A 72,089-nucleotide genomic window follows, 5' to 3' on the forward strand; every position below is an offset into this window, starting at 1 on the left:
AGATAATCAAAGTTAAAAGTAATATCCAAAATACAATAAAAAAGGGTCAAATAGGAAATTATTACAATCCAACTTACTAAGTATAGACATCCAACTACTATGAGCAATATGATTATGGGGTAAGCATAAATTGAAAACCACATTGATCAAACATTCTTCCTTTAACAATTTCTTAAATAGGTTTAGGTTTTCATTAAATGGGAATCATAAAGGATATACAAAATGTTATGTTACATTTGAATAATAAGTTGAGAATCCCACAAAATCCTAGTTGATGGAACATTCAACCAGTCATTAATTAATCTGGCATCAATGCAATCCATGTGATCCAAATGACTATCTATCCTACATAAAGTCAAAATGCAATCTCACAATATACTCCCTTATACACAATATCAGAGCTCCATAATGAACATGATAGAAACAATACTTGTCACATATTAGGGCTAATGATATCAAACATTTTGATAGTCACCATAGAACTCAAAAGGAAAACCTAAGTGGGTGAATATCAAGATTAACAATAAATTGAAAAAATGTATAGATGATTTTTTATAGTAAAACAACTATGACCAATGTCAAAAAATTAGATAATGAAAAGAGAGTGAAGTGACTTATTGTAACAGCCCACCAGGGAAATTAAGAGAAATTAATCCATAATGTCACCTAGTTTGCTAAACATTTTTTAAGGATTAAAGAAGAAAAGAGATAACATAGTGGAAGCAATAACACATATACATACATAAGAAATAAAATAAGAGTTACATGATGAAATATATATATACAAGTACATAAGATACCACATAACATAGCCAAAATGTATAATCAACCTCTATACAAGTCACAGGGTATGAAATGCCAAAAAGATATACATCATGATGAGATACAACATCTCATATGATATAAAATAATCAAAGTACAATATACCAAAATATGACTATAGAACATAATCAAAATTTCAAAAAAGATAGAACAACAATACAAGGTACATCCAACACCGACATCCAACTATTAGATCATAATGGTATAAGAAAAACTATCACCCAACCTCATGGAACCAAAATGACCCACTCTTACCATGCTAAGGAAATAATCTCAAGTCCCAAATGGATAACAATCCAAAAGTCATAACAAGAATATAGGTCAAGGAATCTTGATAGAAATATTTCTCAAAGGTACCAAGCACACAAGTAATATCTAATCCCACAGGCAACAAAGACACTCAGGAAACCTAATATGCATGTGTGCAAGTGTCATCACATGAGTCAAATCTAAGGTTAATTTGGCAGTCTCTCTGGACTCCAACCCCCTAGTGTCTCTATGCAGAATCAATATCCTTTTTTATAGACAAGGAATATTAACAATGCAAGGTCACAACCAAGTGTCATCTCTACTCCTATTCTAGCTTATACTATCACTCAAGCCATGGGTGAGGTAATACACTAACTCTTGTTAATTTATTTTAACCCTGTTAATAAAATGTTATGACTTATTAAAACAACTTACAATGGCTTACCCAAGAAGTCTCTTTAGGGTCCTGACCTCCATTGAAAGCCACTTTCCAGGGTACACATAGATAGCCTACCCTAATCTCATAAAAAGTACATTCTATAAAATTATAATAAGCACATCAGTCATATACAAGCAATTGGAAAGTATAATAGATAACTAATCAACCCTTAATGGTTATATCATAAAATCACAACATGAGATTATGTAAAACAACTTGCTCTCACCATAGAAATACATGAATGCATTACAATGGTTGGGGATGAAATAATCATGACTAAAAATATCACATAACAACATCATAAAACAATCACTTCCCAAGCCTTTGGTAACATTCATATTTCTCTAAACTACTAAGTTTTTCCAAACCCTAACACAAAATAAATCATAATGTTCATCTCTTCATGCAATTAAAACAAGTGTATATATTCAACTATTTTAGTTTTCCATAATAATTCTCTAAAGTTTGATTTGAATAATAATTAGATTTTTTGTTTTCCAAAGTTCTCAATTGATAAAATTCTCAATTTTAGTTTGATAAAAAAAAGGTTTGTTTTCATAGTTTAAGAATCCATATTTTTCGAATAAACCATGTATTATCCTCTAAGTAAAATGATCAAATAACTTAATTAGAAAACATCCCCTTTTTAAAACAATATCAACTATAAAAAGAAACTTATTTTAATACCATTTAATATTCAAATATAATTGTATTAGTTAATAATTAAACTTAACTATCTAAATTCAAACTAGCATTAAATAATATTTAAAATCTAAATATCATTAAATTTTAAACTAAATAATATTAAAATAAACTAATTTTTGCATATAAACTAAATATACCTTTACCTTTATTTAATTAATTATATATATTAAAGCAAATAAAATATATTTTTAAAAAAAAGTGTTAACCCCTAATTAAGGGGTAGGCCACCGCTTGACCCAAAGCCAACACATCCTTGGCTACCTTGGTAACCTTACTATCACGACAACCTTGGTTGCCTTTGTAGTCATGGCCACTTTGGCAACCTCCTTTGTCGTAGTAGCTCGTGCACCAATTATAGCTTTGGGTACCTTCACGACCAAGCTGCAAATCACAATCAAGAGGGTGGGGATAATGGTCCACCTCCCAATCCAAAAAAAAAATTGTTTTTATAATTTTTTTAAAATATGAGGCCAAAGCCATGATTAATTATTATGTGTTATAATTAAGTTTTTTTTTTTTAAAGCACTTGAGTAGATTCGAACCCAAGACCTCTCAAATAAGAGGCTCATAATTTACCATTGTGTTGTAGGCTCTTGCCTATTACTAGAGTAATTTTAATTATTATTGTAATTAATTATATTTTTTCCATGTATTTATTTATAGATCTGATAGGAAATATAATTTGAACCATTTAAAATTACTCGATAAATATTCTTTCTTGATTTGAAACCCTACCAATTAATCAATTTTCTTTAAACTTTCTAATAAGGGTTTTTAGTTTCATTTCTCCTAGATGATTAAATAATGAAGACTGATTATTTCTTAAAATAAGGGTTTTGGTTTAAAAAACTTTTTCCATAGACACTATCCATATAATAGGCACAACCAAGATAGAGGTATATCAAGAGATTTACTACAATGAGTTCTACAAAAATCCTACCTTGATTTGATGCTACAATCCATCAAAAGGTTAATGCTTGTGAAAATTCCCGTCTCCCAGATCCTTCTGAAATATCTCATCTTCCAAACTTAGAAGAATTTGCTCCTCCAAACCCATGTGTGTAGAAATGATCACCAATCTCTTAATAAAGATTTTAACTCCTCTTAGGGTCTTTGGATTTTGACCATGCAAAGTCATCTCATTAAAATAAACTTTTATTAATTTAATTTAATTAATTCTCATGTGCATGCTTTTTCCTTTAGTTAGAATAAAGTCTATTTAAATTATTCACACTTCATTTTTATTAAATAAGAAGATGGTTTTTGAAAACATATTTATTAATTTAACTAATAATAATGTTTAATGATCATTACAAAATTATTGATCAATAACAATGCAAGAGTAATATCAAGATGTGAAAAAAGAAGAACACGGAATGCGTAGGAGATATGGAGAAGCAGACGCCTGAACTGGTCAATGGATGCAAGAGATAGAGAGATGATCGACAGGTGACAGGAATCACAAATTAAATTTGGCACCTTCTCGAGTGGGAAGTCAATTTAGGGTTCGATCATGGTCATAGTCGCTGGATAGAGATACACTCGAAGAATCCATAAATGCAATGGATAGTTTTTCCTTCAAGACCATTGCAACAGATTCCACCCCTGTAATTTAAACAGTCACTCTTATATTTATGTAGCAAAATAAATCTAGGGTTAGGGTTTCAGATCGTAATGGATCCACTTCAAAAAATTTCCTCCACACCTATTGTTCAACCAGCTAAGGTTGTCATGCATTCTTCCCAATTTCAGAGTTGCAAATTTCTTGTAAAGAACTCAGGTCAGGGTTTCAAGTCTATTTTTCGTAGAAAGGCAGTTGTTCAACCTGCAAAGCCTTTTTTTGTCAATCCACGCTTCACTGATCATCAAGGTAAATCTTCTAAAAATGGAGTTCCAGATTCAATGGTGAAGATGAAGATTCCACTTGTTGATGAAGGATGTAACAAACAGAATTGGAAAAGTTTTTCCTCTTATGAATGTGGTGAGACATCTAAACGGGTCATGCAAACATTTTCAAAAAAGAGGGACTTCAAAAATTTTAGGCAGAATACCACAAATTCAAATCAATTTCATCCAGGGCATCATTTGCAAGATTGCAACAGCTGGAAAAGAAGTCATTCTTCATCAGGGCCCAGGCATTTTGACAAGCACCCTATCCTTGACATTTGTTATGCAACTCCACCAGGGTCCCCTATTCACATACTAAATGCCAAGCCCTCGAATGAAGGGATTGTTCCTAATGAAGTTCTTGGTAAAGAACCTGTTAAGTCGATTGATGCCACTATTCAAACCGAGTTCCCTTTGAACCAAAGAAGCAAAGGCTAGTTTGGTGAAAGAAATCATGCCCAGATAGTACAACACATGAAATTCAGCAGCATAAAATTGATCACTTGTCCATCACATTTCCAAGTCACATGTTGCAAGAATCGGTTGGTGTTCTTCGACAATCTGCTCTCATTGGTAAGATCAATTTGGATTCCATTGACATTTCAGATATTAAATAGTGGGCTTTTAAAACCTAGATAGGTGTTAAAGATGTGTTTTATATAGACCAGCAATCTCAATTTTTTGTTGCAATTTTTGAATCTAAAGAAGGTAGAGATTGTGTGCATAGATTTAAAGGGTGGTTTTCTTAGGGGTATGGCTTGTATACTATGATATGGATTCCAAATTTTAACCCAGAATCATTAGAGATTCAGTTCTATCCATTCTGGATTTGCTTTCGATGACTGCCTTTAGAATACAGGGATCCGAATATTATTGAAGCTCTTGCAAATAAAATTAGCATCTTCTTGAAGCATGATCTCATCCCATATGATCGACCATATCTGTGTGTCAGAGTCTATGTACTTCTAGATATGAGAAAAAAAATCCCATCTAATAGTTAGATTAATTCTCTATGGGGGTTTTCAAATCAAGCTATTTTAGTTCAGGATGCAGACACAATTTAGAGATTCCAATATACTCTTGGGCATTTTAACACCCAATGTCTAAATGGTGTTCAAGATTCAATAAAAGTGTGCTCTGATCATACTACAAATCCAAAACTTTGCACATTTCAGAGATTAACAGAAGATCCTCAAATTTCAGCTAGAGAAGGTCATGTAGTAGAAGATTTCCGCACTCCACATCATGATACCATTCCAAACACATCCACATCTTCTGTTCATTACAAAATTTCAGATGCAATGTTCTCCTATTTGTTAAAAATACTTATGCCTTCTATTCTTTGTCTGATGGAGCATTCGGATAGGATGGCTATTGTTCCTTTCAAGAGAGATGCTTTGATTACATATCATTTGAATATTCCAAACATACTATCTTTATTGCCCTTTCAACCATCAGATCCTGACATTTGTAAAGGATTGGCTGATTGGAAGACTTGTCAAATTGAAGAACAAATTGTTTCAAAAATAGCCTCCAACATAATTTTTGATATTGCAGAAGAGGAAGGCTTTCCAGGTGTTAACCACAACAAGAAATGGTTGGATGATTTATTTCAGCAATATCAGTTTTGATTTCATAAGTCTTCTCATTGCTTACAGGCTAGTAATAACTCATTTATTACAGGGAATATCTCAAATGTTATTGCTTCTCGGCCTGAGGAAGATATTATAATTGCTAAAGATCCATTGGGAATTGAAGAATCCATATATAACAACATACAAGATTGTGTAACTAATCAATCTTCTCTACATGAGGATACTTATTTGGGATAGACTGAGAATAATAAGGATTCTTCGCAAGATCAGATAGATGAAATTTCTTTAGACCTTTATGATTATAATCAAACTCTCTCAATTGCTCAATATATTTCCTTGAAACAACAAGTTATTAAAACTCCAAAATCAAGAGGACAACCTAAAGGATCCAAGACTAGAATTGAAATTGCCTCCGGTATTCAGACTACTTTGGATGACAAGTTTGTGGTTTCTAAGAGAGTGACAAGGAGAACAAAAGGTTCTCCTTGTCCACAATGAAGATAAATTCTTGGAATGTCAGAGGTATTAATGCCTCTAACAAAAGAAAAATGATCAAATGCTTAATAGATGATATGAAATCAGATATTGTGTTGTTTCAAGAAACAAAACTTTCACAAGAATCATATGAAAAGACATTATTCAAATGGTCAAAGTGGTCTTCCTTTCATTCACCAAGTAGCGGAGCTTCGGGAGGACTTGCAGTTTTGTGGAATCCTTTGTTAATTCAAGGCCAGCTCATTCATCAGCATCAGAATTGGCAAATGGTGTAAATCTCAAATTTTGAAATCTCTTTTCTCATTATTAATGTTTATGGGCCAAACTCTACACAAGACAAGTTAAAACTTTGGGATACCTTGACTCAGAAAATACAATCACAACAAACTCAATTAATCATTCTCGGGGGAGATTTTAATGCAATGTTGAGTCAGGATGAAAAAATAGGTGGTATCACTCCTCCTCTTCGAACAATTGAAGATTTCTCCAATTTAATTGATAATAATGGGCTTATGGATATTCCTCCAACTCAAGGAAAGTATACTTGGTCAAATAGGAGAGATGGTTTTGCACAAATTGTTGTTCGGCTTGATAGATTCTCGTTGTCTCAAGAATGGAAATTGCAGCAATTTCAGATTAGTTCAGATATTTTACCATATCTAGAATCAGACCACTACCCAATCACCTTATCACTTACTCAAGCTACAAATATCAAGCATTATTAGGGTAAATCCTCATTCAAATTTAAACGTATGTGGCTTCGACATCCTCATTTTTTCCAGCATCTTAAGCAGTGGTGGGTTAGTGCACCTTTTGTCCCAGGTTCTAAGATGCATTAGTTTGCAATGAAGATGAAACATATTAAAAAACACATTAAACAATGGAATCGTGATATCTTGAAAAATGTCCTCATTCAAAAAGAGATTGTCAGGGTACAATTGGAGGATATTCACACTGATATCATTCAGAATGGGATGACAAATGATACATTTATTAAACAAAAAAATCTTCAGAATGAGTGGGAAGAGTTGTGTGGTAGAGAAGAGGAATATTGGCATCAAAAGTCTAGGGAGCTATGGCTTCAACAAGGGGATAAGAATACTAAATATTTTTATGCTTCAGCACAACAAAAAAGAGCAGCCAAAAGAATCTTTAATATTAAGGACTCAATAACAGGCAATGTTTTAACAGATTCGTAGCATATTAAAGAGGAAGGTGTTAGGTTTTTTAACAATCTTCTTGCACCAGCTGAATTTCCAGCACCTTCCCCTTCACAAGTGGCAGATCTTCTTGAAGCCATTCCAAAATTGGTGTCTCTGGAAGATAATAATATGCTTATGAAACCGATCTCATTTCAAGAACTTCAAAAGGTTGTCTTTTCATTCCTTCCAAACAAAGCTCCAGGTCCTAATGGATTCACAATGCTATTTTTCCAATGCAGCTGGGATTTTATTGGTTTTGATCTTTTGGCTGCAGTGGAAGAGTCTAGGAAGTGTAAATCAATGCTTAAGTACTTTAATACCACCAACATTTCAATTATTCCTAAGTTGAAAGAGCCCAAAACATTTTCTGATTTTAGACCTATCTCTCTTTGTAATCTTACATATAAGATTATAAAGAAGGTAATATACTCCCATCTTCAGTATCTTCTTCCAAAGCTAATTTCTTCAAAGCAGGGGGTTTTGTTCCTGGTAGGAAACTATGGAGGGAGCAATGGTTTCTCATGAAGTTCTTCATTCTATTAGTATGAATCAGTCTCCTTCTTTCATAATCAAGCTAGATATGATGAAGGCCTATGACAGAGTTTGCTGGTCATTTCTTCTTCAAGTCCTCCAACGAATGGGTTTTTCAAATCAATGGTGTAAATGGATAAGAGCATGTATCTCTGGGGCTTGTTTTTCAGTCATAGTTAATGGGACAGCTTCTGGTTTCTTCTCTTCTACTCAAGGTATTAGGCAAGGAGATCCTCTTTCTCCAGCTTTGTTTATCATCATGGCTGAAGCATTTAGTAGAACCATTAGGCACTATCATCTTTTAGGAAAATGGAAGGGAGCAAACATTACTAGCACATCTATTTCTATTACACATTCTTTATTTGCAGATGATACACCCCTGTTTGGTATATCACAAGTGTCAGAAGCTAGACAAATAAAGAAGATTTTGGAGTTGTATTCAGAAGTCTCAGGGCAAAAAATCAATTCAAATAAGTCAAAAATCTTTCTTTTCAAATAAGACAAGCTACTGGAATTCGGTTATTCAAAGAATTAAGTCTAGAGTGGTAGCTTGGAAAGCTAGATGGCTTTCTTTAGCTAGAAGAATTCCACTTATAAAATTGGTACTTTCAAAAATCCCAAATTACTATATTGTTGTCCTTAAAGCGCCGACATCAATCTTATTACAAATCCAAAACTTGATTAGAGGTTTCCTTTGGGCAGGAAATATGAATGGGGATAAAAAGATTCCACTTGTATCACTTCATGACATGGCTCATATTCCAGCCATTGGTGGAGCAGGTATTCATGATTTGACTAAGAGAAATGCAGCTTTTGGTGGGAAACTCATTTGGCATATGTACACTAAACCTCAATCAACATGGTGTTAGATAATTAAACAAAAGTATTTAGATAATAATGACCCCACAAGAATTTTTTCAATTCTTAATCCCCCTAAAGGCTTTGTGATTTGGGATTTTATGATCTCTTCCAGAGATATTGTTCTTAAATATATTTCTTGGGAGTTGAATAAGGGAGATAGAGTCAACTTTTGGAGGGACTCATGGAATGGATTTCCACCTCTTCATACTTTGCAGTTTTCTCAGAACATAATGAACATTTCAAAATCTGTTTGGGGTAACAGAGTCATTGATTTTATAGATAAAATTTGTCCCTATTCTAGGAAAGTCACTTGGAAAAATCCTGATCACCTACCTTTGTCTATTCAAGAGAAACAAATGTTTACGGACTATTTAGACAAGAGACTTTTTTACATTTCAGATGGGGAAGATAGATTGTTTTGGGCTCCAGCTAAAGATGGTTGCTACTCAATCAAAGAGGGGTATAAGTTGTTATAGAGAATGGCTGCACAAAAGAATACATCTAGAGCTTATAAATTTTGTTGGAACCATGTTGTTCTTCCAAAAGCTGGATGTTTTGCATGGCTTGCACTTAAACACAAAATTCTTACAAGTGATAGATTGACTAAGTTGAATATTGCTCCTCCATTTAAATGTGTCTTATGTAGTGAAGAATATGAATCAGTGGATCACTTGTTTGTCACCTGCTCGTTTGCATATGATTGTTGGGTTTTTTTTCTGAGAAAACTTCATTATTACACTCTTCAAAATAATCTTTGGGAGATTTTTCAATCTTGGCCGCTTCTTTTTTCGAAAGCTTTATTTGTAGGAATTTGGATATGTACTCCAGCTTTGGTCATTTGGGCTATTTGGTGGGAGAGGAACAAGAGGATATTTAGAAATGAGTTTGCAGAGAAAGAAATAGTGTTACAAGGCATTGAAAAGTCTATATTAGAAGTCATTAATGCAGGCCTTTTTAGATGCAAAATCAATCCTACAATCTTAGTTTGGGATAGATTCATCATTCGAGAGTGGAAATCTCTTCTTATTCCATGGGGGAGTGGAATTAGCAACAATCAACATTCCAAGATAGATAGAGCAATTGTGCAATGGCTACCTCCTAAGTCAGGTATAATGGATACTAATTTTGATGGTGTTTCAAGGGGAAATCTAGGTAAATTAGGTCTCGGGGCATGTGTCAAAGATAGTAAAGGTATAGTTATGGTAATTTCATCCTCCCCACTACCAGATGGGACTAATAATTCATCAGAAACACAAGCTCTCTTGGCAGGCCTAGTACTGCTTAAAACAGGTAATTTTCACAGAGTCCATATTGAAGGTGATTCTCAAATGGTTATTAACAGTTGCATTAAACGACAATCGTATTCATGGCATTTGCAATATATCTTCAAGCAAATTTGGTAATTGATTGATCAATTTTCAGAAGTTACCATATCACATACCCTGCGAGAAGGAAATAAAGTAGCTAATTTCATATCTAATCTTGGGTGTGATGGTGTCGTTGTCAACACATATCGACCCAACTCATTTGTTGAACAATTCAAACAATTACATTCATTGATTGCATCTGAAAGCTGTTTATCATGCTCATAAAATTCAGATGTAAAGCTTGACTTAGGACAAAGTTCTCAATGGTATAGTTTTATGAGCCTCGATTTTGTTGATATAATATCTATTGTAAATATTGACAAATATCTTTATGTAGATTTCTATATAAGCAACGATTCCAGGTTTTCTTTCTGGTTCTTTCCTGGTTGAGCTCTTTGAACCAATTTTATTAATAAATATATTCAGTGGCTAGCCCACTTTTGCCTTAAAAAATAAAAATAAAAAATGTTTAATGATCATTATTTAAACATAACTTATAAATTTATTATTATTAAATTAAATAAATATAATTCTTCCAAATTTAGTCTATTAATTAAATCTTTAAATTTATTTCTCTCATTTAAATAATTTATCAATTAATTCAATATAATTTACACACACACACACACACACACACACACACACACACACACACACACACATATAAATTAAATCATTTAATAATATTTTTTGTTGATTTGATTATATCTAGGAATCATAGTAGATCCACAAACGCAATAAAAAAACTCATCTAAATGACAATGTACAAATTAAACTCAAAGGTTAAAAATCTTCAATTCACATCAATTTGATGGATTTGGAAAGGCAAATAATTCAAATACTTGGCCCATATTTCAAGAGAAATGGCTTAGTTTAAGGATTTGGACATGAGAACTAACTTCCCTCTTTTACCACTGAGATACTATGATAGGACACTCTCATTTTAAAAATTCAAGAAAGTCGATGCCCGGTCCCTACAATCTGCATAAAAGTTGAACATGTACAAATGCATACACACACACACATACATACATACATACATATTTATATGTACATATACATACATATATACATGTACACATATATACACATATATTTATATATATACATACATATATGTGTATATCTGTACATATATGTTAGAAATGGAAAAAGAAATTTGTAAATAAGCAATACCAGGAAAGAATCTAAGTGAGTAAATGCATGAAAAGATATTACCATAAAATAGGAGAAGGAAAGCTTCAAGCTCCAACATCATGAGACAAGATATTTGGAAAGGGGAAAGCAAAGAAAACCCCTTGTGACATTATGAATGAGGCATGAAAAGCCTAAGAAGGAAGAGAGAGAGCAAGAGAGCAATGGCTCATACAATATTTGAGAAGAGGAAGAAACCTCATTGTTAAATGAGAGAAGAGGGTCATCTCTTAAATAGAGATGAGAGAGAGGAGTTGGAATGTAACTCCCATGTCTATGAATGCCACCATTCATAAGTGTGTGAAGCCAAGTGTGAGATTCCTCTTAAGGAGGAATAATCTAAAATTAGAAATTACAATATATATTTATCCTCGCATATTCCACTAGATGACAAAATAAGATGTAGTGGAAAAAGGACAAAAAAGAAATATATTAGGATACCTTGGCTTATATCCTAATATATTACAACAATAAAGAAAGGAGTTATAACCTTGGTTTATAAATACACCAAGGAAAGATTACAACTTTTAACACCCCCCTTTAATCTTTACTTGGGGTAATTACATCAAAGGGTATTAAACCCATAATTTACAAAAATCTGTAACTTAATCTTCAATATGAAGTAATTTGATTGTCTTCAAGCCATATGGAACATTTGTAGAGCCAAGAGAAGTACATGAGTCCTTTGAATGTGATCAAGTGGAAGCATAGACACATCTTCATATGTGAAAAATTGAGAAGGTTCCTTGATGGACCACCTGAAAAAAAAAGAACAACAAGACAAATATCCACAAGTAGAATGCCATCATATATGCAAATTTGAAATCCTTTTGAATAAGGATAATAAAACTCTCATAGAGAAACAATGAGTAAAACATGTTACCTCAAAACAATGGAGATAACCTGATATCAAGATAAAGTATATGCTCAAAAATTGTCAACAAGGACAAATTGAGTAAAAAGCTTGATCAATGCTCTCATGAAAAGTATATTATACTAATGCACAAGTGACCACAGACAAGGCCAACTAATGATACGTGCATCAACATTGCATCAATCATGTGGATATAGACAGTCCACTTAATGAATCATCCCACTACAAGTTAATGGGGGCGTCCCTCCATAACATGCATGACTCATGATCTAAGCAATAATGTATGCAGATCATTATCACATTAATATATGAAAATAACATAAAGGAGAGACATGCTGATCAAAGTAGAATTATCATGATTTGTTAAGATAATAAAAAGAATGGATTATGAGGATATAACAACATATTGCCTTCAAATTGGATCAAATCATCTGAATTTGGAGAGAAAACTCCAATAATAGTATCCTCTTCATTGAGGAACAAAATGGAACAACATGGAGGGAAACTCCATAAATATCAATCTTTCAAAATGGAACCAATAGAACCAAATGGAGGGAAACTCCATAAAAATATTATCCTATCAAAATGGAACAGATAGGATCAAATGGAGGGAAACTCCATATAAAATAAGTGCATACCAATATAGGATGGAGGGATACTCCATGGGCCAGATAAGGAAACTATGTATCAGTTATACTGAGGGGACCTACATAGTTATCCTTGAAAAAATATTAAGCTCCCTATGCAACTCAAAAAAAAATATCATATGAATCATGTATATCAATGGTATAAAACCATAAAGTGCCAACATGGGCATAGAATGATGCTATAAAAGCATAAAACTGCAACCATGTGCAGATAGATCAATAAAATCAAATCATTAAATAATGAAGGCAATAGTGTAAGATTTCTCATAATCCAACCAGAATTAGAGTAAATGCATAGATTTAAGGAAGATCAACTAAATATAGATATCAGGTATAAAACTCCATTGAGGGTAAACATGAGTATTTAATTCAAAGGTATATATTAATTTCTAAATCATTATAGTCATAAATTATATATTTATCTGGGCATATATGTGGGCCCCCATATATACTCAAATAAATATACGAAAATAGATTGGTTAAAGAAAATAAGCACCTTTCTATACTTAATATTTTGGAAAGTCACAATTTATAAAAAGTCACAATATTTACCTTTAACAAAAAACATTGAGAAGATACTTTTATAAAAAATATATCAAGAAGAATGAATATGATGAAAAAAGACAAAGTCTCTTATTAATTTTTGATAAATGTGAAATAGCAAAATCTAATTAGTAAGATTTTTAAAAAATAATGCATTTTCTTATTAAAGAATGTAGATCTACTTAACAGGCATGGCCGAATAAAGACAAATACAAAAATAACAAGAAGACCAAATAAAGAATGAAAAGGGCCTATTTAATACCGTGATGTTCATGAGAGTCGTCCTGCTGGTAGTAACTGACATAGCAGTTCTGCAGGTCTTATCATCATTTGGGTGCTATTTTTGACATTCTAAGATATGTCTGGGCAGCTGTCAGGATTTTTTTTGGATAGAATCAATTTAATCAGTAAAGCGAGAAGTGAGTTTTAATCCACTTTTCGCTTGCCAAAATATATTTTAGGCGAAAGCTCAGAAAAAAATTATTGCCAGAGATAGTTACAAACTCACATGCCCAGAATGTGCATTCAATGGTCACTGACTTGAGATTTTTGTCAAGAAGAGACTCAGTAGTACTTCCATTTTCACTACCATTCATATTGCCATTGCTACCGTTGTGTGCTTTCACTTGCCATATTTTTTCAACTTCCTCAAAACTGAGGCCTTTTGTCTCAGCGAAATACTCGTGGTTTGTCCCCACATTCATCGAGCCCGAGGACACTTCTCCTCTCATAAAACCCCACTGGTGTAAACCCTCGCCTGCAGTCAAGAAATGGAAGAAGCCCCCTTACAAACCCCCGTCTTCACTTGATAGAACCGGACAGAAACCCTACAGTTCGGATCTCCACTTCGATTTTCAGTTCAGCTATACTGAAACACCGAGAGCTAATCCGATTGGATTCAGAGAAGCCAAATTTTTGCCATTTGGCCCGGGTAAAATTGACAAACAATGGACTGGTTGGTGTGCTCCCCACGCCAGTTCTGAGGTCACATCAATTGACGCAGAAGATGACAATCAAGATCGTTCTCTTAATGTTCGCAAGTACGGTGGTAGATTCAGGGAGGACATATTGGGGGAGCCGCTCAGCAAGCAAGAAATTCAAGTGCTAATTGATCAATGTCATGTCGGCACCAGAATACTAAGCGACAGGTCAATTTAGAGGAAGAAATTACAAACCCAAAGAAAGGCCGATAATTCCAGTAATGCTTTGGAAACCGCACAATGCATCTACCATTGGGCGAGTGCAAGAGTTGAAAATGCCTTCTATGCTGACCAAGGTACTAGACGATAGTGCAGAAATCTTCCAAACTATCTTAGAAGGGAAGTCAGAACACAAAAAGACGGTTGCTCTCAGTTTGAAGAAAAAGAATTCAGGCTGACCAAAGTTTAGGAAAAGAAAGTGAAGTGACAAAAGATCCAGTTTTGATGTTAAGGAAAAGGATGAAAGATGTTGTAGTTCCAGAAAAGATTAATATGTACCCACAATCTTTAGAGATGTTTTCAGGGAAGGACGTAGCAGGGTTGTGGCAAGGGTGAAACCAGAATGGAGAACACTAAAAAAATGGCAGCCTAAGAACTTCGGCAAATAGCAACGCAACTCGAATAACAAGACATCACAAAAAATTTTCAATATACCATCAAAGAGGCTGTCCGATAAGACTGAATCATTCTTAAGATAATTTTTTTTTTTTAAATTGAAAAATTAATCACAATTTTTAACAAACATTGCTATCAAGATAGGAAAACCCTTTGGCGGCAAGCTTTCCAAAGGGGGTTAGATAAAAAATAATAGAAAATAAGAAGTAACCTACACAAATTAGAGCAAACAGAAGTTAATCGAGTTTGGCGGTAAACCAACCAAACTAAAAAAAATTCAATTGCTTCCATCTTAAGAAGATTAAAGAAGAAATTAGTGAAATCTTCAAGAGTCTCCTTCAAATCGTACCTTCATGCAAACACTCAAAACAAAGATTAAACTGCTCTGATACCATGTTAGAAATGGAAAAATAAATCTGTAAATAAGCAATACCAGGAAAGAATCTAAGTGAGTAAATGCATGAAAAGATATTACCATAAAATAGGAGAAGGAAAGCTTCAAGCTCCAACATCATGAGACAAGATATTTGGAAAAGGGAAAGCAAAGAAAACCCCTTGTGACATTATGAATGAGGCATGAAAAGCCTAAGAAGGAAGAGAGAGAGCAAGAGAGAAATGTCTCATACAATATTTGAGAAGAGGAAGAAACCTCATTGTTAAATGAGAGAAGAGGGTCATCTCTTAAATAGAGATGAGAGAGAGGAGTTGGAATGTAACTCCCATGTCTATGAATGCCACCATTCATAAGTGTGTGAGGCCAAGTGTGAGATTCCTCTTAAGGAGGAATAATCTAAAATTAGAAATTACAATATATATTTATCCTCACATATTCCACTAGATGACAAAATAAGATGTAGTGGAAAAAGGACAAAAAAGAGATATATTAGGATACATTGGCTTATATCCTAATATATTACAACAATAAAGAAAGGAGTTCTAACCTTGGTTTATAAATACACCAAGGAAAGATTACAACTTCTAACAATATATATGTATACATATAGATGTATATATATATAAATATATATATATATATATATGTATATGTATATGTATATGTATATGTATATGTATATGTATATGTATATATATGTATATGTGTATATATGTGTATATATATATATATACACACATACATATACATACATATAGATATATGTACATATATATACATATATATGTACCTATATATGTACATACATATATATATGTACATATATCTATATGTATGTATATGTATCTATATATATATCTACATATATATATATATATATATATATATATATATATATATATATATATATATATATATATCTACATATATATATGTAGATATATATATATATATATATATGTAGATATATATGTACCTATATATGTACCTATATATGTACATATATATGTATATATATCTACATATATATGTACATATATCTACATATATATGTACATATATCTATATGTATGTATGTATATATATATGTACATATATATATATATATGTACATATATATATATATGTACATATATATATATGTACATATATATATATGTACATATATATATATGTACATATATATATATGTACATATATATATATGTACATATATATATATGTACATATATATATATGTACATATATATATATATATATATATATATATATATATATATACCTAAACTAAATAGGCAATATCGAGGAGTGGTACACTATGTAGGTCTTGACTAGCAGGTGCCTACGAGTGTTTCCCTTGATGTACCACATCAGATACTTCAAAAAAAAGTACAATATACATGCAAGTATGGGGTAAGAAACCATAAAATTGGATATAAATAATTCGTATAGCTATTATATTGAAAGAAACTAAAATCACTATATGAAATATACAAAGCATTGCCATGAAAGTAATATCCATGAACACATGAAATATTCAAATATAAAGTAGGTCATTAAATATATAATATAAGTATGTAAATAGCATCAACCAAATTAGGTAACCAAGTGCCACTAAATCATATCAAATAGCCATGAAAGATGGCTTAAAAGAATTTCGCAATATAAAATTAAAATAAACTAGGGGTAAGCACTATATCCACCCCCCCCCCCCCCCCCCCTTCCAAGACTTAGGATTACTCCTGGAAGCCTACAAAGAAGTAGGGATATAGCTCCTATAATCCAAATGCATCCTCCCATATAGGTGATGACTCATCTGTAGGGTCCCATTGGACCATTACCTACTGTATGATTTGACCTTTGAGGGTCAAATCCATTGTTGAAGAATGTACACCAGCTCCAAAGTCATTTTGTCATCCTCTAGCTATAAACATTTCGACCAAGAAGATGTATTACATCAGAAATATACTATCCTAGAACATAAACATGGAAAACATCATGTACACTGTAAGGAAAATTGGCAACAAATAATATAACCGTTTCCACATAACCCATAATAGATCTAAAATAAATACAGAATTAAAATCCACATGCAAGAGAATAGACAACATACCCACAAAATTGTGACACAAGATATACCCTGGGAAACCCTCATTGAGGGAAAAAACCCAGCCTCCAAAAGCATCCATCATCATGTATTATTCAACAAAAAATACTATTGTCATACAACCATGGAAGCCTTCATGGCCATAGCCACAACCGAGCAAACTATGTGAACAAGCATGAATCCACACATCCCATGCCATGCTTTCAACCTTCACAAATGCTCCCTTGGCTAACCTGTCAAGCCTTGTCTCGCCTGACTCTTGCCTTTTGTCTTCTCCTTGTCACTCTCTCTATACAACAACTACCCTTGTGGCTGCTTATATAATAGCAAGTCCCACAAAACCACCAAGTGGTATTACATAAACTATGTGCTAAAACCATGTGCTACCTAACCCACTGACCCCACATTTAATATTGGGCATTTAATTCTTTTCCCCAATATTAAATAATTACATAAAATATTATCACAATGTTACAATACAACTCATCAAGAATATTCCATGGGAATCTTTACATGTTGCACGTCCATCTAGGTACAACATTACATAATAAAATAAAATAATAAAATAACAATATTATGCAATGTGTGCAACACCCATTATCTCAACAATCTCTTAATTGTTGTATACATTGCATAGGGTCAATCCGTAGCCACATAAATGAACAAGGGAACAATCTCTCCCAGCACATCCACCATCATGGATCAAAATACACCAAGTACTCCATCCTGGTACCCGCAACAAAATCAAAGTATCCAGCATCTCGAACATGAATGATCTCACCTCCTATTATGCCACTCCCACTGGACATACATAGAAGCCATCCAAAGAGAAAACCACCCAACCTGTTGCATTAGAAGATCATAAACTCCTGTACCAACTGAAATTTCAAGCACAAAAAAACCTGATCCAAAGGTAATCACATGTATTCGTAGTTGTCAAAATATCCATAGCTGAAATAGCACCCACAACAAGTGCCAAACCCATCCAACTATCCATACCTCAAAGGTATAAGAAGTGAATCTCATATCACTGACATATCCAATCTGTAATCACAAGCCTCAAGAGCAATACCTGCCACATATATACCAAGAAGCTCCCACTGCAAAAGATAATGTCAAATCTATAACCAATCCACTCACAACATCTCAAAGAAGTGAATCCATGTAGTATCAAGGACATCCATAATACATAAACTGATATCCTGCAAGAACAACTCTCATAACAAGTTTCCAATAGACTCCAAGTTCTCCACAACCAACAAAGGAAAGAGATAAAGAAATAACCATGTCATCTCTCACATGACATACATGAGCACAAACCAGTGATCACAATCTCCAACCAATCTCAAATCCAATGTAGGCAAAATTGAACATCCAGGAAGATAACCAAGACCAGAGAAACCATGTAAACCATAACCTGTTTCATGTCCTTCTACACACACCTCTAGATGTAAACTGTGCAAGTATGATCTCCTCCATAAAACCCCAAGAAGAAGCCTCAACAACACCCAAACCATACCATATAACTAATCATGGATGTAAGCCTCTCACAAGAAGATCAAACTCAATAAACCATTCCTATATCAAGGAATATGCCCAATATAAAACCATCTCCCAAACTCAACCAGCATAACAACATATGCACATGGAGATAACCAATGCTAAGTCATCTCTCAAATGAATCCTCCAGAACTAACTCGTGTACCATAGCTCAAGATCCATATCCATGAAAGACAAGCATAAATATAATGCAACTAAGAGAAACAATGGGCTATACCTCTCAAGTAGCAAACCGCCAAGTAGACTAAGAGTGGGGAATGAGAATGCTCATCAAGATACCCAAGTCTCCAACCAAGACTCATCTAAGAACAATCTCCTCTCAAGTCCATATCAGGTGACTGCCCCTCGGACTTCCTACTGAAACCATCAACTGTCTGAAAAAACACTTCTCTAATCCAAGAGAAATCAGTGTCACCACCGTCTCTAAGTATCCATGAGCACCTGTAACCAATCAATCCATGCCAACTCCAAATGCAACATAGCAATGTCATGAAGTATCCAACTTATGATCAGTGTACTCGATACCAAGAAACTAAACCAAGATCAATGTCAAAGTTCCAACCATGGCCTTAGGAATATAAACATGACAACATGATCTTACCATCTCAACCAAAGAGATAACATGCTCCACATGAACATATCATAACATGTCACAACTCTAAACGTGTATCAAGAGTATACCATGACATAATAATGAAACCATCCTCATACCAAGGATAACATGCCAAATAAAAAATATAAACCACACCTTTGCCAAGAACCCTATGAGTCCTCAAGATGCAACCATCTCCACACACCATGAAGAAAAAAAAAAACCATCTCCACATACCATGAAGAACCATCTTGACATACCATGAGGATAACCAAGAACTCCATGAGTCCTCAAGATCTAACCATCTTCAAACACCATGAAGATAACAAGTGCACCATGCAAATGTCAAAGACGCTTCTGCAGCAACAAGATCTAAGACAAACCTCCAACATCTGCAAACACTCAATAAATATATCAATGTCAACAACTCCCACTCAACTGTGGTACCAAGTCACCTATGGCATCATAAAATCCATCTCCTACTTGAAGATCCAAACCAAACCAGGAACTAATCCTGCACTGTCACCCCATCACTATCACAAGCTCCCACTAAACCATGTATCCAAGCTATCCATGACATCATGATGAAAACCCATCCTCTAACCATGAGAATCAACCAAGGCATCAAACTATTAAAGAACTCAAAGTGCACATCATGAGCTCCTCAAAAAGAAACCAAATAACCATGATCCTCAACCAAGAAGATATACCACCATAACCAAATCAGAAAATCCAAGCTAATGAACATCAAGGATGTACCTGTATAACCAATCATGTCATGCCAAAATCCATGACACCATGATCACATCCATGAACCAAGCATCTGGCTCTCAATATGTCCAACTTGTCAACATAAAATAGTCAACCACAATCCTCCACCATGATTGTACCTAGTAATAACATCTCATCCCTTCTACATGAAGATAAAATCATAAAATCATGTGACTTAGGGCATAGACAACCCAAATCCAAGCCACCAATCTGAATATGCATCAATAATGAAAGATCAATGGGCAAATACAACCCATAACCAAGCTATAAATGCAACCTGTAAGTATAGACCGCTTACAACACTGCACAACTTGTAGACCCAACAAGTCATCATGCATATCCAAATCCAAATATTGATAACCATATCATCATGAGACCAATCTAAAATATGAACTGAGGATACAATGACATCAAAACATAAATCTCCAATGCCATAAACTCACAATGTTACCATAGTCAAAATATACTTATAAATTGTTCAGATCAATATATCAATAAATAAATCATGCCAAACCTGCACCAAATCTGAACCAATGTGTAGAGCTCTCCAAGAGCTTTCCATTGACTACTCGAAGTCCAAAATCCGACTCCGTATGCCCAAGTTATGCCCCAATCCATGCTCAAAATAAATAACATCTGACTTTAGGGCTCTGAAAACCTAACAAAATTTTAAAATCACAGAACCAAACCTACACCATCTTGTAGTGCTCTGAATTAGCTTTCCAACGCCTATAAGAACTCTGAAATTTGATATTCTGAGAGAAAGTTATGGCCGTTTTACTAAGACAATCTTTTTACCATTTTCAGTACGATTTTTCATTTTTTATTTTTTCAATGACGAAAATTTTGACGGGATTAAACTTGACGGCCATCATGAGCTGAAACTGAAAAACTCTTTTATTTCCTTTGAACATGGCCAAACTAGGGCATATTATATATCAAAATTTATGAAAATGTTGACCCGGATCCAATGGTGAGTTCTGTTTTTACCCAAGAGGTCATTTCTACAAGCTCCCCCTAAAACCCTCATTTAAATGAAACATCCGAAAAAATCTTTTGTCCAACAATTTCACATGCCCAAATATTTTAACATCCCATCATAACAGCAAACCCAAAACCTTCAGATCTGCAATAAACCATTCATATATCTTGCCCTTTCTTTTATCCTCTCATACATTCCCATGGATTCAATCTAGGGTTACAATAATACAATCATAGCTCTGATACCACTTGTAAGGAAAATTGGCAACAAATAATATAACCGTTTCCACATAACCCATAATAGATCTAAAATAAATACGGAATTAAAATCCACATGCAAGAGAATAGACAACATACCCACAAAATTGTGACACAAGATATACCCTGGGAAACCCTCATTGAGGGAAAAAACCCAGCCTCCAAAAGCATCCATCATCATGTATTATTCAGCAAAAAATACCATTGTCATACAACCATGGAAGCCTTCATGGCCATAGCCACAACCGCGCAAACTATGTGAACAAGCATGAATCCAACCTTCACAAATGCTCCCTTGGCTAACCTATCAAGCCTTGTCTCGCCCGACTCTTGCCTTTTGTCTTCTCCTTGTCACTCTCTCTATACAACAACTACCCTTGTGGCTACTTATATAATAGCAAGTCCCACAAAACCACCAAGTGGTATTACATAAACCATGTGCTACCTAACCCACTGACCCCACATTTAATATTGGGCATTTAATTCTTTTCACCAATATTAAATAATTACATAAAATATTATCACAATGTTACAATACAACTCATCAAGAATATTCCATGGGAATCTTTACATGTTGCACGTCCATCTAGGTACAACATTACATAATAAAATAAAATAATAAAATAACAATATTATGCAATGTGTGCAACACCCATTATCTCAACATACACAAGTTATGTTGGGCAACAATGCAAGACAATAGGCATCTGGATCTATCCTCTCAAGAGTATCAAATGACCCCACAAATTGAGGTATTAGCTTCGAACCCTTTCCATAACAGATTGGACTCTTTCACAAATGCACTCTCATGAATACCTTCTCTCAAACTACAAACTTATTATCCATCCTCTGAGTGTGTGCATATTTATCCTATCTATCTTGTGATGTAAACACATGGCCATAGATGCACACTGCCTATTGCTCCATATCTCAAAGCTTTTAGAGTTTGTATAAAGTAAATAAAAAAAAGAATCTAGTGAAAGATATAGATTAATCAAAGAGGAAATAAAATTGCTAAAATACTAATACAAGAACAATCTCTAATGTAAATTCTTGAAGGCATAATATCATGAATATTTCCTAATATCTAAGACATAAGAGATAGCCTATTTATATAGGAAAGAGGTGTGATGATACTTGGACATGATTGAGACAAGTGTTTCAACTTGGAGGAAGTAGAGTCCTAATGGAATCAACCATCTAACATCTACATACAATCTAGAAGGTTGGTGTCTAAATTGGAATTAACCACATATGATATCTTATGATTAGTTGGGGTCAAAAGGATGACTCACAATATCCTGCTAATAATAATATTCAAGAACATATAATTTCTCTTAATTTATGAACACGCCTAATTAAAATTAATATAAGAGTGAAATGGAAAAGAACCATTTACTCTAACACCCCCTATTAAGTATAAATGAGGGAGTACTATAATGCAATATATAGCTGATAGGTCTTGGCATCAAATCTATGTTAGGTACCCATGTACAACTAAAAACAATAACCAAAGAAAAAAGGAGAAAACCCAATGGGATGAAACTCCTCTCCAAAAGAGAGTAGAAATGAAGCTAAAATGCTCTAAAACAAGACATCTTGCATACCCCAAGTAAGGCATAGAAATCAATGAAATTTATCTTAGTGAAGGTTTGGTGAAGATGTCTGTAGACTGATCAAAAGTCTGATAGTACTAAAGGTCAAGGACCTTCTCATGAATCAGCTCCCAGATATAGTACATGTGAATCTCATTGTGCTTTGCCCACTGCTGATGAACAAGATTGTGAGAAATTTCAATAAGACTCTATTTGTCACAAAAGATGATAGTTAGCTATTGGAAAGGAATGCCAAATTTGGTAAGGATATGTTGAAGCAAAATATCCTTAGTGGTTGCATTAATTGCTCGTCAATACTTAGCTTTGGTGGATGAAAGAGCAATAGTAGATTGCTTCTTGCTTGACCAAGAAACTGAACCAAAATCAAGAGAGAACTCAAAAGTAGACTTATGATATTGAGAATTGTCTGCCCAATCTCAATGTATAGCCCACCAAGTCAATATCCAAACCCACTGCATAATGAATCCCATAACTATGAGTACCTTGGATGTAATTAAGAATCCTTTTAGCTACTTTCCAATGTAGTTCATATGGTTTCTACATACACTAGGAGACCATGCTCACAATATATTAAATATTAGGCCTTGTGTGAATCAAGTATATGAGGCTTCCAACCAATTGAGAATACAATGTGCCATCAACCAATGATGAAGAACAAGAAGCCTAAAATTTTATGCCTAATAGAAATGGACTTGGTGCAGACTTGTAGTTGGCCATGTGAAATATTGAAAACATATCAAGAGCATACTTAGGCTAGCCAATAAATATATCAGATGGTGACTAAGAGATCTCAATCCCTAATAAGAAATGAAGAAGGCCTAAGTGAGACATTAAGAATTGATCATGAAGGGTAGTTTTGACTATCATGATGTGAGTTGAGTGACTCCCTATGATCAAAAAATCATCAACATAGAGGAAAAGGAGGCTCAGAGTATAATCTTGCTATAAGATATAGACATTTAGATCATAATGGCACCGAGTGAACCAAAATAATAGAAGGAAGGAGCCCGTATTAGTATACCAAGATCATGGAGCTTCTTGAGGGAAATATAGGGAATTTCAAAGATGACAGACAAGTGTATGATCCTTCATAAACCATAGTGGTTGCTTTATATAGATTTCTTCCTAGAGGTCATCATGAAGAAATGCACTCTTCACATTCATCTAATGAACTTCCCAACATTGGGATGTAGTAATGGAAAGACCAATAGGTTTTTATTGACCTACCAGACATTCTCCAAGTTTTTGTGCACCACTATAAGAAAGTTTTCATGGCTCGCGGGCCCTCTACTATGTGTCACCAAGATTTGCAAACCTGCGTTGCTCTCACTCCTAATAGGCTTTCTCTTGAGAAATATCTCTTTTGTGAGCAAAAGTTAATGCTTGCAAATATGATGGAGGCTATTATTTCTATGATTGATGAGAAGGCCCTTGGTTGTGATGGCTTTCCTTGTGAGCTCTACAAAATCCTATGAGATGATATTAGCCTTGATTTTCTTCAAGTTTATCATGAAGCATATATTTCTAATCCCCTAGGGAACATTATAAATAAGGGTAATATTAAGTTCATACCTAAAGCTAGTGATCACAAGGAAATCTACAACTAGAAGCCCATCACTTTGTTGAATGTCTCCTACAAGATCATTGCCAAAGCTCTCTCTTAAAATTTGACATTTTCTCCCATAGATTGTTCACCCTAAACAAACTAGTTTCATCAAATCTTGATATATTTTGGATGACATCATTATTGTTTAGGAAGGTACAGAATGGGTCCAAAAATCCAAGCAACAAGCTTTATTTCTCAAGATTGATTTTGCCAAAGCTTATGACTAGATTGAGTAGCCTTTCATCCTGGCCATGCTTCAGGCTCTGGGATTTGGTCCAATTTTTCTACAGTCTGTACAGATACTTTTTGGTGATGCCTCTCCTTTCATCACCATTGATGGGAGATAATTTTGAGCTTTTGGGCTCTTCAAATCTATTCGGCAAGGTTTCCCTCTTGCACCCTTGTTCTATGTGTTAGTAGCTGAAGGTTTTGGCTATCTTCTTGCCATCACCATCTATTGGGGTCTAGTGCATGGTCTCTCACTTGAGATGAGGCCTAGAAAATTTTATTGCAGAATTGCATTTCTTAAATATTTCCAGTTAATCGGCCTACCTAGAAGGGAAATGGCTTTTAGATCCTTCTTGTGACTCTTAAATCTATTTGAATTCAGGGCACTTTTGTTGTTAAGAGGATTTGGAAAGCTTAGGAAGCCCTCAAAATTTCACTTGACTTGGTAGGTAATGGGTTTAGAGATGGCTTCTCAATGAACCAACAAAACCTTTGGTGGTCTACCTTGCCTGTGGCTCAAGGTGTTCCTTTAACCAAGATACAAGGAGCCAGTACTCTATGCTTGTTTCAAATGGGTATTAAGACTCCCAAAGATTTATTTTCCTAGGTTACTATGAGCCTTTGTTGATGGGAGGACCTATAGGTGCAATTTAAGCTTATTTATGTAGATGGCAGGTAGTTGATGTTCTAGTTTCTATGGTGCCTCCCAATTTGTTACACAAGATTGGTATTTACAAACCTTGCCCATGAAGCAAAGATTCAAAGTGGTATCATGCCACTCTTATGGCTAGCTACAAGCCTAAGCTAGGCTATTGGTGGATGGTTCCCCATCTTTTGATGGTTGATACACTCAATCAATGTTGTCATTTGCATTCTTCCTACAAGACTTGGAATAATAGATTTACTACTATCAAACATTCTATTACAGAGTTGAAGATTGCTCACTTTTCTTGTGCCTCCTCTTCTAGGGCCTACCTTTGGTCCCTGAGCTCTGACATTTGGGCATCTAGGATCTTAGATGCCCTTTTTGTGGCCAGTCTGAAAGTTTCCTATACATCTTTTGGTTCTATAGAAGAGCCCAAAATTATTGGCTTTGGATCCATGACCTTTTCATGCCTTTTCATCTAGACGATTTCACTTGGCATATGGTTGTGCTGGGAGATCCACCCATGCTTCTTTATAGATATGCCCAAATTTGACATGCTTTCAGAATAGATATTTTGTTTACTATTTGGAAGCATCACAATGTTATTTTATTCTCTCGTAGTTTTCTTGATATTCATGTTGTTATGTACTCTAAAGTATGTATCTATAATAATGACATGATGCAGATTCAAGTACAAAATGATAGAGTTATGCTCGAGGTCGCTCACCTACAAGAGTTACTTTCTCATTAGGGAAATGTGCCTTGTACGGTTGCCCACATGCCTCCAAATGCTTTCTCTAGTGGCTACACTCCTCATGGTCACTAGCTAGGCCAAATTAGATCTACACGTCGCTTGCATACTCCTCAATCTCAACTTCATCACTGCTCTCCTAGTGATCTTGGTGGTTGTTGTCACTTGGCCTTTCCTCCATGGAGGTTGGGTTTGGGCTAGTCTCTGATAGTTTCTCCTACTGTCCTTGATGTGGGTTGGCCATCTTCGTAATGTGACCAAATGGGTGTTCCCTTGGCTAGACTTAGCCATTCATCTGCCCAAACAGGAGGGAGATAAAGATGTTGATGCTACTACTAATGTCTATTGAGCTCCCCTTGAGCCAAGCATCAACCCCAATGACTTTTGGGGTTACGATGATAAAGACCCACCCTTAGCTAGCACTACTCTTGTAGCCTAAGGGCTTTATGCTTTCTACCTTATATGTTTTTTTTTTGAAAAGTTGTTAATCTGACCTTGTGTCATTTGAGCTTGTGTGGTGATTTTGTATCTTTAAATTTTAATTAATGAAAAATGTCAATTAGTAAAAAAAAATACTTCAAACAAAAATTATAAAAAAATGAATTTAAATAAGTTGTAAATTATTTATGATAGACTAAATTTGATATGAGTCTCAAGAAGGGAAAAACCTTCAATAAATCTCATTGTTTCATAGAGTGAATAATGTGAGAAAATATTAAGAAACACTAATCCGTAGGGAATTCTATATCTCTTTCTAAAGTGCCTACGCACTCCCATATAAGTAGATCTATCTAAATAGTTGTACATTATTCCCTAAACAAAGAAACTCAAGGAAAGAGAAGAGTACTACAATGCATACTCAGTATTAGAGAACTTGAAGAAAATTCCTGATGTATAGAGAAAAATGAAGAAGCTCGACATCTGCACTAAATAAAATGAGAGTTCATGCACTTTTATTTATGAATATCCTAACTTGCCTACAAAAAACTTTGAAGTTACAGAGAGATTTATAGAACACAATGGACCGAAGTCAAAATAATGAAAACTATGAAGAGCCTATGAAGTCACAATTGTAGTACTTATGGAATAAACTAAAAAATTGAAAGATGTTGTGATAATATCTGTAACGCCCCACCAAGCGATCCAAAAGAATTAACCTAAAGTTTTACTAAGTTTTCCAAACAATTTTTTTATTTAAAAAATCATGAAAGATAAACCATTCATATCAAACACATAGTAGCAGAAGCAATAACATACAATCAACTGTAAGCATACATAACAGGTTACATTCCTTAAGGATCCCAAGACGTTGAGTCACATTCAATTTAGTTAAAACTAAGACTAACAACTACCACATCCACATGAAATAATAATGAAAAGTCCAAAGTCCATTTTATACATTTGTTCTGAATGCCTTTTAGCAAATTAAATTCAGAATGCTCAATCATCCACTGTACATGTTACAGGGTATGAAAAGCTTAAGAGAATATATATATGTAAAAATAAAGATACATCATCTCCATCAAATCCATGATACAAGTGCAATAAAGTAAATGAAACTATTAACATACATGATACATCCATCCATCAATAATGATATAACAACCATCATAAAAGATATCCATCCAACATAAAACACAACTAATCTGAGTGTGTGGTTCCTCCCAACTGTCAATAGCATCATTAGACCATTGTGAGCCCTATCCATCCCTTCTTGCATAACATCCCAAGTCATCGATGAGATCATCGGTATTATAGTAATAGGGATTTCACTCCTAAACATACTACAACATATGCATAAAGAAAGCTAACATGCTACAACATATGCATAAAGAAATCTAACATGCAAGAATAAAACATAAGATGATCCTACAAAGTAGATAACATCGTCTATCACGTGCTAATCATCAATATAAGGATATGTACCAGTAAATAACATCCATCATAAGATCTAGGAATAGAATGAAGGTAAATACCACAAAGAATGCTCCAGCCACGGTGACTACAAATGGATCTCAAATGGTAAGAGTGAAAAAGCATTAACACCCAACCACGTGGAACCTAAATGGCCCACTCCAACCGTGCTGAGGAGATAGTCTCAAGTCCCAAACAAGATGTCAAATCACATAACACAAATACTCTTTAAGTCTAGGAATCCTAAAAGTATACTAACTCAAAGGTTCCAACATAAAAGGGTCGACACCTATACCCAGAGGCACAACAATGACATGTAGGAAACCTACTATGTAAGCGGGGAAGTGTCATCGCACGAATCACACTAGAGTTACCCTGGTAGTCTCTCAATAGACCCTGGCCCCCTAGTGATCCCTATGCAGCCACTAGTATCCTCTCATACTGACGAGGCATACTACGGAATGCAAGGTTGCAACCAAGTATTCTCTCTACTCCCATTGTAGTCTGTACTAGCACTTGAGGAATGGGCGAGAACATACAATTATCTTATTAGGTTCATTTTAATCCCCATTTAGTGTAAATATTTTCACTTATTAAAACAACCTACAATGAGTTACCCTGGCAGCCACTTAGGGCCCCAGCCCCCATTGCAAGCCACTTCCCGAGACTACAAGTAGATAACCTACCCTAGGCTCATGAAATCACAAATCACAAAATCACCTCAGTCCTATACAAGTGACTCAAAAAATACCAAAAGATAATCCACAATAAGAACATCAAATCTCCACGAGCAACTAAAAAGCATCCATTGATAATCATGACCACAATAGTTCTCTATTGGCAACTAAAGATATTAATGATAATCAAAATATCCATTAGTTCTCAAAAAGAACCGTAAGGAATCTCAAAATAAATCACAATATCCATTAGTTCTCAATAAGAAACCAAAAAGGCATCTCAAAGCAAATAATACTGATCGAAGACTCCAAAATGGTCGAGTCAAAACATGTCACAACATGACATCATCAAGATGAAAACAAACACTTCAGTCCCATCAAGGTGACTGGAAAGTAGTCCAAATATAACTAATTGATGACTCAAAACTGGTTAAGTCAAGTGTCTCATATACATACACCTCAGCTTCACACAAGAAGACTGGAAAGCAATAACAATTAGTAAATACAAACATCTCATAGAGTGTACCATCACATTACCATGGTTGGATTTAGAAAGATCGAGATCAAAAACATTAGCATGCCATCACATTCGCATAACTCCCAAGCCTCTGGTAGATGTCCTATGATTGTTCAACAACCTAGTCAACCCCAAAACCCCAAAACACATATAACATAGAGAAACAAGACACAAACACATGTTTTGGTTTGTTTTCGCAATCGCATAGTTTAAGACAAATATGAGGTGTCAATTTTTCGTTTTCAAGTATACTTCGAGAGTATAAGATTCTTCATTTAATCGCCAAGTCAACCCATTTATCTCTTCAAATTAAACATAGAATTATCCCTCCATTATTTTAAAACAATTTTCTAAAATAATCAGAAGATAATTATTTACTTATTTAAATCATTGAACTAGTTCCCATTGACTTTTAGATAAAATCATTTGCATTATTTCACTAAAAATCAATGTTACTAATAATTCAAAGAAGTGTCTCCCATTATTCAAATTATTAGAATAATACTTATCAACCTTCAAATAATTAGTTTACAATTTCCTTAAAACACTTCAAGGGCAATTGTTTACTTAAAATAATCTTCCTTGATTTTTAAATAAGGTAACCGTCAATTTCATTAAAGACAATCCTATTAATAATTCAATAATTATAAAATTAAAATAATTAATTAATCTTAATTAAAATTGTATTAAGCTAATATAACTAACAAACTAGATTCATCATTAATTATATTTAGTTAAACTAATTTTTAACTAAATTAATTAATGAATACTAAACCCTTATATTAATATCTCTTTTCTTTTAAATCACCCTCATATAAATTCCATTTATTTGAGTTATTAAAATAATACTCTTTGATCTTCAAGATATTCATATTGAATCTATCAAATCAATATTATAATAATTTTCAGACTTAAGTTAACAACTTCCTTCATTAATTAATCTTAATTAATTAATTAAATTAATTAATGAAACATATAATTCGTCATTTACAAAACCAAATTATGATAATAATAATTCAATTAAAACTAGGTTAAATATTACCATAATCTAAATCACTTAATTGAATTATTCATAATAATAATAACTCATTCATATCAGTCATCAATACTAATTAAATTACCAATAATTTTTATTAATTAAAAATTGACTAAATATAATTACACTAATGTTTGAGTTAACAAATAATTAAACGTATTTACTAAATATTATTAAATCATGTAATGCTAAACCTTATTATAATATCATTAAAAATAACTTTTAATAACATTAAAATTGGTTTTTATATATATATATATATATATATATATAGACATTTAGTAAATTACAACTGATTAATGCATGTTATATAGCATTTTCTTATTTACTAATAACATATATTAATAAAAATATATTATTAAATATAAACTAATGTTAAAACTTAATAACATCAAACTTTATAATAATAATTAAAAAAACAAATAAACTTTAAAAGTGAATTTGGATATCACTGCAGGCCACTATTATATGTGTAGCCTGCTGATCGCAGGTACCCTGCGATCACACAGACCAAAGCAAGTATGCCACCGCCACCGCTGGGAATGAGGTAAGTGGTATGTAGGGTAAGGTAAGTTGTTTTTTTTGTTTTTATTTTATTTATTTTATTATTAAATATATATGATATAAGAAAAACTTGTTTATAACAAACTTTATATAACAAATTTCTTCATGCCCCCTCACATAATCAAAAAATAATAATTTTAATTTTACTTTGATTAATTTTTTATTTATTTTTAAATAAATGTTTACAAATATAGCCTTATAGAGAAAACATCTCTAACCATTTGAATTTCCAATTTGAAAGTTATTCCATTTTCAATTTCAGACCCTTATCAAATTAAAATTTCTCAATCCATTTTAATTTCAAACCCAAATCTTGATTTAAAACTAATTTCTTTCATCAATGGAATGAGGGTTTTCTAATTGAGTTTTCCCATGATTTCTTCACACAAAGAAAAAAAATCAACATGCATACCCAAATTTCCACAATATAGAACATTCATCACAAGAATTATCCAAGCAATCATCTAGCAGAAACAATGAAGATAGGAAGAGATAGAGCATAATAAAATATAATAAAATATGCAAACTAAATACGAGTGCCTACCTAGACATTGATACTAATTCGCTAAGCCTTAGAAAATTGTAGAAAAGATCCTCCTCTTAGAACTGTAACGCCCCGCCAAGGGATCCAAAAGAATTAACCTAAAGTTTCACTAAGTTTGCTAAACATTTTTTTTTTTAAAGTAAGAAAGTATGACATACACATCAAACAAATAGTAGCGGAAGCAATAACATGTAATCATCGACAAACATACATTGCAAGTTACATTTCTTAAAGATCCCAAGACGTTGAGTCACGTTTAAATTTAATTAATTCTAAGTCTAACAACTAACACATACATATAAAAGAATAATTAGAAACTCCAATGTTCATAATATACATTTGTTCCGAATGCTCCTTGGCAAATTAATTCGGAATGCTCATTCATCCACTGTACATGTCACAGGGTATGAAAGGCTTAAAAGAATATACATATGTAAAGATCAAGATACAACATCCTCAAATCCATGATACAAAGTACAGTAAAATATATGAAAATTATTCACCATACATGATACATCTATACATCCATAATGATAAAGCATCTATCATAAAATCTAACCATCCATCATACTAATCCAAGAACATAGTGTAGGTAAATGCCAATCACGAAAACTCCAGCCACGGTGACCACGGAACGGATCTCAATGGTAAGAGTAAAAGCACTACCACCCGACCGCGTGGAACCTAAATGGTCCACTCCCACCGCGTTGAGGAGATAGTCTCAAGTCCCAAAATAGGATAACAAAACCTATAATCATAAATACTCTCTAAGTCCAGGAAATCCTATCAGTATGCTAACTCAAGGGTTCCTAAAAAGATCGACATCTAAATCCCAGAGGTACCACAAGACATGTAGGAAACCTAATATGCAAGCGGGAAAGTGTCATCGCAAAAGTCATGTAGAAGTTACCCAAGCAATCCCTTAGGAATCTCGGGTCCCTACTGATCCTGCGGCCACTAATATCCTCTCGTACTGACGAGGCATACTATGGAATGCAAGGTCGTAACCAAGCGTCCTCTCTACCCCATCCTAGTCTGTACTAGCACTCATGGCATGGGAGAGAACATACAATTATCTTGTTAGGTTCATTTTCTCTCATTTAGTGTAAATGTTTTCACTTATTAAAAATGACTTACAATGGGTTTCTCAAGGCAGCCTCTTAGGGCTCCGACCCCCATTGCAAGCCACTTCCCGACTCTACACATAGATAACCTACCCTAGCTCATGAACTCATAAATCAAAGAATCATAATAAAACCATCTCAATCCTATGCGAGCAACTGAAAATATCATAAAAAGATAATCCACAAAATATATCAGTTCTTCATGAGCAACAGATAACATCAAATAGTAATCAAGTAATCACGACAGTTCTCTATCAGCAACTGAAGGCATCAATGATAAGTCACAAAATCCAATGGTTCTCTAATGAGCAACCAGAAAGTAATACAAGTATAACTGATCGAGACTCAAAAATGGTTATCAAATATAACTGATCGAGACTCAAAAATGGTTAAGTTAGGTATTCTCAAATACATACATCTCAGCTTCACACAAGGAACTAGAAAGCAATCACAAACAGTAAACACAATCATGTCATAGAGCACTTCATCACATTACCATGGTCAGGTTAAGAAAGATCGAGACCAAATCATCAAGACATCACATTCACAAACCCCGAGCCTCTGGTAACAACCTGAACTGGTCAACGCTAAACCAACCCCAAAACATTCAAAGTACAAAGACAACATCAAAGTCTCAGAGATTGGATCTGAAAGTATATTATTTAAGTTAAGGTAAGGTTTGTGTTTCAGTTTAATGTCGAATTCAAGTAACAAAGTTTTCACAACTACCCTTTTTCGAATAACCCATTTCTATAATAACTTTCATTAAATCAATATCCAAATTTATAATTTAGTCAAATAAAATTCATTATTAATTAGCTTAATTAAACTAATTTTAATTAAATTAATCAATATTCATTTGATCTAATTACTTATTTTAATCTATCCATTAATTGTTAAATTATTAATATTTAACCAAAATTATCAATAATTTAATATTTACCATTTATGTGAAATACATTTAATATTTATTATTTAAGTATTAATAAAATAAAACTTTTATTAAATAAAAATATATAATAATTTTATTAATTAAAATTTTTAATTAATAATAAAAATCATTTTTTGTAAATAATATATATTAAAAAAAATAAATGAATTTACAAACTATACATATATATATATTTTTTAAAAAAATAATAAAAAAATTTTTAAAAAACACTTTACAATATAAAACCGCCAGCTTAAATAAGCCGACGGCCTGCCGCAGACCTGCGGACGCAGGGCCTGCGGCAGCAGGTACGTCGTACCTGTTGTCGCAGTACCTGCGACGCAGGTCTATCGGCTGAGCCGACCGTGGGGGGTGGGCATGGGGTAATTCCCTCCCCCCCCCCACAAACTTATAAAAATATTATTATATTTAATTTTATTTTATTTTATATATATATATATATTTTTAAAAAGGTACAATCAATATATATATATTTTTTAAAAAGAAATACAATCAATATATATATAAACATTTTTTTTAAACTATATATATATTAAAATAATTAATTAATCTTTTTTTTTTTTTTTTTTAATATATATATAAATATATGCCTTGAAAGATTGTTTCCTCCTCTATCTTGATATAGAAAATATAGTCATTCATCCAAACGTTAATCTAGAATCTCGGTATTAAATTCAACCCTTCCCATTTAAATCTCATGTTGGAAGAAGTTTATAAACAAGTAACTGATAAATACCAATATCGTAATGTTTAAGTATTCTTCACAAGGAATTTCAGATTTACAAACCCCAGACACGAAGAAGACAGGAAAGGATAATTGCGTATTAAATCGATAATCGAAAACACCAGACCCTACCTGATTCTGATGCTATTATGCAATCTCCAGGAACTGTGAAAGAATTCGCTCCTCTCAATAACCTTCCTCTGGAAAACTTTCTTGGTATCAGCTTTCTGAAATTCGCTTCCAAAATTGTCTCCCCCAAAAATTCTCGTCCAACTTCGTATATCACAAAAATGAACCCCCAAAGTTGTGATAAGCAAATTCTCCTCAATTCGGGGCACTAATTGTGTGTTTACCCGAGAAGACTCTTTGCACAACTCAGTTAACTCCAAAATAACTTTTATTATCTTTTCTAATTCTTTTGCATTCAACTTTCATGCACATTAAGTTGAATTATTAAATAACTTTATTTAAAATTTCACTTGACTTCAATTCTTAATTAATTTATTACTTTAAATCTTATGTGCACTTTTAAGAAATTAAAATAACATTATTAATTTTTATAATTTAATCTTTTAATTTAATTCTTATATTTAACTCATGTTTAGATCATGCGATCTAGAATTCTTATTAAATTAATATCTTTCAACTTTTTAATTTATTTTAGAACTTAATTGATAACATATTTAATTAATTTAAATAACAATAATATTTAGCATTTATTTAAAAATAAACTCCAAATATATTATTATTAAATTAAATAAATATTATACTGTTCTAAATATATCTTGAACTTTAATTTCCAACTTTAATTCTTTTATTTAATTAATTAATTAATTAATTAAATATAAAGATATCATAATAATTCCTTATTAAATTAAATCATTAATTAGTCTTTTTAATTAGACTTAATTAATAGAAAATACACCAAGGACTCAAAAAGCAACATACGAAAACCCATCATAGAAAAATACATACCAAATCAAACAGAAGGGTTATAATCACCAAATTACATCATTTGATGCATTCGGAGGGTACTTAACTCAGATACTTGTCCTAATTATCAATTAGGACAATTGGCTAAAGGGTTTAGGATTTGGACTTAAGAGTTTATCTCCCCTCTCTTACCATTGAGACAGTGCGATAGGGTACGCTCATCCTGACAATTCAGGGAAGTCGATACCCGGTACCTGCAACCTGCATAAAATCCACGCATGTACAAACACAATATTCTAAGCTAAACAGGCAATGGCAGGAAGTGGTGCATCGTGTAGATCCCGACTAGCAGGTGACTACGACTCCCTTCCTTAACCATATCAGAAACACCATACATAAATAAAACAACACGCACACCATACACATGCAGTATGGGGTAAGTATCCATAAGAAACACATGGAATAATGAACCATTTAACTAATTATCATCGATAACTGAAACCATTGAATAATCATCATACATGCACGAAATATAGAGTACCAAGTAATCTCATCATATAATAAACTGAGTGTAAACATCCTCTGATAATCTCTAAAATAATGATACTACTCATCAAACATAAATTGGCCTAAAAGAGTTGGGCAAACATATCATAAATGTAGCTCGAAAAATGTAAACTAGGGGCAGGCACTACAAGAACCTTCTCCTTTCCGAAAATTCGTTCCTTCTCCAACATTCGCAATTCCTCCAAGAATCGAAACCCCCAAATGACTAGAAGCATGTAGAAGCATATAGAAGCATGTAGAAGCATATAAGCATGTCGAAGCATACAAGCTTGTAGAAGCATATGAGTATGTCCATACACACTAGGAGAGCCTCTATATAAAGGCCTCTAAGATGCATCTAGAATGTGTCTAGAAAGAAGTAGGAGATAAGCATGACAACTAAGCACATAACTTTCACGATAAGAAGATAAACATGATGAGGTGTGTAGAATGTTGTAGACAACATGTGCTCAAATAATGCGCTAACTCCTAAGTGCAGACAACACCTGCTTAATTAGAGTGCAAACTCCTATGTTGTCAACATGACAACTCCCAAGAGCTCGCATACTCCTATGTGAATAAAAATAATGCACTTTACTTAATTAATTAAATTTCTTTATTTAATATTCACTTGACTCCTTTTTAAATTAATTTATTAATTTTAAATCTCATGCACTCACTTTATTAAATCCACTTGTTTTATCTTAATATACTTTAATCACATGCATGCATCATGCGATCTAGAATCTTTTAATAATTTTAATATCTTTTCCATTTTTGAATTTATTTTCGAAACTTAATTGATAAAATATTATTTAGCATTTATTTAAAAATGAACTCTAAATATATTATTATTAAATTAAATAATTATTATCACATCCCAACTTTGAACTTGTAACTTTTATCTCCAAATTTAATTCTTTTATTTAATTAATTTCCCAATTAATTAAATAAAATAAATATTAAAATATCATATTGATTTTCTATTAAATTAAACCATTAATTAAATCTTTTAATTAGGCTTAATTAATATTAATTCACTAAGAAAGAGTTCAGCAATGATAGCAAAAATGCAAACTAGGGCAGGCACTACATATCAAGAGGCCAATGGTACTTTTGGAGAAATGACTATCATCTCAAACATGAACAAAATATCAAGTGTTCTTTTTTATTCTGATGTGAATTCCATTATTTTAATATGTGATGACATTATTACTGGTTGGTAATAGAATTTGGTGAATATGTATAATTTGAACTCAAAAGGAAAAAGAAAGAAATAATGGGACTTCCTTGAAAATATGATGAGTAATAACTAGAATGTTAGATGGATGCTAGCTAGAGATTTCAACACTTTTTTACACACCTCAAAGAAAAAAGGTGTGTAGTGTCTGCCCCTAGTTTACATTTTTTCTATTATTGTCAAACTCTTTTAGGCTACTTTTATGCTTGATTATTAGTAGCATTGTTTAGAGATTATCAGATATTGTTTTAGATTCAATTGATATATGATGAGATCACTTGGTACTCTATATTTCATGTATGCATAATGCTTATTTAGTGATTTCAGTAATTGCCGATGATTAGTTAGATGGATTATTATGTGTCTTCTTATAGATACTTACCCCATACTGCATGTGTATGGTGTGCATGTATATTTTCTTTATGTATGGCATTTCTGATGTGGTTAGGGAAGGGACTCGTAGTCACTTGCTAGTCAGGATCTACACGATGCACCACTTCCTACCATTGTTTGTTTAGCTTAGAATATTGTGTTTGTACATGCGTGGATTTTATGCAAGTCGTAGGTACTAGGTATCAACTTCCCTAAATTGATAGGATGAGCATACCTTATCGCATTATCTCAATGGTAAGAGAGGGGAGATAAATTCTTAAGTCCAAATCCTAAACATTTAAGCCATTTGTCCTAGAAAATTAGGACAAGTATTTGAGTTTGACTACCCTCCGAATGTGTCAAATGAAATTAATTTGTGATTATGATCCTTTAGTTTGATTTTGTATGTATTTTTCTATGATGAGTTTTGCATTTTATTTTATGAGTCTTTGGTGAAATTCTCAATTAATTAAGTCTAGTTAAAAGATTAAATTAATAATTTAATTTAATGAAAAATTATTATGGTATTTTTAATATTTAATTATATTTAATTAATTAGGAGATTAATTAAATAAAAAGAATTAAATTTAAAGATGAAAGTTAGGAGTTTAATTTTAGAACATGATAATATTTATTTAATTTAATAATGATATATTTAAAAATCATTTTTAATAAATCCTATATACTATTATTATTTAAGTTAATAAATATTTTATCAATTAACATTTCAAAAATAAATTAAAGCACGAAAAGATATTAAATTATTAAGAGTTTTAAAATTGCATGCATGAGATTAAAATATAACAAATTAATTAAAAAGTGAAAAAAATATTAATTTATTAAAAATTTAAAGATTGCATAATACGTGCATAAGATTAAAACTTAATAAATTAATTAAAAGAGAAGTCAAGTGAAATTAAATAAAGTTATTTTATAATTCAATAATCGTGCATGGAAAAGATAAAGAAAAGATAAAGAAAGGTTAATAAGGAGTTAAAGTCTAGTGAGGAAGGAGTCCTCTTGGGTGAACACACAATTAGTGCCCCAATTTTAGGAGAGAAATCCTTATCACCGATAGAGGGTTCATTTTCAAGGACAAAAGTTTTGGGAAGGAATGGCAAATTTTGGAAGAGGAAGGAATTTTCAAAAAGGAGAAGGTTTTGAGAGGAGGAATTTATCTACAATCTTTAAGGGCAAGGCGATTAGCATCAAAGTCCAAGTAGACGCTTGAGATTATTCGCTCAATTTATTACACTCTCTCGTTCCCGTCTTAATCATGTCTGATGAATGGTTACTCAAAGATTTCTCTATGATGAGTGTTTCAATGTTGCAAAATTCTAGTATGCATGATTAAATCTTCTGAATACATAGAGATTGATACATCTTAGAATCCTCATCCATTAAATTTGTAGATTAGTTATTAAACTAGGGAAGGTTTTGAGATTTAAAAAGAAAATTTTAATTTAGAAATTTGATTGGTACTATAATTATAAGTGTTTATAAAAAAAATTAAAATTAAAATATTATTTTGGGGGGCGGGGGGGGGGGATATTCTTGTATGCATTTTAAGATATATATATAAAGGAGGGGGCGGGGCTATTAAACCCCACTCCCCAACCCCTATCCGCAACCTTTATGGCTGCACGTGATAGGTACTACTACTGTGCAGTAGTAGTACTATGTACTATTACCTATGGTAGCAATTGTACCTAGAGCCATAGGGTGACAGGTCGGTGGGCCTCTAAAAATGCATAATGATATTTCTTATTAATTTTTATTAAAATTAAAATGTATTTTAATTAAAATATTATTTATTAAGAATTATTTGATAAGTTTTTAATAAGTTTTAATATAATTTGTTTAGTGATAATTATTAATTTTATTAATGAAATTTAATGATTAATTTTAATAAATTAATGATGAATGTTAATATAATTAGTTTTAGTATAATTATTAATTGATTAAATTTAATTTAATTATATTAAGTTTATTTAATAATGGAGGTTTTATAATAAAGTTGTAAAATTCATTTAATTATTATTCATAACTTTGATTTTAAGAAAATTATGAGTTATTTTATTTTAATTAGTGAGTAAATTTTAATAATTTAAATAAATAATTATCCTGGAAGTATTTTAGAAAATTATTTTAAAATCAAATAGGCATAATTTTTGTATTCTATTCGAACATAAGAATGGGTAAATATAAGGATTAATATGTTAATATTATGTACTCAAAAACTTATACTGAAACAAACTTGAAACCTTACTATAAACTGAGACTATGTATTTTCAAGACTAAACCAGACTATGACCAACACTATTGTTTGTTTGATGTTGTGCTTTGGGTTTGGGTTGATCTAGCTTTGACCAGTCTTAGGATGTTACCATAGGCTTGGGGGTTCTGTGATTGTGATGATATGATGATTTGTTCTCGACCTTTCTAGACCCAACCATGGTAATGTGATTAATATGCTCTATGATGGGATGCATTTACTATTTGTTATTGATTCCCAATCTTCTTGTGTGAAGCTGAGGTGTATGTTTATGAGATACTTGACTTCACCATTTTGAGTTTGTGATCAATTATTTTTGGGATGTTTTCTAGTTGCTTGTAGAGAATTAATGTGATTATTTTGAATTATCTCTTGATGCTTTCCAGTCACTTGTATAGGACTAAGGTAATTTTTATATGATTAATGATTTGTGCTTTTATGAGCCTAGGGTAGGTAATCTCTATGTAATGTCAGGAATTGGCTTGCAATGGGGGTCGAGGCCCTAAGTGGTTCCCATGGTAACCCATTGTAAGTTGTTTAATAAGTGAAAACACTACACTAAATGGGAATAAAATGAACCTAATAAGAGTCTTTATATGTTCTTCCCCATGCCTCGAGTGCTAGTAGAGACTAGGATGGGAGTAGAGAGAATGCTTGGTTGCGACCTTGCATCCGTAGTATGCCTTGTCAATACGAGAGGATACTAGTGACTACATAGGGATCACTAGGGGACTAGGGTCCTGAGAGACTACCAGGGTAACTCTAGTGTGATTCGTGCGATGACACTTGCCCGCCTACATAGTAGATTTCCTATGTGTCTTGTGTGCCTCTAGGATTAGATGTCGATTTATATTGGAACCCTTGAGATATAATACTTTTAGGACTCCCTATACTTAGAGAGTACTTTTGGTATTTGGTTTGATATCCTGTTTGGGACTTGAGGCTCTCTCCTCAACATGGTGGGAGTGGGCCATTTAGGTTCCATGCAATCAGGTGGTAGTGCTTTTTACTCTTACCATTGAGATCCATCTATTGATACCATGGTTGGATTTTCCTTGTCTGCATTTGCATTTCCTTTCATTCTATCTCTGTATCTTTTATGATCGGTGATTTCTTTTATTGTATTGTACTTTGTATCATGGATCTGAGAAGGATAATGTAATTCCATTTTTATAATTGTATATTCATTTAGTCTTTCATACCCTATGATGTGTACAGTGGATGATTGAGCATTTTGAATTTTATTGCCAAGTGACATTCAGAATAAATGCATATTATTTAAATGGACATTGGACTTTTAATTATTCTTTCCTATAGATATGGTATTTGTTAGACTTAGTATTAATTAAATTTAAATGTGATTCAATGTCTTGGGATCCTTAAGGATTGTAACCTATTACATATGCTTATTGATGATTGTATGTTATTACTTCCACTACTTTATGTTCGATGTGTATGTTATTCTTTCTTATTTAAAAAAAAATATTTGGAAAAATTAGTAAGACTTTATGTTAATTCTTTTGGATCCCTTAGTGGGGTGTTAAAAGGTGGCTCAGAGGAATTCTCTACTAGTATGGCTAAACTTGAAGATTTCTTCCAACTGACCAGTTTGTTATATCTAGACCTCAAAGGGGCAAGGTTTACATGGTCCAATCAGAGATCGAAAAAAAGCCTCATCTAGGTCAAATTGATTAGGTTTTCACTATCTTCCAACTGGAGTAATATTGATGATTTTATTCTAGAGGCTAAACCTAGAATGAGGTCAGACCATAACATCATGCTCATGCAATGAAAAGCTAGAAAAAGAAAAGTTGATCCTTTTAGATTTGAGATAATTTTACAGTCCAATAGTAGGTTAAGAGACCTGATATATGGATGGTGGAAGACCCTAGCCAATTTCTCTCCTCTATTAAAGTTTAACTTAAAGCTGGGAGTTATCAAATATAAGGTAGATAAGTGGAATAAATTGTCCTTTGGTAATATATTTGAAAAGAAAAAGGACTTTAAAAGTAAACTTCTAATCTACTAGAATAAAGTTGGAGATAATCTGAATGACCTAGACTCCCAAAAATCAGAAAGATCCTATAGAGATGAATGACTCTCTATAGAAGGTGTCAGGAAAACTAGTTTCTTCCATCATACCACTTTGAAACACAAGAAAAGAAAAAAAATTAGGTCTCTTAAAGTGGATAATGATAAGGTGGTTACAAATGAAACTGATATCAGTACAAAAACCATTAACTAATCTTGTCAAACTGGACTTCTTGATGATGGAGTTGAAGACCCTCGTGATCTAATCGAATGCATTCTTAAGTATCTCTCTCCTAAGGACAATTCTTTGACCATAAAGATTGATAAAGAGGAAGTTGGAATTGCTTCTTTCTCCTTTGCAAGGCTTCAAATCTCTAGCCTCCATGGGTTCCCTTGAATTATTTCCAAGAATGTTGGGACATTGTGGGAGAGAATGTTTTCAAAGTTGTTAGCAACTTTTTTGAAACTATAAATATGACAAATAAAACTAATCAAACCTACATTGTGCTCATTCCTAAAAAAATTGACTCCCTACATATTGAAGAATTTCACCCTATTAGTCTAAAGTAATACTATTTCCAAAATCATAGCCAAGGTTTTAGTGAACATGATGAAGCCAATGTTGGAAAAAGACATTTCAAAAAATAAAGAAGGCTTTTTTGGTGGGAGGAATATTATGGGTGTGGACATTACAACTCATGAAACCTTCTGTTCTATGAATGCCAATGTTAAACTGGCCATGGTTGTCAAGCTCAACATTTCTAAAGCTTATGTTTTATCTCTTTCACAAGGTAAAGTCCACACTATTTCAGCAATTGATTTTGGGAAATTAAAAAATAAAATAAAATAATTGGGCGTTCAGTTTTATTTTTTAGGGTTGTACCTTGTACCTAGTGGGCTTAAAAATATTTCTTTTTAATTTTAATATAATTTTGGAAAAATGTTTATACTACTTATTTTCTTATAATAAGGAGAAAAGCTTCAAATGTGTTGTATTAATTATATACTTTACAAACACTTTCAATCTTTCAAAAAACTTCATTAAAATGCTTAATAATTGGTACATAAGGGATCTAATATATAATTGCACCATATACACTAAAAATCATATAATTACATTATGCATAGTTGATCAATGATATTGAATGACTACTAAAACTTTATACACCACACACCAAGTTGGACGGAAATTGTTGGAATTCTTCACCACAAACAAGTGACTCAAACCTGACTATATATTATATTTAATTACCAATGTGCACTATTATAATCTTTATCTCCTCCTATCACATCTTCATGAACTGGGTTGATCATGCCATCATACAAATGGCATCTTCATGAATTGGATTGATCATGCCATCATACAAATAAGAAATAAATAGCAAGTGAGTTTAGCTTGAAATGGCTGATTTTTCCTCTTTATCACAATTAAAAATGAATGACCACACATTTACTCTAGTCTCACTCAATATCATCTACATATTTTAAATTTTCTAAATTAATTTTCTACATATTTCTAAGGACCTTTTTAGGTTGGTACATTATATATTATTTAATTTACATTTTCATATATTAAACTATTATTCATTCATTCTTTTGAATGTGTTAATCTTATATATTAATAAGAGAAACTCTATTTTTTGCTAGAAATATATGATTGGTTGTTTGTTGTCACTATGTCAAACACAATGTTCTATATTCAAGTTTATGTTTGTATTTTCTCAAGATTTATGGTTTGAAAGTTTGATATTATTGGAGATGTGGGTCTATGTAGCATAGACTTAAAACGTAGTGGAAGACATATATGGATTTTATGTTGTATTAGAATAATAAAAAATGTGTGTATTCTTTATAGTTTCGTAATAGTATAAGACATATGTATCATGCAATCATAATAGTAGAAGACATGTATGTGTACTTTGATTTCATAACATGCAATATTGTTATTTTTAAAATGTTGAAGATGATGAGGATCCATGTGCAGGGTTCAATTCATGCGAAGACGCGATGAAAGAAAGTATTTTCTAATCTTGGTAAAATTGTCAATTTATATAGGCAAAAAAAGGTGAGATTTTTCTATCTAATATGTCAAAGGCACTAAAATTATGTAAAACATGCAATTGACTCTCTACTAGATGTGGTAAACTATTTTTGTGACATCATGACATCTAGTAACTTTCCATGTCTTAAATAGTTCCCATTCTTCCTTTTTGACATTCATTCTAGTCTTCCTATGGCAACAGAGTCTACTTCTTGTTGGAATGTGTAATTTCCCCCTCAAATGAAATACTAGAGGATTCTAGAAACTCTAGCTGGAATACCAAATAGGGTAGGTCAAATTAATATATAAGTTTGTAAAGTTCTAGAAGTTATTTATTTTAGATATTTCTAGAAAAGTCTATTTCTATGTCTATTAATTTAGATGTTTTCAGAAACAATCAAAGACCTCTATAGAGAGACACAATGTAATGTTATGATCAGGCAATGAAATGATTTTAAAATTTCTATAAGTTCTTGTAGTGTGTATTCTATGCTTAATTATCATTGTGGATACAATCTATCCACATCCATCAAATTGGTATTAAAGCCAAGTTGGATAGAAGGTTGGATAGAACTGTTGATAGTGATAAAAGAGCAAGTGATGTTCAAGTGCTGCCAAATAATTTTGAGGGATTGATTTGTGTTATAGAAAAGACAATTGTTTTGAAGAAGACCACACAAGAAGTGTTGAGTAGCTGTTAGAACAAGGAAAGAGGGAAAGATGACAAGAAAACACATTATTGAGAAAAATAGAATTAGTGAAAAGAAGAATTTTCATGAAGATTATGAAGGAACCAAAGTGTTTATAAAGTATGGAAGAAAGGACAAATGAAAGAACAAAAGGTATGGTCATTTGAGAAATTCTCCTATTGTCATTAAAACAAAAAAAAAGGATATGACATGGAGTCAAGTTTGATATTTATGTAGGGTTTGTTTCAAGTTGTTTGAAGATTTAATTAAAAAGCTAGAAGTAAAAAGGCATTTAGGAATTTTCTAAAAGAAAGAGTAAGGTGTATCAAATTGTTGATCATAATGAAAAAATCTGGTAGAGTTCAAAAAGAGAAGACAAATAAGTTAGAAGAAAAATTAGTGATGGTGAAGAAAGAAAATGCAAGATTATTGCATGAAAAAGATATTTAGAAAAATGAATTGGCAAAAGTAAGAAATAAAATGGGAGAAGAAAAGTCTAAATTGTTAAATGAAATTAGTGTCTACATAGAAGAAATTGAAGAGCTGGAAAATAGGTTAAAATTTGTGGAAGAAGTACATAATTGGTAGGTGAAGGAAACATGCAAACTTAGACAGCAAAATAAAGAATTAGAAAAAAAGTTAAATTTGTTTGATGATACTAAGAAAAACAACAAAGGTTTAGAAGATAATGTGAAGAAATTGGAAGAGGAAAATAATATGTTAAAGAAGGAATTGTCTACTGTGGAACAAGAGAAAGAATGTTTGAATGTGAAACCATTTGTACGTGATGTATCTTGTGACACAAATGATTTGAGTGGTTATGGGATTGAGAAATGTGATTTTGCTAAAGTTGTTTGCAAAAAGGAGTGTAATGATGAACATGAAAATTGTATTAATAGAACTTCTTGTTGGAATTCTTTTAGAATAATTGAGAGGGGGGGTGAATTAGTTATTCAAGGTCCAAATGTCCAAATAAAACTTTTTCGAAATTCAGTGAACCCATATAACATTCTTAACCATGCATGCATTCATTGTGTGTTAACCAAAACTAATATGTTACTATAACATTAACATGTAGAAGTATAAAGCATAAGACATAACACATCCATTAATACACTTGACACAATGATTTAACGTGGAAACCCAATTTGGGAAAAAACACCAATAACATGCTACTCCTTTTTCACTCTTCTAAAGTGATGCCCTATTAAAGGCCAACCCCGTTAAAGGTTACAACACACACTATTAAATGTGACCCGATTAAGGGATTTCAATCACCTTGTTAAAAGTGAGCCTTGTTAGAGGACTTTAGGTCATTCACTTGGAATGCCACCCTATTAAAGGATTTTAAAATGATTGTTATGTCAACCGTTCTTCAAAGGATTTACCCTAATCTGATACAATTGTTAGAGAGTAACAGTAGAGTTTGATCTGATACAACTTACAACTTTACTTGTAGATTATAGATCACTATTCAGTCCTCAACTCTGCTTGGCTTCCAATATTTGAAGTTCTGATAGCTTGTTCCCCCTTCAAGCATTCATCCTTCTCTAGCCTTCTTGCTTAGCTCACCATTACAGATTTCTCCTGTTGAGTCACTTGATGAAGTAAACCCTCTTCCTTCACCCTGTCAAATTTTTGCATCCAAAAACTCTTTGACCTCCAACCATCTTTGCTTCATGGCTAGACATCCCTACATATAGGGAATTAGAACTCTTTTCTTGCTCATTATCCATCTCAAAAATTTGGGTTCTTGATGGATTAGGTAGTGTACAATGTATCTACCCCATATCTTGTCTTCTCTAGAAAATTCTCCCAAAAATCCATTTGAATTCACCTCCAAAATGGTTTACATAAGATTTTGTGCCTCTATCTCATCAATCTTACCTTCCTCTTAATTTACAAGTTCCATGAAAAAAAACTTGTTGACTTTTATTTGGTGAATCTTCGATCTTTTTCATAATGCAACAACTCAACATTATCAATTTATTGATGCTCAACACATACTGTGTTACTCGACACCTATTGTAAAATCACTTAGCATCGACAAGATTTTACTGGTGCTCAACATCAACTAAAAATCACTCAGCATCAACTAGATTTTACTGGTGCTCGACATCAACTAAAAATCACTCAGCATCTACTAACTTGCTCGACACCTAATAGTTTTCTTGACATCCACAAGAAATTACTTTTACTTGGCTCCAATTGAATTTATGCTCAGCTTGCACTAACTTTGCTGGGCACTTTCTATCAACTTGGTTAAGCTTAGTAAATGAACATTGTCCAAACTTTTTCTTCTAAACTTTCTAAGTGTAGCCAAATATTTTGTAACCTTAAGCATATTATCAATACATTATATTATCATTGTCTTAATTGATTCTTGCACTCCAATACATAATCATAACTCAACCTTTCCTCTAGGTACTTTTGTTACATCTTGTTGATTAAATCCTCTTCATCACTCAACTAAGTGATAGTGCTTGAAACATATAAGTAATTGTCTTACCAACATATAGCAGGTTTGACATCAGTGACAAAACAATGATTGAAAACACTTCTTCAACAATAACAATCGTTCTACTCAAATGATCTTTTCAATCATATATCAACACTTCTATCTATTATAATGACAATATTGGTTTGAATATTATGGAAAGAATGGGATTCAAAGGAAAAGGTCTAGGAAAGGATGAACAAAGATTAAGCAATCTAATTGAGACTATAGTCAGACCAAAATATGAAGGTCTTGGATATGATGGAGACATGGGAAGGATGAATAAAGGTTGAAGAGAATTAATTGAAGGCATAAAGATTGTGAAATCTTCACACTATAATAGGAAAGTGCATACAAATGATAGATGTTGGGATTTTAATCCCTACAATATTTGTGGTTTAAAAAATCATTGTGATAAGATATGTTGGAATAGAGAGTGCAATAAAGATTTTGTGGCAGGTTATATAAAAATGAATTGTGGATGGAGCTATGGATCAGATTGGCAAAAAATTGCAGGAATGATCAGGGGTTTATTTGGGTACAAATGTTCAAGTGCAAGAAAGACTGTCGTAGTAGTGGGAAACAGATACAAGGAAGGCATGAAAGAAGCAAAAGATTTTTTAAGTCTATAAGCGTGGATTTGGACATGAGAAATATTCAAAAGAATGCAATAATATTGGCACACATAGAATTCCTATGCATCAACATTTGAGGTTGAAATTAGGGGGAGTGTCAGAATGTGTAATTTACCCCTCAAATGAAATACTATAGGATTCTAGAAACTCTAGCTGGATTACCAAACAGGGTTAGGTCAAACTAATATTTATGTTTGTAAAGTTCTAGAAGTCATTTATTTTAAATATTTCTAGAAAAGTCTATTTCTATGTCTGTTAATTTAAATATTTCCTAAAATAATCAAAGACGTTTATAAAAAGGCACAATGCAATGTTATGATTAGGCAATGAAATAATTTTATAATTTCTATAAGTGCATGTAGTGTGTATTTTGTGTTTAATTATTATTGTGGATTCAATCCATCCACTCCCACCAATTCTTAGAGATCCAATAGCATGTATTAAAGTTTTGGCTCTCTCGTTGATAGTTGTTGTACTAAGATTTCTTCATCTAATTTCTCATGGCTATGACCATTGGTAGAGCAGAACTATATGAGATCATTCAAGAGTGTTTTGTTTAGCTTTAAAGAGTTGGATGTCTCCTTCGAGCTATGTGAAAGTCTATGGGGCTATACAATCAATCTTTGCAATCCATTTGAGAACTGCGCAAGTGTATACTCAAAAGTAATCTGGCATTTTAAGCATATTGTACATTGGTATCATTTGCATTGTTAAGGTGTCCGTGAAGCACAATAGACATAAAATCTTTTGCTCAATGTAAGAAGCCATAATGAAATAGATGGTCAACAAACTTAAAAAGGAACAAAGTGGTGGTTCACTCTAGCAAAGAATCTTCATTGCTAACAAGAAAGGTTCAAATATTCCTTTGCGTTATGAGTTGGGGCATTGAAAACTTTTAAGAAAACACCTTTCACTATGAGTTGGAGGCATTGAAAACTTATAGAATTGTAAAATTGTGTGTGCACTTGTTAGGTACATAATGTTTTATCAAATAAAATATTATGTGAACCCCTTGAGTTAGGGTACTGAATGTGAAAGTTTGGTTATGATATAACCATTTTTTGTGTAAGAAAACTCTATTTCATAGTTTGAAGATAAGTAGAATCAAACATAAGATTAGTCTTTTATTTCAAGTTACATTGTTGAAGGAAATTCTAATGTAAGGATGCTACACATTGAACTTATAAAAAAAACCACAACCTTTTTAGTACACTAAAATAACAAAACAGTATTAAGAAAATTATTTTTCTCCTACCATAAAATTGTTATGACGATGTTTGTGAGTTCAATGTGTTATAATATTTCATAGATAAATTCACTTAAGCATTTCAAGATCAGCTCTAAGGGAAATAAGGACACGTTATATAAATTAGTGTTACTAATCTCCAACTTTTGCAACTGTACCATATATATGCAATAAAAGTTTTTGAAAAAATATATATGCTTTGTTAATGCTTTCATTCATTTAAGGATACTAAAAAAATAAAAAATAAAGACATGTTGAATTCCTTGTATTTACTCATGAGTTAGAGAATGCAATTATAATAGAAGAGTAATGGAACTAAATTTGATGGGATCTTGGTGAATCTAGTTTGATAGAAATTTGTAAGATAAATTTGATCGTTTTCTATTTCTATATAAACTATTTAATTCAATTCTTATGCTCTGAGTGTCCTTAATGACACTTCTTAACGATGTAGTTTATGTGAGTGGTCTATAAGAAATTATAAACTAGAAGCTAGTACACATAATCGGATGGGTAGAAGTGTATTGATATAGAAGTAGATGTATTCTTATTGCATAAATGCATGTGTAGACCCACTAAATGTACCATATACCTTCTTGAAAAGTAGAAAAAAGTTGTACAAATTAAAACTTTTTTGTTAATCTAAAGGCTGACAAATTACGTGGAAGAAAGCTACACGCAAAATGATTTATTAACATAGATACAAAGACTAATATAGGTTATAGTTTTGTGCAACAAGTATACAATAATAAAAAATATGTGAGAGGATATGAAAATTTAATAAGCTAAATCATGTGTTACTTGTTTACCATCAAGCATACCGATCTTCTCCTTAAAATATTAGCCACAAAAGAAATGGCATTGAAATAATTATAAATTTGTTAGAAAATAGTCAGGTGACTCGGTTTTTGAATTTCTTCTATGTTAAAACCAATTTGTGATTGACACTAACAAGTAGAAAAATAATTATTGTTTGACGAAAATTTTCCAAAAAATCACAGGGAGATGAGCAAAATTGTATAGGAGAGATGTCAAAAGAAAAAATAGTTCACAATATTTTTAAATTATAACATGTCTATGAGAAAATCTATGCAGACAATAACAACTCATTTAGAGCTATCAAATTTCCACAATCGATCAGTGTTGTAATTTTTTTTCTGGATTTGATTGTGTGAACAATTTTTTACATCAATGTTTTATATCACACTCCATGATAATGACCCTATCCATATTGCCTTAAAAAATAATTGTACACAACCTGTAGTATTATAAATACATGATATAAAATAATCATCTTCTGATCTAGTCTTTCTCTCTAGAAGTAGGGTGTTCAATAAAAGGCTTTTAAGCATAATCAGTCCTATCAAATGAGCACAACTTTGATGAACCGAAAGTAGCATTGAGGAATAACACACCTAAAACCCTTGAAATTTGGGAAATTATAAGTATAAAGTAAAATAATAAAATAGTGCTACAAAGTTATTAGTTTTCAACAAAATAAAACTAAGTTAATTGACAAACTTAGATATTACATTGTAGATCGACAAAGTTCTTAGCCCCCTTGCTATCAAAAGAAACCCTTTTCTATGAGAGTGGACAACCTAGTCATGGAGATCTCTAACCCTTAGATAATGTCAAATGTCTGGAGTGTTACATACTTTTTAAAGTTAGAGGATAATATTCTTGTTAAAAGTTTTGATTTTTTTTTTGATGATTTTTATTTGGAAAAATCATTTCCTTTCTTATTATGTTGTATTAAATCAATGAAATTTTAGATAAATAGATTTATTTTATTTTAAAAAGGTTAACAATTCAATTCAGTAATATTGGAATGAAATGTATAATAATTAAATGTACTAACTATTATAAATCTATTAAACATGTAAACAATTTTAGATTAAAATAAACTATTAATAGAATAAGAATTAAATAATAACAATCTAGAATCGGATTCTTATAGCTGACAAATTCTCTAAAATGGGATAAAAAGGACCATCCAGATGCATCCTATGGAAAAACAACTCTGAAAATATGGAGCATATTTTATTTAAGTGCCCCTTTGCACAAGATTGTTTTTATTGGGTTAAGAATAAATTGAATATACCTTAGGATATCAGGGGACTTCTTAGGGGTTTGCCTATTAAGAATAGGTTTAGCGTCTATGAGATTATGGAATATCACACCTAAAATCAAATGTGGGAAATATGGAAGGAAAGAAATAGATGAATATTTTAAAGTTTAGAGCTTAGTAAGAAAACCTTTTTCAATAAAGTTGAGGCAACCATCATAGAAGTTATGAATTGCCATCTGAGGAACACACCCAAAGCAGAAGGTACATTCTCAGAATGGGATGAGCATATGAGGAAAAATTGGTTACATTTGATTAATCCTCCCCTTGTTTATCCTAAAAAGGATACGATAGCTAGAAAAGAATGTAAATGGGTTGCACCTTCGATAGGCTGGAAGAAATTAATTTTTGATGGAACATCTATAGGGAATCATGGGAAAGCATGACTAGGTTGTATAGTTAGATCTAAAAATGAAGATTGGATGTTAAAATGAGCTAAACCATTAGGTAATGTAACTAATAATATAGCTGAACTAGAAGCATTAAAAGAAGGTTTAGAATTAATCTTAAAGAAGAATATTACAAAGTCAATCATTGAAGGTTATTCACAAATAATCATAAATGCAATTAGAAAGTGATAAACACCAAATTGGATCTTAAATGCTAAACTAGAAAGTGTACTTTACCTTATAGATCAATTTGAGGAGATTAGAATTCAACATATTTATCGTGAAGGTAATTCAAAAGTTGATAAATTGGCAAATGAAAGAGTGGAGGGAGAAGATTTTATTCATTTAGCAGGACAAAATTAAATTAAGTAGAATACTAAGGATTAGAGTAAAGGATAGTTTAGTAGAATTATTACACACCTTTATAAGTAGCAATTAGTAGATAGACATTCATAGCAAGAAGATCTACTTATATTTATAAGGTATCTGAGATATAATCATGAAATATTATGTCTAATTTTTTTTAGTGTCTTTTAATAATCCTACACACATGTGAGCAGACATCAATCAATGTATAACAACTTGAGAGTCATCATCTATTATATAAGGTACAATATTCTAATTCTTTTTATGGCTCTTCTTTCTTAACAACCCCTATAGTTTCTCTATTAAGCATGAAGTCTTCAATTTCTCTCTTTCATGCTTTGGAAGTGATGATAGTGGCATTCAGAGGGCCTATCAAATATGAGAGGTGGAATAGGATCCTTAATCCAGTAGATGATGTTTCTAGGTTTGCAATCTCCTAGACAATTGGGGAGATGTTGTTTAACTATGATTATACCTGACATACCAATAGTTCTATCATAGGTTCTTTTATAGGATGTTTGGCTAGGGGTAGAGTCAAGAAAGGGGAAATTGTCATGCTCTACTATAACATCTTTGTCATCATCTAGCTTGTGGGTTTGGAAAATTCTATCATGAGCATGGATGAGAAACTATGAATTATGCTCTTTGAGGTCTACATGGCATATGAACAAGAGGAGCTTCACCTTGTTAATGTTGCTAGGAGGCCATCTTTGTTTATTAGAGACAACATAAAGTTCTTAAATGGATGGTCGAAGATGGAGGCTAGTATTAATTTTCTACTGAGGTGGAGAGGAGTTTGTGAATACCCTAACAAGCATTGGTTGATCAACTTTCTTCAAGTGTTTGAAGCATATGTCGAACTAGATATCAATTTTGATGCTCTAGGTATATTGGAATTTATAATGCTAAATTATATTAAGTCTAGTAGAGAGCTTATGGCATATTTATTTCCACCAAGATCAACAACTAATGAGGAGGACAAAGCCAAGGATATTGTAGTGGTGTGTTGGAAGAACGAGGAGGCTTGGCAATAAAAGTCGTATGATGGCTCTGGGTTAATGACTTCTCATTTAGGCTAAGGGTTTAATTACTAGATTAATAGTATAGAAAGGCCCTAGCAATTACCCTTATGGTTATTTTCTCTATTTTCTCACATGGGAACTATCTCTACTATGTTAGGGCTCCTTTTAGAATAGTTGTCATAGTATAAAGATTAATGGTTAGTATATAGGTAATATGAATCTAGTTTGGAAGTTTTTATATATTTTGGCATTTTGAGAATGAGCCATGGTTCTGTTAGTATGGAGCATACAAATGGTTTTATTAATATATAAATGGTTTAGTTATTATGGACAAACTTCAATCTGTGTTCTATGGTTTTATCTTGCAATTAAAGATATAGGAGGCCAAGATATAGTAGCATAAAGTTAGGTTCCTTAAACGTATAGCTGAAATATTATATGGATTTTATGATTACTTTAGTTGTTGCCTTAGCCTAGCTTGGGTGGAAGCCTCTCATGTTCCTTTTTTATTTATTCTCTCTGGTCTTTTGGAATGGAGCTAGATCTTTGTTATTGTAGATAATACATATTAATGAACAAATATTGCTGGATTTTAGCTACTTGTGATTATCTATGATGTGCTATTTATTTGGTTTTATTTTCCTAGTAATAATTAATGAAGGAGGCCTAGTTAAAGTATCACGTTGCTCTATATTTCTGAGGAATTTAAATAAACCTCTGGGTGTGTATGCCTGGTTTGAATGCAACCCGATGATCAATGTTCTACTCCTTTCCCTTCATCTTGTTGGTTTAAGTTTGCACTTCATTATGCATTAAGTAGAGCAATTTGTCTATTAATCCCCTTGTTACAAATTATTTTATAACCTTAGATAGGCATTATGAATGACTTCAAATTGGATATTGGTTCTTTTGGCAATTTAGGACTTCTCTCAAATTCATAATCATATGATTATAATCAGATGGATCAATGAATATCTTAAATTATAGATTTTAGGTTAATATAATCATGATTGTTTTTTACATTAGAGCTAGGAAGGGACTCCAAATACCAAATTCACTCAAAGTATAAACGGTAAATTAAAAAGGTTGTGGGATGAAATTCTAGATAAGGACACACTTAAAGCTCCTTTGATAAACAACATGGGTATGGTTTAGGATATTTATTGTTTATCAATGTTTAGTATACTTCTAATAAATGACTAACATTAGATAGGTTGAATTTATGTATTCTAATCAATAATAATAATTTTCTTAAACTTTGAATTTGGAGTCTTGAGGTGTGGTAAACTTAGATGAAATAAAATGGAATCACTTCTTAAGAGCTCTATTATGAAGAGCCTCTTAAAATGTTGACTAGTCTTTTTTCTCCTCCCATCTTTTTTCTTATCACGTTGATTTTTGTACTAATTCCCAACTGGAAGATAGTTGTATTTTGTCATGCAAATGGTTGGTAGATCACTTCTTTTTGGTAGAATTCTTGATGCATTAAGTTTAGAGCCTTACCTTTCTATAGCTCTCTGTTTTGCTTTTTGAAGGAACTCTATTTGTAATTAATTGTTTCATCAAAATATGTATAAACATGAACGAAGCTTCAAGCTTCATATATATTGGGGTATGCCCTTTTTAAATCTATATAATATAGGACTTCGGTCTCGGGCAAGACTGAAGGTTTTCTTTATCCGTTCTTTCCTACCAGTCCCTGTTTGAACAAAAGACTATAATTTCTTGTTTATTCATCTAATATAAAACAAGACCTCCATCGTTTACCAATAAAATAAATAAATAAATAATAACTTTGTTTCTTCTACAAATCAAACACTAAACTATGTTCTTTCAAATAAAACAAAAAAATCTAAAAAATTAAAATACATAAATATCAATAGTGAAATAGTTCAAACACAAATTATCCAAAAAAAAAATTTAAAAAGAAAGAAAGTAAAAGAAAAAGCTCAATTATGTCACTCGTGAATAATTTTAAAAACTCTAAATTAGATACCACTGTGAAAAAGGAAACAACCCTCAATATTCTAAAGTGCAGAAGATGTCGTTGCTTCGTAGAGTGATTAATGTGAGCAAATATTTAGAAACGCTAATTTGTCGAGAATCCGATATCTCTTGGTAAAGTGCCTATGCACTTCAATTTTAATTAGGATCTATCTAAAGAAGTGCATATTTTTCCTTGAACAAATAAACTCGAGAAAGAGAAGAGCATTGCAAAAATCAAAGAAAATCCTTGATTTAGAGAAAAATGATGAAGGTCAACATCTACGCCGCATAAAAGGATAGCTCATGCACTTTTATTTATCAAACCCTTCCTTCGCCTGGCCATCGCTTTCACTATTATGTTTCGATCTATTCTTTCTCTATGCATCTGAAATCTCAAAATCCTAAACTGCCTCCAAAAAACTTCTAAGTTACAGAGAGATTTATAGAACACGGTGAACCTAAGTCAAAATAATCAAAACTATGAAGAGCCTATGAAGTTACAAAAACCATAGAACTTACAGGAAAAATGAAAAAAATGAAAGATCTTGTATAATAACTTTCAAAGACCTTATAAAATTACACATTTTTGTGTAGAAATCATAGAGCATAAGAAAATTATTAAAAAATAAAAAGATCTTGTGAAAATATCTTTGAAAGAGCATGTGGATTTTTTTAAAAGCTTCACGATATTACAAAGCCAGCCTTTGTAAAATTCTGATAAATACAAAGAGCTTGTAAAATTAATCTTCAAAAAGCTTGTTAAATTACACGGAGTTCTATAGAGACCGCTTAGCATAAGGAAAATACTGAAAAATAGAAAGAGCATATGAACATAACCTTACAAGAGTTTGTAACATTAGAATCCTTACAAATGCTGAAAAATACAAATAGCTTGTGATATGAACCTACCAAAAACTTGTGAAATTACAGAGAAATTTAAAGAAATTGTAGAAACCAAGTTAAATATAGAGACTGGTTATAATTCCTAACCTCTAAAATGTAGCCCTAAGTTTTCAATCAAAGGCTAACATACTTAGGTGTTCTCCCTCTCAGAGAGTAAAGTTGCCCCAATTCGCACTCAAAACTATTGTACAAAAGGATGAAAACTGGAATCTCGAGGTCTACAAAATGGACTCCAAGCTCTCTGGATTGAATCTTAACCTTCCATGATAGAAAATGGGCTCATTCAATTGATGGCTGAAAAGAGAATACATGGACTGAATTGATAGTGGAGAAGAAGGTGATCTACGAGGGAGGCTTTATCTGTTAATAGGCGTAGTCGGTATACCCTTAAGATAAAATTGAATTAATGGTCAAGAGGAATTATTATTACTCATCAACAAGTACACATACGGATGTACCCTCTGACTAATTGTGTTCCTTTACCCCAAATTATGGTAATTGAAATGATTGATTTTATTAATTGTTAGCAAATTGCATGACGAAGCTCCCATAACTACTCTATGGGAAGGTCTAAATGAAATGAATGTGAACACCCTTTGAGGAACAGGTGAACCATTCTAATTAGACGTTTCCTTCGTCCATTGACTGGCCTTTCGTGAAGAACATCATTAAAGAAGCCCAAATTGGGACCAATCTGAATGCTCTCTAAGCAACAATGTGGAATAGATCTTAAATGATTCCTTTTCCTCTTGTTACACGAATGTTTTGCCTGTTACTACTAGTTAAGCAAAGGCTTCTGATAAAAGGTTTTTCAAAAATAATAATAGGACGTTTAGTTTTAGATTATAGGATTGTAGGGGTCTTAAAAAATCCTATTTTTAATTTATATTTTATTGCTTATGGATTCATTTAGTCTTAATATAATTCAGGAATATGTTTGTATTACTTATTTTCTTATAATTAGGAGAGGAGCACATACATTTCATATACACTTTCAATCTTCTAAAAATATTGTTTAGATGTCTAATAATTTATTAGATAGTAGACCAAATACATAGTTGTATCATACACTTTAAACTATTCATTATGTTATGACATAGTTGAACAATACATTCGTGTTTATAATATACACCAAGTTGGATTCAATTGTTCAAATTCTTCTTCAATAAAGATGTTTAATGTTTAGAAATGACACCACAAACAAATGTGCACAAATACTACTGGGGTTCTTGTTACAATAAAAAAAAGTGCCACTAAGTGGCTTAGTGTAAAGACCAATTTTCCATACACAAGACATATAGACAAAATTCCATCAATCACAGAAAGTCAAAGTAAAAATTTTGACAACACATTTTGTCAAGTCAACATTTTTCTTAAAGCTACTATTTGAATGAGTAATTAAATATGAATTCAACCTACTTGTCGAAATATTGTTGTTTAGATCATTCACAATGAAAGTTAAGATATTATGAGATAATTGACCAAATTGTCGAACTAGCATGTCATCACATGATGAGACAAATATGTAATACTTCCAAGAAGAATGTTGAGCCACACGCCCAACATTTTGGAATGAGTACATCATATAAATATAAGATCATGAAATAATCATCAAACACATAAATAAAATGTGTCATCGGACCTCTGTCCATCTACATGTAAACTCTATCTCCAAAGCCATCAGATTAAAGTCCATCTGCAATCGTGAGATGGGAGTGTGGCCCATGAACTTTTACCACTCAACCATGAAGTGGTTAGCTCCAGTGAGGTTCTTCCTAAAATGAAGAACTCCCTGACCCTAGTACGAGAAGCCTAGTAACTCAAGACAATTGGATCAAATGGATCCGGTGCAACCATGTGACTGATCTATAGTGCAACCTTATGCCTAAGTAACATCTAAAAATGGATGTTGAAGAGGGAAAATAACATTTAACCATGCATTTCAATCATATACATATATTATTCTTTTGAGCTTGGCCAAGAAAATAACCAGTGTATTGTAAAAGAAATGGCAGGTAGCGATGAAAGAATATTCAATAAGAATTTCATTTTTCTACCCTCCCCTTTTTACCCACATTCAGCACCCCTCCCATTCTTTATGAACTAAAAAACAATCATAGTCAAAATTTAATAACACACTTTTGAAAAATAGTGTACTCAAATAAACAAACAAAAGAAAATCCCCATTCATGAAACACATAAAAAAATCCTAAGAGTTTCATATGTATTCCCTTAAGTTTACTTCAACAAATTCATTGGTAACACTAGAACTTTACAACAAGTATTGCATAGTAAACTATTCACCAAACTGCTTCTTCCTAATTAGTGATTTTCATTGAGTGAAAATAAAATAAAAGAAGATATCAAGCTAATATCATATTATTCTTCAACATTCTTTATTTTTGTCACTAGTAAATAAGGAATAATGATTGGGAGCAGATTATAGTTTCTAAAGTTAAATCATTTACTAACAGATAGTAAAATTACTGGCATCATTTATTGATATATTGAAATTCATGCGTTTAACTACCTTAGAGAAAATCTGAAATGATTATTCATTCTATCAATTTATCAAATCAAAATAAAGAAAAGAACTCTCACTTCCATTTTCATAGAAAACATGATATTTCAAATTAAAGCTTATAAATTTATAATACTAACTAATCCTAGGGGATATCTTTAGGCTAATTTATTTAGGAAGTATTTTTCCACCAGTTTGATTATGTAACAATTAATATAGTTTTCTCTCAACTACCTGAATAGTTTTTAGGTTGTATATATTCAATTGTTATTATAATAAATTTTGTGTGTGTGTGTATGTGCATTTTCATTTCACATTCCTTGGGCCTATTATAGTAGTATTAGAGCCAAGTTATTGGAGAAAAGGAATTTAGATTGAATTGTGATTCCAATGCATTCTTTAATTTTAATCGTTGGAATAGTTCTTTCTAGAAAAGAGAATTATCATGAATGGTTTCAAAAAAGTTAAAAATACTCTTATTTTTAATGATTTGTGGGATGAAATTTGTGAAAGTAAAGATGAATATGAAGAGCCAAAGAAGGCTATAGATGAAAAGGAACTCGTCATCTAGAAGGGTAAAGACAAAAAGGCTTATGCTCTCATTGCCACCTCCATTACTGAAGAGGTAAGTAGACATATAATCTCTTGTAAGAGTGCATTTGCAGCATTACAGAAACTCAAAGATCTATATGATTCTCATTCATAACTTGAACTCATTCAATTATTAATGAAGTTATTCAACTTAGAAATGAAAGATAATTATCCAATAAAGTTAGCCTCTAAAATTAGGGCTTTATTTCATGATATTGAAGCCACATGTGTAAAAGTAGATCTACAACTCACTGCTTTTATTAAAGCTCTTTATCCTACATATTCACACTATCTTGAATATCTTCAAGCTAGTGAAATGATGAAAGATATAACATTTGACAAACTTGTGGAGAAGATTGCAGAGAGGGGAAAGAATTTGGGAAGAAACAATCACTTTCAAATGTTGAGACTTTGTGTCTTGTACAAAAACAATAGGGGCAACCATCCAGAGATGAGCCTTCTAGACATGACAGTAGCAAGAAAGGTTGTGGAAGAAGATAGTTTAGAGGCAGAGGGAATAAAAATGATCAAGGTGATAGATAATATTCTCAGCCACAACAGCAGCAGAGGGATTATCAACAAAAAGAGAGGCAATCTATATAATGCTATAGATGTGGAAAAATGGGTCACAGTGCCAATCTTTGTCGAACTCCATGGGAGAAGATTTGTGACAACAAGGAGAAACCACCAGATAGAGGTAACCCTCCTGAATCTGCACATATTGTTATAGCACATTGTAATTTTGGGATTGGAGAAGTTTTTAGTACTTCAATTTCTAGCTTGAATGATACTTGGTTGTTAGATACTAGAGCAACATGTCATATGACATTTAGAAGAGATTTTTTTGAGACATTCAATGATCAAGTGGATGTAGTATATTTTGCTAACAAATCTGAGTTAAAACCTTCAAGCATTGGGTCTATTAGACTTAAGTTACTAGGTCTTGTTGATTACATGCTTTTTAAACTTTTATATCTTCTACAATTGAAGAGAAATTTAATATCACTTGTGCATATTAGACAATAAGGTCATTCAATACATATGTTTGATGGTATTATTGAGATTAGAAGAGATGGTGATCATGTGATTGTAATGATTGGAGTTGAAGATGAAAAACTTTTTTACTTGAAATGTACTTCATCAAGTTCTCAAAATTATGTAAATTTCTCACAGCATGGTGGTAATATTTCTTCCAACTTGTTATGGCATGCAAGATTTGGTCACATTAACTATGATAGTGTCAATTATGAAACAAAACGGAATTCTAGGAGTTCCCACTAACCTAAAACAAATTTCTCAATGTGATGCTTGCATTTTAGGCATACACAGTAAACAACCTTTTCATGATTCTATGTTTGAAGCTTCTAGAACATTGGGTCTCATTCACTCATATTTGTGTGGGCCTATGCCTTTTCCATCAGAAAATAGAAACAAATACATAATGAATTTTATTGATGATTATACTAGGATGTGTTGGGTTTATTTATTAAAAGAGAAATCTCAAGCTTTTGATACCTTCAAAAATTTTCATTTGTGGATTAAAAATGAGATTCAACTTAATATTGGAACCATAAGAAGAGATAATGGTGGTGAGTACACTTCTAAAGATTTTGAAAAATATTTGTAGGAAAATGGTATTAAGCATCAGACAATTGTTCCTTATAACCCACAATAGAATGGTGTAGAAGAATGTATGAATCAAAGAATCTTGAATATGGTAAGATCTATGATGTTTTTAAAATATGTTAAATTAAGGTTTTGGGGAGAAGCAGTTCTGTATGCTATCTACATAAAGAACAGAAGTCCTTCTACTGCACTACAAAGTAAAACTACATATGAAATGTTGCATGATCATCTTCCAAGTGTCAAGCATTTTAGGGTTTTTGGTTGCACATGTTATGCTTTAATTCCTACTTAGCTGAGAAATAAATTGGAAGCTTGGAGTAGAAAATGCATTTTTTTAGGATATTCTACTACTTCCAAAGCTTATCGTCTATATGATGAGGAGAATAAAAAATTTATGCACACAATATTGACAAAAAAGTTTCTCATCTTGATAGGTTTCAATCAAAAAAATTCTATCATGAATGGGATAATGAACTTCTAACTCTTGAAAGGGGGATTCCCTTTCCAGGTAAATCTTTGGAAGTTACAAAGAATGAAGAACCTATTGAAAGAGAAGACAATAGTTCTAAATTTTTTGAAGAATCTGAAATAGTTTGTGAAGAACTCGTTGAAAGAGAAGACAACAGTTCTGAAAAATTAGAAATAATTTGTGAAGAACCTGTTGAAAAAAAATATGAACTGGCTTATGAAGAATCTAATTCAAAGGTTTTGGAGATTGATAAAACATTAGAACAATCAATCAGTAGATCAATATAGACCAAGAAAATTCCTAAGAGGTACACAGATTTTGAATTAAAATTTTCTATTGTTGATGAACCTTTTTCATTTCAAGAAGCAACAACAAGTGATGCATGGAGAAGTTCAATGTAAAGAAAGTATGATGCTCTCATAAAAAATGGAACTTGGAGGTTAGTGAATCCTCCAATTGGAGCCAAACCTATTGGTTGCAAGTGGGTATATAAGAACAAATATAAAGCCAATGGTTCACTTGAAAAATACAAAGAAAGACTTGTAGCAAAAGGATATGCTCAGAGAGAAGGTGTTGACTACACCGAAACTTTTGCTCCTATAGCCAAATGGGGAACTATTTGAGCATTGTTTTCTTTGGCAACACAAAAAGGATGGAATATACATCATATGGATGTTAAAACGACCTTTTTGAATAGAGATTAGAAGGAAGATGTCTATATGTTGCAACCTCAAGGTTTTGTTACCAAAGGCCAAGAACAAAAGGTATGTAAATTGATAAAATCTTTGTATGGTTTGAAGCAAGCACCACATGTTTGGTATGAAAAATTAACTGATCGCCTCCTCAAATTAGACTACAAGCATTTTAGTCTATATGATGGAACTCTTTTTTTCAAGAAAATTGGTTGATTTATTGTGTATCTAGTTGTATATGTTGATGATATTCTCATCATAGGGAATAATGATGATTATAGAGAATCCATTAAGAGAGAGTTGAAATTTTTTTTTGATATGACTGACTTGGGATTACTTCATTATTACCTAGGTGTTGAAGTCATTCAAAATCCTAAGTTCATTTTTATTTCTTAGAAAAAAAATATTTGAGAGTTATTATACAGATTTAGCGTGAAAGATTGTAATTCTGTTTCCACTCCAATGGATAAAAATATGAAGATTTCATCCAATGAAGGAAATTCTTTTGAAGATCCAACCAAGTACAGGCAGCTTGTTGGAAGTTTGATTTATGTCACCACTACTCAACCTGACATTACCTTTGTAGTATGAATTTTATCCAAATTTATTCATAAACCATGTGAAGGGCATTGGATTACAGCACAACAATTTTTTAAATATTTAAAAGGAACTCAAACTCTTGGCATAAAATATTCAAAAGTTTTTGACTTCCATCTTACTGGCTATTTAGATTTAGATTTTGATGGTGACAACAAGAATGGGTTATCTACTTTTGGTTATTTGATGACCCTAGGATCAACTGTTATTACTTGGAGATTAAAGAAACAAACAATTATCGTTGACTCTACAAGTGAAGTAGAATATGTAGCAAAAATTCAAGCTACGAAAGAAATTGTGTGGCTCAGGAAAATTCTTGATGACTTGCAGGAGAAACAGATAACTTTAACAACTTTATTTTTTGATAATAATCCTACAATATAGTTGGCCAAGAATCCTTAATTTCATGATCAAACCAAGCATATCAATACAAAATATCACTTGATTTGACATCATGTTGAGGCAAAAACTATACAGTTGGAATATTGTTCCATTGAAGAAAAAATTGCTAATATTTTTACTAAAGCACTGGGACATGTTAAATTTGAACAATTTTTGATGCTATTTGGCATGAAAAGTATCCCTTCAAATTAAGGGGAGAATGCTAATTAATCCTTTGGGATATCTTTAGGTTAATTTATTTAAGAAGTAGTTTCCTGGTAGTTTGATTATGTAACGATTAATATAGTTTTTCTCAATTGCCCGAACAGTTTTTAGATTGCATATATTCACTTGTGATTATAATAAATTTGTTGTGTGTGTGTGTGTATTCTCATTTCACATTCTTTGGGCCTATTACATATAAGAATTGTATGAACAACATTGTTAACTCAAGAAATTTAACAAAAATAAGAAAATGGTAATATATTTACATATATATCAACATCATGGTATCTTTTCATAATAATTAAATTTAGATTTACTAGATTTACTGTTCTTCCATGAAAGAGATGTGTAGAGTATTATTATAACAATGATTAACTAAGCTTGTACTCATTCTATATATAAAAAAATTGCAATCTAATTTAAATTTGAACATAGTTATATGCAAAAAGTTACATTCCATTACTAATACAATTCTTGTTTCTATCTTTAGTGAGTTTTACATAAAGTTTAAAGATCAATTGTGTTTATAATATGTAAGAGAAAACACATTTTCCTCTTATATTCTTCCTAATCCAACTCTAATATTTCAGCTTATCCTATTCATTTAGTTGGATTCTAAAATTTGATAAATTGTATAAATGTCACATGAATATGGCTCAATCTAAAATTTACTTTCTATTGGATAGAGATATATATAAAATAATAATAACTTAGCTATTTGAAAAGGCAGTTACTCATTTAGAGTAGCCCACCTATAGAAAACTAGGATGAAGAAATAGAGTAATAGACAATTAAGAGCTTTTGAATCATTTCCATCATTGATATCTTAGATAAGAGGAACATTTAAAGCAAACATGTAACATGGGAAAAAAATCAATGACTACATTCTTATGAAAAGGTTTTTCTAGAGAAAAACTATGGATGGAATGATACATGGTAATAGAATAACAATGTCCTTTACTAGTATACTCAATCTGTAATATGTAATTGAAATAGACTTAGATTTAGATTGGATTGTTGTATATGTTTTTTTTCATACACATGCACTCTTTTCTTATGCTAAAAGGATAAGAAGACAATAATAGTTCAATAACCAAGAGCTTGAAACCAGTCATAATATAAGTAAAAATTTAATTTCTCTAAATGTAAATATTCCTTTCTCACTAGTACATTTCGACTCATTTTTTGACAAAAATTGATCAAATTTTTTATTCATGTTGGTCAAATTTTTGGCAAACTATTTTGTCGCTATTTTTGTCATAAAAACATCAACAAATTCTTCTCAATGTCAGAATTTTGATGATGTATTTGGTTAAAAATGGTCTCTATTGTTAATGAGACCATTCAAGTCAAAATTTCAACCAAGTTTCATCAAAATTTTGACTAATGCAAATACTGATCGCCATGACTTATAGCAATATCTCCTCCTTTTTCGATAGAAGAGTTTGCTATATTCTATAGCGATATCTCCTTTTTTATCACCAAAATACCCATCACCATGAATTAATATAGTGATATCTCCTCCTTTTCGATACAAGAGTTCGCTATATTCTATAGTGATATCTCCTCCTTTTCCATCATTGAAAACAATCATTGCCATGACTTATAGTGATATCTCTCCTTTTCGATAGAAGAGTTCAATATATTTTATAGTAATATCTCCTCCATTTTGATCACTGAAAGAACTCATCACCATGACTTATAGTGATACAAAATCTCTATTGCTCATCATTGTAATGATTATATTTATTTTCTATTTGTCGATGATTGGTATATGTTATAGTGATAAGCCTCCTTTACTGTTCATGGCTATATTGTTTTTGTAGTTTCTTTGCATAGCAATAAAAGGGATTACTATATGTCATAGCAATATACTTTCTGCATCTCTCATCGCTATATCAAGATTAGGCCTTTTCTGATAGTGATAGAAGAGTTCTTTATATTCTATAGCGATATCTCCTCCTTTTTTATCACCAAAAATACTCACCACCATTACTTATAGCGATACAACATCTCTATCACTCATCATTGTAATGATTAACTTTTTTTTCTATTTGTCAATGATTGCTATATGTTATAGCAATAAGCCTCCTTCATCGATCATCACTAAATTATTTTTGTAGTTTCTTCACATAGCGATAAAAGGGATCACTATATGTCATAGCAACATACTTTCCTCATCATTCATTGCTATGTCAAGATTAGACCTTCTCCATATAGTAATAGAAGAGTTCTCTATATTCTATACTGATATAGTACTCAAAATCTCTTTTGATCATACTGTGATCGCTATAGTGTATCTTGACTCATGAAGCCTAATCATTGTAACTATAGCAATATGTGAAACATCAAATGAAGAAATCATATTTCTATCAATTGAGGTTGTGTGAAATAAATCTCATTAAATTTAATCAAAATGTTGAATGATAGATTCCAATGCTTATTCAATGGTTTGAGTGAGGCAGGGCATCGAAGAAATATACAAAGAATTCAAGGTAGGGTTTGGATGAAACTATTATGTGTATAAATGTATCAGATTACATAATAAAAATATGGATGAAACTATTATGTTTTTTTGATATTATGACTCATTAATATCAAAATATGGATAAAATTGTAATGTAGTTTTGACATTACTCATAATGTCTAAAAACACTCATCAAGATACTAACCCTAACCTAACTGCCCTATAACAATATCAAAAACTTGCAAATCACCTGCGACCATCCCACCTACAAAATTTAAGTTATTCTATAGGGGACAGTACAATAGATGCACATTACCAATTTCTTTTTGCATGTGAGGATGATTAGACTTAAATTGTAGGAACAAAACTATGAGAAGTATCTTGCCATACCGAGGTTATTTAATGTTTTCTTTACTATGATGTGGACTAGAGCCTAATACTCTATGATGCATCTTCACTTGTTTCTATCAGTAGTTTTTCTGTCACTATCTTTTTTGGACATGATTCCTAAATAACATGATTGGTATATATACTAATTTGTCTAGCTTTCATACAAAGTTGTTGATCTAAAAGGAATTAATATCATACTATTGTAGGAAACTAAAAAAAAAAGAATGTATCGGCATAGGTCCACATTTATAATTAATACTAATAATATAGTATTAAGGGATACAATGCACCTACAGAGAGCCATGCATATAGTTTTAGCTTAAGGGCATTCCCCTAAGTTACACTTAAGGGGGGGTGTTGGTGTAAATACATATTCACTATTTACACTTTACTTAAGTTTACTTAGGTTAATGCATTATTTTATTATTTTTTTGGTCAGACACTTAGGAGTTTGCATACTTTTATGAGTTGTCATGTTGACAACACAGAAGTAAGCAACTCTAATTCAACACATGTTGTCTACAACACTGGAGTTTTAATCATTAACTGAGTTGTCATGTAAACAACATAGTTATTCACACTCTTAATTTAGCACATGGTGTCTACAACATAAATTTGCATTCTACACCTTTGTAGGCTTACCCTCTCATCATCACACTTACTCCTATGCTTAATGGAGGATAATCCACTTATGGTGGACATGTGCCTAGTTGCATGACTTATCATGATGTTGATTCCTATGCATTCTAGAAGCATTCCAAATGCCTTTATATACAGGCACTCCTGGTGTACTTTCACATTGAATCAAATACATATTGATATTCTAATCATACTATTTTTGGTCTACTATTGTGCTTGTGCTTGAGCTCTTTGATCTTGGGTGAATTTTTCCCTAAGGAAAAATGTTACAAAAAGGAATGATTTTTGATAGAAAGAAAAAGCCAAATTATTCTCTGCATGGAGTCAAAACCATGTGAAATAATAGCAGAATGAAGACGAGGTGACAGAAGAGTAACTACACCACCTCTACCAATTTCATGCTAAGAAGAAAGCATAATGTCATCCAGCCAAATGATGCAACATGTAGAGGAAAGCATGAAAATGGAAATTTTAACCTCTAACATGCAAAGAAAATATAAATTACCAAGTCTATGATGGGTATCTTTGACATAGTACTTTCTGGAGAGGTCTATAAGACCTCGCACATTCCATGATAAAAAGTTCATGAAAAATCTTCCATATCTTCCTTGTCCTCAAGAGAGGAGTAACTATTTTGTAAGAAATTTGAAACCATGTGGAAGCCAGAAGGAAACTCCTATGGACTAGTAGCCCATTGTTTCTCCTCTAGTTTCTCAGCACATGTGGGAGGACTATGAGAATGTCACACATTCTGCGTTGCAATGAAGAAAGAATAAAAAGGAGTATGAACCATAGAAGAAGTGGTAGAACTTGTAGATACCTTGAGTCCCTATGAACTACCAGGGTTTGAAACCCAAGAAACACCACAATTTGATTCTGAAAAACTATCATTGACCCTATAGTGGATGGGATTTTCACTCCTATTGAAATAGGAGGAACTAAAATGATAGTACATATGACTATTTAGGAGCCAAGGGAGTCTTTCCCTTGTGTCCAATAATAGTCCATTCTTCTTCTTTTTTTCCTTTTGCTAGTTCTATAGCGGCCTCTTTAGGAGGGGGTTTAACCTTGGGCATAGCCAAAGGGAAATCCCTTATTTTGTGTTCCTCTAATTGGTACCTATAGCATGTGTTAGGAAGGTTCAAATAGAGCACCCTCTAAGAGAAGGTTTGAGAGCCAATCTCGATCTCCACATGATCCTTGAGATCCTTGGAGTGATCAACCTTAATGTACACATATTTCTGAGGATGAGCATTGAAAAAAATTTCATGTTCCTTGGTAATAACTTTGAGAAGAGTATTGGCAATGGACTAAATAAAAGGCCAAAACAGAAAGGGTAAACCTTGGAACTCAACGCACACAAGAACCCTAAGTTTTTTATTGTTAGAGACAGTGAATTCTCTCGACCATCTTTAAAAAACTAGCAGGGGGAACACATTGACCAAGGGCCATTGTTAAAACCATGTCTTCCTAAGACACGTTGGACAAATGAAATAAAAAAGCCTTTGGTAAGGTTTTGCACAACATCAAGGTGGACTCCATGAGGATTCCAGCTCTTGTTAACCCATTCTTGGATCATAGCTTCACGAGGAGTCCTACCCACAAAATACTCTATCAAGGTATGTTGTTCTAACAAATCACAAGCAGCACCAAATTCAAGTGCCAAGGAAGGATAATATCAGGATTACCTTGTGAAAGACCTCCAGGATGAATTTGCGAGGAAGTTTGTTCAATGCAGGCACCATGGCTTTGTAAACTGGTAGTGTGAACACCAATATCAACAACTTGGTCATGACTTGCTCAGGCCATTATAAACTAGCTTAAAAACACTCACACTAAATGTGGGTTGACAGGTGGTAAATACAGGAGAGCTCAGATAGAAAGTCATATGCAAAGAAACTTAAAGAATGCATGATACCCTAACAGAGTGAAAAAATCCCTCAATCTTAAAACATGTCTCAATAATTTTTAAATTTGGAAAAATAAGACTTTTAGAAATTCTTAATTTCAAATTTACCAATTTATATATTAGGGAATAATTATTATTTTGTTTTAACAATAAACATTAAATTATAAATATTAAAATGTCTTATAATTTTAAATATTAAAATTCCTTTAAAATTTTAAACTTCTAATAAATAAATATATAATAATAATAAAATATTTTTAAATATTCTTAATATTCTTATAATCAATATAATATACTTTTTAATTTTAAATAAAAAATAATTTAAGGGCTCCCCGAGATCCATCTAATAAGACCTCAAATTAATTACCCAAACACAAGAAATAATTTTTTTATTATGTTATAATTAAAAAAAATGTCGTATACACTTTAGAAATAATAATGAAAACTTGAATGATAAATAATGCTTTATTGTGATCGATCAAAATTTAAAAAAACTTAATCATATGTTGAATGAGTAAGTCAAAATATGATACAATAGTACTTAGCCTATCGACAAGTACTAATAATGATAAATTTTAAGTGCTCTCATGAGTACATCCCCACACACATCCTTACAATGATTATTGAAATATATGGTACAATATTAAAAAAAATTAGATTTATCTATATTCTAGTATATACATTCTCGCACATAGCTTATCACATCTTCATGCATTTTCAGCGATAAATAAATAAACAAAGTTAACAATTAAATTTAGAACTCAATTGAATATTCCATCATACAAACGATTAATAAATGGCTAGTAAATGTAGCTTGACATGATGGATTCTTTCCCTCTACATATTTAAACTCAAAATAAATAACCACAAATTAATGTATTTATTTTCACATTTAATAGATTTTATAATGGGTGTTTTCAATGTCAATTTCATTTCAAACTACCTTTATTCATACTCAATATTCTCTACATATTTCAAAGCTATGTAAGGAAATATGTACACATTCTTGATATGAGGGTGCCTATATAGGTTGGTATCTTAGTATACTATTTAATTCATATTTTCATAAATCGAGCAATTATTCCTACGAATGTGTTCATTGTCTCTACTTTTTTTGTCAAATACTTTTTCTTGTCATTGATGTCAAACATAATGTTATACATGAGATGAAGTTTGTGTTTGCTCTATCTTTGTGGTGTGAAAGTTTGGTTTTATTGGAGATGTTGGTTTGTGTATTGTTAATGAGGATTGTAGATCAAATGTTGTATGATAGAGAGGGCTTCTAGTTATAATAGTATTGCAATATTTTCCAATATTTTCTAAGAGAAGCCCAATGAGAATTTTGTATATATATATATATATATATATATATATATTCACCATGTTTTGTCATAATCAACTCAAGAAATAAAACATCAACACTCCCTCTCAGCTAGGGAGGATAAATACAAAATAGACATCACACCATTGGTAACTTATTAGGAATGAATTTTTCTAAGGATATCTTTGATCATAAGATTTCCATCATTTTCATACCATGAGTAATGCCCTTCAAAATATTAGCATATGATATTCACCAAATACTCTGAGTAATGGCCAACAAAATATCAACATATGCTATTCATCACATACCTTCAAATGACTCATAAACTATCAATTCAATGACATATAATACTTAGTTGTTGATTTACAAGATATAATCCAACATTACCTATTTCAAAATTTACATAAAATGTATATCTTGATTTAAGTTAGTATAAGATCATTAATTACCTTCCATTAACTTCTGTAAATATAAGTGATAATAATTTGGAAGTCATCACTTCCTCATGATATACACAAGGGCTAGACACATTAAAATTATATAGTCACACATGTGGGCTTTTCAACTCCCTTTAAATATTAGTCTTTTGAGCTCCTCATCCAAAGTTGTCTTTGAATAAGCGCCAGACATTCTTTGAATCTGATATCAATCTCCCTTTCCCTATAAGGAAATTCATGGAGCAAAAGATCAAGGCAAATAACTCTTATAGTATGTATTAAAAATAAAATTAAGAGAGAGACTAATATAATACTCAATATAAGATATTTCTAATAAAATATTGATAATTATAAATTAATGGTGCTCCCTCTTATCTTATATTGAGAATGATCCTCATTATTCAAATACAATAATTATCTAATTTAAATATATACATTGATCATATATATACATAATTATCAATTACACTTATAATATTCTATACATAATGTATATATCTAAATCTCTTATTAAATATATATGACACACACACACACACACACACACACACACACAAACATAAGATAACAATGATAAATTTTATATAGTCTACTCTTCCAAATGGTGAATCCTAGAAAAAATATAAAATATGATAGGTCATATTGTGCAGATTAGAAGGTAATCCCTATTTCAAATCCCTTCAATGTTCTGCAATCAACTTTAGAAGTCATCACGTTTGATAACTAAAATGAAAATTAGCAAAAAGTCCATGTGCTAATGGAAGAACACAATAATAATCGAAATCAAAAGAATAGACCAAATGAGATTATGGAGAGGTAAAAAATCTTGTTTTCCAAAAGTAGATATCCTCATCAGGATCAACCTACTAACCCTAGCCCTACAGCTCTCTAGAATTTGACTATTACATTAGGATGGAATAACCCTCATCATAATTATAGGAAGAGGAAGAGTGTGATTAATAACATGGAAAGCTTCCTAAATAGCAATAGAAATACCATGGTTACACAATAGAAATCCTTAATAATGAATAAGGACAAGAAACCATAATTTTATGCTAGAGGGTTGGACCAAGATCACTTTGAGAAAAATCGTGATGAGAAGTTTTGGATGGGTAAAAATGTAGTAGATATTTTATCTGAATTGATTCATGAAGTAATTGCCTTATTTAATCAAGGATCAATTACACTTAATGAGAATAATGTAAAGAAAAGTGTGATAGAAAACACCAAATCAACCTACAAAAGAAGAGGTATAGTCATTAGTCATATTAAGAAAGATGATTTAAGGTTTGCAAGTAAAAAAATTGCCAGCAAACTATATTTTATTTCAAGGGATGATGAGTTAGCAGTTGGATTTGATCATGCATCTTATAAGTTATGATTGACAATAATTAAGTCAATCTATATGAAATTCTGAAAATTCAACTAATAGATAATCTGGGAAGGATCAGGAAAACTAGAAATGCACAATTTAGATCTTAGACATTAATCATATATATGTTTTTCCATCAATTGAAGTGATTTCCATTTATACCTATATCTAATTGAACAAGTGAGAAATGTACAATGGAAAATATCAGAGATTTGTATAGGAGGCATCCCATGGATATAGTTGATAACAGTGCAACATCTCTTATGAAAAATTTTCAATTACAAATCAAGTTGAGAATAGGAATACAAAAAATCTATAGTTGAGAAATATAAAGATGAATTATATTTCATGGTTGACACTAGTTTCACTAGTATAGAGGCAATCACTCCTAGATTGAGGTATGTATACAAACTTGGCTATGAAATCACAAAGGAATAAATTGAAGAATATGTACAAAGGATTTTAAATGCAGTTTTAGATCCTAATAGCTCAATATTTATAACTTGTGAAGGAAACATGAAGATGGTATATCAGGTAAAGCTTAAAAATTTTGTGAGTAGGTGAATTATCAAGATCATGATA

Source organism: Cupressus sempervirens, chromosome 10, assembly GCF_028749045.1.
Source record: "Cupressus sempervirens isolate cs-2001-9-10 chromosome 10, ASM2874904v1, whole genome shotgun sequence".
In the NCBI taxonomy this organism is placed as follows: Eukaryota; Viridiplantae; Streptophyta; class Pinopsida; order Cupressales; family Cupressaceae; genus Cupressus; species Cupressus sempervirens.